The sequence below is a fragment of the Pagrus pagrus genome (genome assembly GCF_965226575.1).
Source record: "Pagrus pagrus genome assembly, chromosome: 9".
In the NCBI taxonomy this organism is placed as follows: Eukaryota; Metazoa; Chordata; class Actinopteri; order Spariformes; family Sparidae; genus Pagrus; species Pagrus pagrus.
In genome coordinates, this window is record NC_140193.1 from 3,124,770 (window position 1) to 3,196,257 (window position 71,488).

The following is a 71,488-nucleotide window of genomic DNA, read 5'->3' on the forward strand; positions in this document are numbered from 1 at the left end:
CGTCCAGCGTTGCATGATTGCGTAGCCTGGTGTAAGTGCATGCAGATTCTCCTAAAAGCGTGATACGCCTTGCGTCAGTCCTCATAATTTCTCCTTCACATCTTTCCTTTTTCTTCTGAAAGACACAGGACGTACATTTTATGACTGTTTCGACCGCAGCCTGCATGTAGCACTAGCAGCTTTTTAGGTTCAGAGTGAAAAGTCTTCATAACTCTTGAGTCTAGTTCCATGAAATTAGCTACAGATACTGGTGGTTCCCTGCAGGATGAAGTGTAATAAACTGGTAACTCCTTGACTTTTCCTCCAGCGTCACAAACAGGTCAGAATGTATCCACTGGTTTAGTTTAGCCTCGCCCATATTAGCCTGTTTAGTGCTGAAGCTCAGGTGAGGGGGAGTGAGGTGAGTGGAGGGCAGAGGGGAACAGAGGAAAAGGGAAAGTCCGAGCGTATCTGGTGGACGAGTACGAGAAGTGGGAAATGGCTGGAAGGAGGTAGGAACACTGGTATATTCGGATAATAATGGGAAACTAAATTTGCTTTAGTGTGAAGACACCTTGAGGGTTTCATCAGATCAGAACAAAGCAGGTTTTTGCTAACCTTGTTAGCCTGATAGACACCAACATATGGCCACATTTGTGAACCCAGACGACAGCAGAACAAAGAATAAAGCCGTTATGAGTCTTTACCTTCTGCGGTCATGAAATAAGCTGTTCTAGTTTGAGCCTCAGGTAAAAACACAGGTTTCTTGGATCGTCTGCTTTTTCTCAATGATTTAATGTAGCGGACTGTATTATTTTCATTATGGGATATTAATGACTATTACAGAATCATACCCTGTAATCCGACAGTGGGCAAATGCCATCTGGAACGATGAATTTAGTTAATGGAAGAGGAGGGTAAATATTTAACTGGAAGCTGAATAAGGCTTTAGTCCATTTCTGTCTTTACCTTCCCTCACCTCTCCGTCTGTTCACACACCTCTCACCCTAATCCTCTTTGCTCCTGACAATAGACTTATTCAGTGTCCAAACAGACAATGTCTTTTAGTCGCTCGGTTTGGCCTTCATCCCCCCACCCCCCCCCCGTGCCGCCACTCTGCCTCCTCATCGTCCCTGTAAAGATGACCTCATCGTCCAGCCGGGGCCCCCACCTCCCAGACGGTGCTCAGGGGCCCGGGGGACTCGAGGGGTTGAAGTGCCACATGCAGCCGTGTCCAATAAACACATTGTGAGTGCAGGCTGTGCTGTCAGAGTCCAGCGAGTCACAATGAGACAACAGCGTGTACACTGGCCGCAGTGAAGCCATGGGAGAGGGGTGTCCCGTCGTCAGGGCCCTGAGACTTTCTTTAGGGCCGGAGGGAGGAGGAGGAAGGATGACGGGGATTTGGAGGACACCACACCCCTCCTCACCCCCAACACACCCTACTGTCCTCTTAAAGAGTCACAGAGGTGTGGAGGAGTGAACAATGAGTCTGTAAGCCCGAGCACACACAGACACAGAAAACTTTCTTCTGTTTTTTTTTTTTCTTTTTTTCTTCTGAAGCGTGGTGACATTTTTACTCATTTTTAAATTGTACAATCCCAGAGAAGCTCTTTGGTTTGCCCCTGAGGCTGGATAAATCATCTGGGACTCCAAACTTTCCATTAAAACCCAGACTAATGACCGTCTTATGAATTAGCTGCTATAAAAAAACTGGGTGACCCAATACACAGCCACTGGATGGCAAAATAGCTCACCTACAGAAAGGTGATAACATGAGGATAACACGAAAGAAAATAAGATTCCAGTATTTTTAACTCCTTCTACTCAACATGAGACGGTAACAGTACCATAACTTTAGTGACAATATCACTATTTATATTGAAAAAGTGAGAGGAGCAAAATCCAATGCCCTTTTGAAACACTCCTGCAGATTGGATCAGAACAAGATTTTCATGGTTGAATCATCAGAACAAAAGATGGACAAAACCTTTATAAAAATATCTGGTCCTTTAATAAAAAAAAAAGTCAAAGATTACTGAACTGATTGCAAAACCTTTGAAACTCGTTTGAATTTTCAAACCCTAATTTTAAACATCTGACTGTCTTCCTCTCCATAGCAACAGTGGCTCATGGGTAACAGAGGATACAGAATATGGAAAAACTCTTCTGGAACTGTGCAACTCAACAGGAGTTTCCTGGGGAAGTTATTATGGGTGACTCCCATGTTGCTCAGTAGAAACGAGCATGAGTTAAGAGGTATCATAACTGACCATAGCTGCACCAGGATTAGCTTCCTGTTACCATTGAAAATGCCGGTTTCAGTGAAGTAAAACTCATAATTTATGCAAGGTATCATGGCGGTGGATACATCAAGCTAATCTTTAACTGACTAATATTTTATGTTATACACCTGCTAACAATGTTAATGTCCTTCTTCATCTTTACAAATGACATCAAAGCGTTAAAATCACAGTGACATTAAACATTTCCATTTATTCTTTAGTGTCAGAAAACAAAGGATGCACCTCAGAGTTTCAAGGTCAGCTCGCATGTACGTTGGCGACGGATCGAGCTGAACCTGACGCAGACACTCGAGCGTGTGCAGTCTTGCCTGGACAGACGCTCGTGCACGTGTCCACACATGCACTTGCATCCCTCTCAGCTTCCTCCTGGCTCAGCTTTTATGAGGAGAGCAGTGTGAAACTGACACAGCCATTATCTCTCTTGTAGCAGCCCCACCCCTCCTCGCCTCCTCCTCCTCCACCCCCCTCACCCGCCCTCCATGCCCATCTCTCACACAGCAAGGACAGGAACCTCCTATCAGAATGAAAGGACTGCGACCGCTTTGTCAAAGACTCTGGTTTAAGGTCACTGGTCGGGTTGTGAAGTCATGCAAATACCAGCGTGGGTTCATAGCAGCACTGGTCTCGGATCAGTGGTTAGGCACGCTGTTCAGTTCGGTTCGGTCTGTGTGGATTTGACCTCCAGAGTCAACACATTTTCTTGCCATTTTGCCAGTTTTTTTCTTCCCCCGTCTCTGTTCTTATTTTTAGATTCTCTTTAATAAGATCCCTTGGATTTTCCGTTTCCATTAACAATAGTGCTCCGTCCTCCATCCATTCACTTCGGAGCCAAAGCTGACAGTGACCTCCTATAGGTAGAAGAGCCATTTTTTTTGGTTATGTGAAAATGGAGCCTCAGGTTTCATTATTTTTATGTTCTGCTACTTATATTTTCGTTTGGGGTCAACCATGTATCTTCCTTAGACAATTGCAGCCAAGTGGAAACCTTCCCGCCTGCAGTCGTGTCACCTCCCAAGGCTCCAGCGTTATAACTCAGAGAGCCTCTGCAGAGGGCCTTGCTTTGCTGCATCACCTTCATTAACCACCGTGCTGGGAGCTTCTCTGTCATCCCTGGTTCGATGACTCGCTTCTCAACTCCGGCTTAGCCTCCCCAAGTTTATTTTTCCACTTATCTGTTGTGAGGACGGAGGGAGGCAGGGGGAGAGAAAGGGGAGATACTCGGGGCTTGGGCTGTGTTTTTTAATCTGTTATTCTCCTGTATTGGCACGGGCGTCTCCAGTGTGGGGATTAAGAATCCAGACAGAGTGATGGAGCTCGGCTCTGACCCCGAGGGCGGCTGAGGACTGGAGGAGGAGAGGGGAGAAACAAAATAAATCATCTCTGTGGAATGAAAGACAGAAAGACGGAGACACAAAGAGGCGGGTGGAGGATTGTGAGTTTGTGTGTGTGTATGTGTGTGTCTGTGTATGTGTGTGTGACAGACAAAGAAAAGCGATAGAGAGCAGAGCAAGTGAGGTGCTGGCAGGGGTAATGGTCCTGTTGAGGTAGGGAGCGGTCTAAATCCTGAAACGTGACCTGGGAGGTTACCTCACAGAGTTGCACCATACAGCACTGCGCTGATAACCAGCCGAGGGTCGGCCTGTAGGAGTACCGCCGCGCTTTCACACCTCATTTCCACATGGATGAATGCATCAGATGAATAAACAAGGTTTCCGAAGATTCAGGCGTTGCTCGGAGGCAGTGCCATATTCCTCAGCATGTGTTTTCCTTTACTGCAATGTTTGTTCTGAAAGAGCGGTGTCCCCGTGGTTTTTAATTGGTCTCGTATGCATTTTTCCTACGACCCAGGAAGAGAAAGGTCAAGTTTGCACTTGTTGTTTCAAGTGTTGTTTGTTGTTGGAGCATGTAAAAATCAGACTACATTTACCCTTGACCTGTAATAGACTGTAGCGTCAACACACTCTCTGAAATAAGCAGATTAGTTAAAACGCCCCAGGAATCAAAACATGTGGTCAACTGTAAGACAGCAATTATTCAAGACAAGTTTCCCAAGTTCTGCTCCTGTGAAATCGTCTCACCCTTAAAGGATAAAGCTTCGCCCAAATATGAAAAATTAAGTTTATTATCTTCTCACTCTCATGCATATAGAAAGTCAGCCAAACATTTCCAGAGGCTTACAACAAAACGGCATATAGTATTCTCCTAAAAATAAGTGGGTTGGGTTGGTTTTTTACAGAAGTGTTTAACAACAGTGAAAAACATTAAATGGCTCCATACAGTTCGTCTGGTGTAACCCAAGTCTCGGGAGACCCTGAGATCCCAAACTGATTTGAAAAGACGTTATTGACCCCTTTTTATCAAATGAAATCTTCACTGTAGCTGCTAAGCTAAAAATGTTAGCGATCAAGTTTGTGCACAAGCTCGACCAACGCGTCAAGGGTGTAAATAACTCTTTTCAAATCCGATTTAGGATGATGGGCCTTCCAGAGACTTGGATTATGTTGGACGAGCTTCATGGAGCCATTTATGTCTTGTTTTGGTTGTTTTTCTGACAAGTCTCCAGCTACTTCAGTTGTTTATGAGAATGCTGCAACTCTGTTTTGCTGTGAAGCTCCAGAAATGTTTTGTGCACCATGAAACTTCAGCTGTGAAGTGATTTCTTTGTATACAGTTGTGAAAACAATGAGGGGCAAAATTCTCAGCCAAAGTTCAGCCAAAGCTTATATGAAGCTTGAAATGCCAGCGTACTCCATCACAGCTGCTTATCAGATCATCAAACACCAACACTGAAATTTAGGGGTTGTGTCCATAAAGTTTTATAACTTCCAAGTCAGACGATCCAACATTCACACCCGCCTCAGATGAGGAAGTAAGCCATGTTTAAACGTCTGCGTCAAGCTTTTTTCATGTGAACCACTGACAACAACACCACACTGTGAACATCTTCCAGGAGAGATGTGTGCTAACCTTCATTTTTAAGAGAGCTCCTGAATATGTGCTGCTGTTGTTGGGAGATGTTTGTGTGGCTGTTTCTTTTATACTCATACAACGTTTTTATACTCAACAGCTGTAACCTGTTAAAATATAAGGAGGCCCATTTTTCCTTCCGCTGCACAGATGCACATTAACATCTCCAGCACTACGATTGCAGCCTGAACAGATAGTTGGACGTCTTCTCCAAGCAGACTCCTGCTCCTAAATCAATAGCAATCGGAAGGAAAAGAGATGCTTTAAACATCAAATACTCCAAAATCTGAGTCTTATTATCTTTCTGAAGACCTCACGCTGTCACCCCACAGTCTCTGCACTCTGACATCTCCAGTGTTTTGTTTTCCCTGCATCTCCTTCCTGGGGCTTTATTTGTCAAGATCACTTCCTCGCTCAAGGTCATTCCTCCTCGTTCAACCTCCTCGACGTATCAATGCCAGGAGAGCCACGGTTCTTGGCTGCTAAAGCAAAATCGATATCCCTGAGCGCTCAGTGCTTGTGCTCTAATATCCTCCAAACACCACCTGCCAAAATATTTATGCTGTATTCATGGGAGATGCTTAGAGGGAGACACAGAAGAACAAGGAGAGACACAGCCCGTGGCTCGATCTTAAATAGAAACACTGTGCAGCTCGTATCACAAAAGCTCTTGATTTATGCTTTAATTTAGTTTTTATTAAATGTTGCTGGGTCAGTAGAGCTAACTGAGCCCCGTTTTTCAGTTTTAGCTCATGTTTAGTGAGGAGTGTGAAGATTATTGATGTGAATGTTATAGCCAGATGAATCACCTCATGTGGAACGACAATTTTTTATTTCTTTTTCAACAAGAGCGAGGGTAGCTGCCCCTCTGATTGATCCATTTACTTGACATGAGGGTGGGCAAGTTATTTTAGAAGCTTTTTTTTGTTATATTTGTGGAAAATCTCTTAATATCCTGACAGAAATCACTAAATCAAATGCTCGGGCAAACAAAAGACTAATCTTATCTCCAATAAGCCCATCCAATCGTCTCATTCGGCCCATATGAAGATTGGACAGGCTGTTTACCTTCATACCCGTCCGCCTGACAACACTCATTGTGCATGACAGGAGTCTTCCACAAGGCTACACACATATTGCTAAAGCTATTTGCAAGCTAGTGAAACAAGAATGGCAGAGAAAGTGCAGCAAAATGTTCCTAATGCTATGCTAGCTTGACAGCAGCACTAACAATAGTCATGTTAGTTATTTACATTCATTATAATAATATTTGTCATATGTTCACAGAACATAGCCACTGAGCCTGCTGAGCTGGTTAACTTGGTAGCATGAAGCACCTTGTCCCTGAACCATTTTATAGACCCATGATGGCAGAAACAGTCTCCTACAGCGACTAACGCTAGCACAAAGCACACAGCTCCTGAGCCCAGCAAAAGAGCAGCTGCAGCCACAACTTAAGCCGCTAAAGCACTCCTCAAGTGGCTAATGTAAGCACAAAGCATACAGGCCCTGAGCCAAAAAACAAGCACAGACACTCACCAAGTAGCACAAAACACACAGCCCCTGAGCTGAGTCACAGTGGCAGAACCAGCCTCCTTCAGTGGCTAATGTTAGCACAAAGCACACAACTCCTGAGCCCAGCAGGAGGACTGCTGCGGCAGCAACAAACTTCTTCAACAGCTAACATTACCACAAAACAGACAGCCCCTGAACCAAAGAACAGAGCAACCCAGTCCTTTAGCTGCTAACATTAGCACTGTTTCTAGCCACAAAGCACACACAGCAGTCAGGAGTAACTGTCAAGTTGGGGAGCCTTTACGAACTGAGGTATGTTCATGAAAGCTATTTTGCTTGTATTTACATGATCGTGGCATTTAACAGAGTTGTTTATTTATGTATTTACGAGGTAATAAAAGCTAAAAGAGCTTGTTTAACGTAGCAAATTAGCTGCTAACACATCTCCCAGCTGGCCCATGAGAGCTGCAGGGCTGTCTGTGGCTCTGCAGGGAAGGTCCAGAGGGACGGGGAGAGTAAATGTAACTTGCTCTTGCTTTGTTTTACAAGTCTTACCAGCCCCAGCTTTAACAGAGACAGATAGAGTAATGACACTGAAAATGCTGGAGGGTGCGAGCTAGGCTATAACTGAGTGACACAGCATTTGCTTCCAGAGGCAGAGCTTCACTCCTCCATACACTGAGCGGTGGCAGATAGAGGCTGTTTGCCACAGGTGTTAGGCTCGACCGCTTTCAGCCGGACCAGATGGGCAGACAGAACAAATACAGCTCGTGTTAATCTCTCGCTGTCTCTAGTTGTCTTTTTGCCCTTGAGGCGAGTGCATGTGACAGCCGTGTGTGTTTGTATGAGGTGTATTGATGGTTTGACCTCTTGCCTTGATAAACTCCTCTGCACTCCATCCTCCTGGACAAACAAAAGCAAGGAACAAGAGGGGCTTTGGTATTCTGACGGCGCACGTCCCATTGTGCCCCTGTCACATCGCAGTGGGAGGTATCGGAGGGAGAGCAGGGGGCGGCTGGGGAAAGCCTCAGTGGTTAACATGCAAATGAATGGTTTAATGGGTCTGAAAAGGTCGGGCAGGTCAAACTCTGTGATAATTCAGTGTCAGATTAAAGCGTCATCAATGTGCATGTGTAGGTGTTTGTGGTCAGCGTTGCAGCTGGACTGTGTTCTGGCTCTACATTGTCCAAAGAGACCACAAGGTCTTTAAGCGGCTGCTGAAAACATTGTCTGTTGGGCATCAATCAAGAGCAATAAAAGAATTGCAACTGGCAGAGAGGCAAAGAGGATTGTAGAGAGACAGAAGAGCGAATAAAGAGCCAAAGAACGAATGATGATGATGACGCGAGAGGCTGGCTTGAAGGTCTGGGTGGGCTGGTTGTTTGGAGACAATCAATTTTGTTTGATATCTTTTTTTTTTTATTTTATTGATATGCACCCTGGGGAGGTAAATGCCATCATGGCCCGCGCTGTGGATGTCTGCTTGGTGGACGATTGATTGGTCTGGCATTTGATCCTCTGGCTCACAGTGAAGGATGGGGCGATGGAGTCATGGGAGCACCCATGGCCGCCCTCCCCTCCTTTCCCCACCCCCGTATATCCCACTTATCCCCTCCTCTTTGCTCCTTCCATCATTTATCTATCCCTTCTGCTGCTATATATCCCTCACTGTCTTGTTTCCCACACAAGTGCCTCTTAAAATCCCCCGGTGAAGCGTGGTTTTCGAGGGTTTAAAGCGCTCCATTGTGCTAAAAGCCATATAAATGGGTGACGGCTAAAAACGTCCACCTATTAAGCACCCCATCAGCTGTCTGTGGTGGTGATTCCCTCTGGTCTCATCTCCCTGGGTAATAATGCAGCTACCAGCCTTTAATTTGCAAAGTAATCCAAGGAGAACGAACCACTTTTCCTTTCTGTCATATTTCAGTCGAAGATATTCAATTAACTGCTGAACACCAGCGTAACACTCATTTAATGCTGCACAAGACACACAAACAATAAAGGAACACGAGGGACAGAGAAGCGGATGTATCAATCACATATTTAATTTTCTATTTTAACAGCTGCATATGAAATCTATATTCACTTAAACAGGTGATGAATGAAAAAGGCACAGGCATTAACACATGGCACGTAAGAATAAGAGAGGAAAGGACAGGCAGAATATGAGAGCTGTAATTGGATATGTGTGAATTAATTAGCTCAGCGAACATACTATGAATCACATCAGGTCATAAAAGCCAGATGGAGCAGAGGGAGGACCGGCACAAGGTGGTGACGGCAGATATTTAACATATCAGCCTGAGTGCAGAGTGACGCTTTCTGCAGTCTGCGCTGCCACCGTGTGGAGAGAAAACGCTGTGGGAGAGTCGTGAGTGGATAACAGTGATTTATTCTGAAGTGAGATCCCTGAAGTGCGCCAAATATTCTACATTTCAAATTAAAAAAGGCTTTTGAGGCTATTAATCAAAGCTAGATAAATATGACAACTGATTTCTTCTCCCCATACGGAGGAATGTGGAGTACACTCACAGAAGGAGGCTAACCACTTTGTGTGCATGAACCTGTGAAACCTGAGCACCACTTGAACACAGCTATTGATGAAACTCCATTTCCTACTGGGAGACTCAGTGTAAAAGAATGCAGAGTGGGAGAGAAGCCTGGAGTCGCTCCTATCACAGCCACCTCCTATAGCCAAATTTATGAAGACGTTTCTTTGGCGTGCTCGACATAAACGTCGGTATTATAATCCTCAATAATCCCCAACAAGAGGGTGATGGAGGATGTATGTGACAGCCAGAACTGTACCTTTCCCTGCGGATGGGAGACGTTTTTCATCCGAGAGCAGGAACACAAGAATGTTTCTGTATGTTTCAGCAGCCATGCATCAACGTGAGGAATGTAGCTGAAGCTAAAAGAGGAGTCACGCTCATTAATTAGGAGCCAATGAAGTATGTAATATTAGAATAGCACAGGGATGGAGACGTGATCACAGCATTCTTGTTTTAGCCTCTTCAGAGTCTCATTTCATTGTCTGCTACTTGAGTCTCAAGGCCTCACACTTTGTGTCATATTATTACACTTAATAATATGACATGTCTTCAGAGAAACAGGATGTGGGGATGTAGCGAAGTGTGACACAATAGTTAAATAATGATTTGTGACCTATAGCTTGAGCTGTCCCATATTTACACAAATTCACAAGTTAAAACAGGGTTTTAAGGGCAAACATGTGAAAGTGCACTGCTTTCCCTCAGTATTGCTTTGTTTCTGTCTTACATTTGTGACTTGTTCAATTCTATGAATCTGTAAAACCATTATGAGCTCAAATTATAGGAAGCCAAAGGAGGAAGCGAAAGTACTTTTTTTTAAATATAGCTTTCCTAAATATACATTATAAAACACATTATTATTATTATTATTATTATTATTATTGTTATTATTATTATTATTATTAATATTAGTATTATTATTACCAGTATTATTGTTATAAGTAGTAGTTGTAGTAGTAGTAGTAGTAGTGGTGGTATCAATAAATAAATACATGCTTTATTTATGGACAGTTATGATAAAATGTGAATTATAAGTCTTCAAAGTATTTTCTAATTCCAGACTTACATGTGGCATTAAAAACGTTTTTTCTATTCTGCATCTTTTTTTTCCATTGGTTTAGTAAATAAAATAAGTGAAATAAGTATCCGAATACCCAAAGTAAATTAAGATCAAATTAAAGCTGCAAGCAGCGATGAACGGGCCCTCGCCCCCCCACGTACGTTGGGCCGTGGCGCCGTCGGAGGGCAGAAATTAATAAAAATTAATAAAAAATATTTAGAGATGTAAAACGTAAAAACCAGGGGTGTGTCTCATGCAGCCAATGTAGTTACATGATCCCACACTGATTTTGAGTCAATTGATCACATGACCTGGGAGCTATTGAGCTAACATGCTAATATTTACATATAAAAATTAATAAAAAATATTTAGAGATGTAAAACGTAAAAACAAGAGGCGTATCTCATGCAGCCAGTGTAGTTACATGATCCCACACTGATTTTGAGTCAATTGATCACATGACCTGGGAGCTATTGAGCTAACATGCTAATATTTACATATAAAAATAAATAAAAATTTAAAAAAATTAAAGCTGCAAGCAGCGATGAACGGGCCCTCGCAGTCCACGCGCGTCGGGGCATGCTGCTGTCGCTACATGCTGCTGTCGGGGCTTGTTCATGCAACAACTTCCATTGAGGAATCAAAAGTCAAGGCAGTCAAGCTGTTCTTTCGTCATTTAGCAATAAAAGCGCCCCCTATTGGCCGATTTGCACCAAATTTTTCACAAACCCTCATTGGGCCATGGAACACAATTAAAAAAAACTTTAGTGTTAATGGGACCGTATTTCATCAAGATATTGAAGACTGTCGGTTTGACCACAATGTGTAGGAACTATTTGAAATGGAACTCTTAGCAAACTTGAGTTGTTTCAGCCGGACGCTTTTGAGCGCTGCACACAACATGCTGGAAAATGGCAACTTGCAGAGAAAGCAGGCATGACAGCAGTAGATAACGCTGAATTTAGGCCAAACCATGCGGTATTATTACATGTTTGAGCCGTGACCATACTGAAATTCAGGTAAGTCGTTAAATTAACCCGCGTTTATACATTTATGTCGATAATTTCAAACGTATCGTTCATGTTGTGCTAATGTTTTTGCTAGCTTGCTAGCCTTACCTGTCCCACTTGACCCTGATGCTGAAACAAACATCGGGTCTAACAGACATCTTTAACCAAGTTTTCGGAGGGCATTATTGTTTATAAATTTGTTATATATTTTAAAAGCTTTAAGTCGGTGTGCTGTTGTGTAAACATGGAGTTTAACGTCAGCTCCTCAGTGCTCTCTCGTTTCCTTTCCTGTCCTTGTTATCAGCAGAAATATATGATCATAAAGTCACGTCATCCCAGGGTTAACTTACCCTCCTATCTACGAATTTGCTACTGCTGTTAGTAATAAATCCAACCCTGCAGATCACCTGCCTAAATTAAAGCTGAAGAATTTGTCAGGTGAGGCTGCACATGTTGTGACTGATAATCTGTCCTGCTCTCAGCTGCAGGAAGGTCTGAAATCAGCAGGGGAAGATGTTTTGTCTCCGGCGGTGTCTGCGGCTTCAGCCCAGGACTCAGGTTTGCTCTGTTTCCCGGCAGAGAGTCCATAAACTTGCTTCGCTTCAGAAAGTCACAGCGCTTTCGCCGAAGAAAGTCCAAAGCTTACTTTACCCCTTTAGTGATCTGGAGTCGTACCTGGACAGGTTTGTTTCTACGCCTTTCATATTGGACTAGATTCTATAGGTCACATGTTTTTGTACTCTCTGACATGTGTTGGATGTTTCAGTTGATTTGAATGTGTTTTCCAGGTCAGTAGACAGGACACCGTTCCAGCTCTTCCATCCCAGTTTGGAAGACATGGTCAAAGCGGAAAAGCTCTTCTGCTCTTCACCGTCTCATAAGATTGATTACTTCACCTCTGCAGAGAGGCTGGACCACGTACCTGCACTGAAACAGCCAGAGGTCAGTGGGCGGTCAGACTGTGAACAACATGACTTTTAAAAAATGTTTTGTATTTTTATTTTTCTGAAGAAAGTCAGTGTACAGTAACATGTAGCAAAGCACGTGTATCTCTACTCGGTCTACTGAAGTAATTAAGTTATATCCAGAAAAATTCTCAGAATAGTAACAGCACCTGCACCTCAACGTCCGCCTCACATCATATAATTTAAACACTTGTTGATTCTATCCATCTGCCCCAGGTATATGCTACAACTCCAAATATCTACCTGTGGTAAAAGCTTCCTTTCAAACAGACACCTCTGCATCTCTGAGTAATACACCTGTCTGTTGATAAATTTAATCAGGTCTGCGCGCTATGTGTTGTTTAACTAAAAAATAACTTGACTAGCCTGATGGTTAGGACCCTTTAACCCAACAAATGTTTCTAATTAGAAATGGGGTTGACACAAATGCTTCAAAGCTTCTACTGATGTTGCCTGGGTAATCAATGTCCCAATCGGTATGTGAAGGAAAGAGACGTTGCATCTGTAGCACCAAAGAAGAGACAAAAGATTGTCTCCACACCTGCACACGTAAGAACTAGCTACGGAGTATTTCTGCTTTGCACACACAGAGTTGTGAGGAGCGGAAGTTCAACCCTTCCTATGCACTCTATACTGCTCAACGTTTACTCGCACATCAAGTTGACTTTTGAGATTTTGGAGGCAGGGACTGTGGCTGATCCTGTCCACCTCTAGCTGCTTTTGTTGCATGATGTCGAACCTTTAAATATTCGCGGGTAATTCACAAAAATAGTATTCGGGACAGCCCTAATGAGAAACCTAACCTCATGTATTCTTACACTTTATGAAACACCATGCCTGCAGGGTTGTCAACACAGTAACCTCCCTGCAAAGAACTGAAGGGTCTGCCAGGAAAAAAGTTGCTGCAGTCTTTTGCTGCAGCTCAATATGACATCATCCAAAAAGATACTGCATTGACCAATCACATACATGCAAGTGCAAATTCCTGGTAGATAACTTGTAAACTACCTAAAAGTTGACAACTAACTTTCAAAGTCTCGTCTCTCAGTATTATAAAAAGCTGTGCAGTGTGTTGGAATCTGCTCGGACTGAATCGTATTTCATGTCTCACTGATGACCTGAAGCAACACGCTCACATCACTGCAGCCCTAAAAAATGTTTTAATGCAGGATTGTTTTCAGAACGTCTGCAAGCTAAAGGTTACAGGTGCTTCATTCACAGGTAACAAGAGAGAGCAGCAATTAGTGTAAATTAAATTATTTATGTTTCCATGGCGTCAGTTCACTAAAAATGTTCTACAATTTACATCAATTTTTTTTCCTACAAATCAAAATGTGAAGCAAATTACATTTATAATCTCTGCTTATGTAAAATTTATGATTGGAGGGTTTTTTCAGCAAGTCTTGGACATTTTCACCCTGCAGTAGTTCAGTCAGATTGAACCGACCAAATCTAACAAAAATACAGTTTATTCTTTAACGACCTCACGAGGACGGCCACAGTCTGCTGCTTAAACCTGCTGACATTACAGAATGATTTCACAGACCCTTGCTTGCCTCTTTTCCTGGACAGACTCACCAGTCAAAACTTGTTTGGCTTGGAATTGACTGTCAAACTGTCAAAGACAGACAAGGTGTCTGTTTAAGTGAGTGAGTATGTTGAACATGAAGTTGTTCACATTGCCCGTCCTCGACCCAAACATGGACACCATGAATGAAAAATGTAGCCTAATGTCTTTTTTAGCCTCATACATAATTAAGCACCGGTTGACAGCTGATAATAAATGAGCAGATTTATGACCTTATAGACAGTAGTGCTCACCGGAGGGGTCAGAATAGGACATTGTGTTGATTGGACAATGGGGTCTCTTTGGCATGCCGAGTTAGTTAGCACTCTGTCAGAGGATGATGTATTCGTAGCTTACTGGCAGCATCGGCCTCCACCCATCTGTCTTGTGTCGGAGAGATGGATGAGCCCGAGTCATGTCCTGTGGGACTTGGCGGTCGTTGGTACTGCAGCAGCAAAATGGTAGCAGCCAATCGGAGCAGGTGTGTGGGCTAAAACGGTCACTCAGTGAAACCTGAAAAGAGCTTTCCAAGGAAAATATTCCTTGACAGAGTAAATCATAATAATATAACTTTTTGTGTTTTCTCAGGTGTGTTTTATCGGAAGAAGCAACGTGGGCAAGTCGTCTCTCATCAAAGGTCTGTTCTCACTGACCCCCGAGGTCGAAGTCAGAGTCTCCAAAACTCCAGTGAGTATTTTCAACCGCCATACAGTACAGTACATTTGTGACTTTTTCTAAAGTAATGTTTATAAAAATGACACTGTTCATTGCAATACGCTGATTTTAGGTTAATAAGGTTAGTCTATGTATATGAAATTAGCATGTCTGATTACAAAAAAATATTAAAAAGTTATGAGAATGTGATATTTCATTATTAAGAGTTGAACTCATTGTTTTTCTTGACACCACATGAGTTTGTGTGTCTGTCTCTCTTTGTATTTCCCCCTCAGGGTCACACAAAGAAGATGAACTTCTTCAAAGTGGGCAAAGCTTTCACCATCGTTGATATGCCTGGATATGGACACAAAGCACCCCAAGACTTTGTGGACATGGTGGAGCCGTACCTTTACATAAGGAAAAAGTGAGACATTGACTTAAGCCAGCTTTAACTACTGTGTATTTAAACTAGAGTCACAAAGTCTCGGCACAAACAGGGAGAATATATTGCCAGATATTAACCATGAGACAAAAAGACAAACCACTGAGCCAACAAAGTCAAGAACTTTTGGTGAATTTGTCATGAAAGTATAAAAAAAAAAAAATAAAACCATAAATACATAATTTATTTCAGGTAGGCTGTGCTGCCTTTCAGACAGGACATGTTTCCTTTCACCTCAGGCAGAATAAACAGCCACACAAATATACTTCATGCTTTTTGTTTGCACCGTAACTCTGAAAGATTTGCACACTGCACTGTAATATCAAGCCAGGATACAAATACAAGACGAGGTCAGTGGCGTAGACTTCAGTGTCCTCTGGATTGTCCTACCTGTGGATTTTGTCCCGGACCACAAGGTGGTGCTGTGTAGTCACTGCACTGTCATTATTTATTTGTGTTTTACTGCTTTGGCCATGAAGAACAAAAAACTTTAAGAGCCTCCAGGGAAAAGAAAACAAATGATCTTTTACCCAAGAGGACCTGAGAGGTGAGAGGGAGGCTATAACTCTGGTTGCTGTTTAACTCTGCTGCACCTCCTAAAACATGTTTGTGTTCTTATTTTCATGACCACAGAATCAGTCAAGTCGCCTCCATTTACATGTTAAACTTTGTTTTTTTGTAATCTTGTAGTCTGGTGAGGACGTTCCTGTTGGTCGACGGCAGTGTTGGTCTTCAGAAGGCTGACCTGATCGCCCTGGAAATGTGTGAGGAGATCAGACGTCCATATGTGGTAGGACACACACACACACACACACACACACACACACACACACACACACACACACACACATAACACACATAACACACACACACACTCTTTCTTCATAAATAGTAACATCTTTCCTATGTAGTTAGTTTTCAGCTTGTAAGCAAAATATATGGAGAAACATAAAGAAACTATTATCAATATCCTGAATTATGATTATACAACTATTATATACTTTTGATCATGCAGTCATGATTATAAAGTCGAGGTCAGACAGCAGGAAGTTGTCTGGTTAACTGACCACGAACCTGTGACTTGTGTTTTTGGTGAGTCAGCATCTCATGTCCCCAAATGAGGTTTTGAGTTAACAATTAACAATTAAGTTTATGCAAACCTTAAACATGAAGATATTTTCTTTATTTGTGTAAAAAATGTCATCCTTTTGTTGCATTGATGTACGTGTTTATTTGTATCCGGGCGTAAAGCTGTCCACTTTTGATCGGATCACTCAGGATGGATGTTTTGCATGTTTTTGGTGTCTATTCAGTCGTCTACATAAAACAGGACATTTAAAAACATCACTCTGGACTTTGATGAGCATTTTTCAACATTTTATAAAAAAGAGAAGACCAAAAATTAACAGATAAATTGATGATGCATGAATCCTGTGTGACACAGACCTCCGCTATGATTTCCAAACTCTTGCCAGGTAACAGTTTGGTGTGTTTGTGGCACATTGTGACTTATAAACTCGGAGCCTGCATCCCAAACATCTGCTGTGCCACAACCAAGTTAAAACAACAGCAAATATCTAACAAGTGTGAGAGATTATTGGCCATTATGTAGGTGACCTAAGGTAAATCTCTGCTTGACGAACAGAGACTGCACACAGTACATGCTGGAAACTCAGCACGGAGGAAGTAAGCTTTCCCGTTAACCAGCTCTCACCCCTCCTTCTCACATTTTCCTCATTCTTCTTCCAAATCCTCCTCATTATGTCCACACTAAATTAATGCTGAACGCTCTCACTCAGCTATTTAAAAACTGCTGTCCCCTCTGAAACGCCACCGCTGAGACATTATAATGAAGCACCCCCACTCTGTACGCACTCCGCAGTCAATTATTCATGCTCTCAGGTTATTAAACACTTTGATCATTATTAAGGCGGTGACAGTACAGCTTTTAACAAAGATGAACCCTCAGTGCTGAAAGGCAAAGAAGCCATGAGATGAAAGAGTCAGTTAGAAACATGAAACAGACTTTAAAAAGGTTGTTGTCTGGCTGTCACGAAGGACAAAGAGCCAGCTGTACTAATGTAGTTAAAGTAGTGAATGACAGGTTTGAACTTAGAGATACATTTATTATCAATTCATTCATTTTAGGGCTGCAACTAACCGTTATTTTCATTATCAATTAATCTATAAAATGTCAGAAAATAGTGAAAAATGTCAGTCAGTGTCTCTCAAAGCCCGAGATGATGTCCTCAAATGTCTTGGTTTCTCGACAACCCAAAGATATTCAGTTTACTGTCATAGAGGAAAGATACCAGAAAATAGTCACATTTAACAAGCTGACATCAGAGTTTAGACCTTTATTTCTTAAAAAACAACAGATTAATCGATTATGAAAATGGTTGCGATTAATTTAGTAGCTGCCCACTAATCGATTCATCGTTGGAGCGTTTATGAATTTTAGCATTCACCAATATCTTCATTATACAGTGATTTATTTATTTATTTATTAATCTGTGGGAATAGAAGTTGAAAATAGCAAACACTTATTGACAAGTGTGACAAAATGTTTTATATATTATATTAATAATAATATAATGATTGCACTGTTGTACTGTACATAGAGTTGACTGTGCCGAACATGTCGTTGTGCAGTTGGTGGTGACAAAGATCGACAAATGTGGACACGGCACTCTGCTGACAAACCTGATGAAACTTCAGGATGTGGTTAAAACAGCGACCACAAGCTGCTTCCCTCAGCCGTTCCTGGTCAGGTGAGGGTCACGCTTTTATATGCATTTATTATAAACATCGCACTTTACATTAAAGGTGCACTATGTAGTTTTGGGGAAGAGATTTTAATCGGAGGAGAAAGATCTCCACTGACTAAACAAACTAAATAAATAAACTCTTTGTGTTCATGACTGAATAAACAAACTGGCTTTAAAGGACAACGTAACTTCATACTGTTTTAACTTTGTTTATATGTGGCGGACCCTGCCACCTTTCTAGCGTCAAACAGTGTTCTGGGGATTCTCAGTTTATATTATTACCTCATTAAAATTGTAAATATTTAAATTCTGAGTTTGAATTTCTTCTCTAAAACTACAAAGTGCACCTTTTAAGAGTGAACTGACTCTACTGTGTGTCTAAAGCCTGATCGCACTGCACAGGCCGACATGTTCCTTCATTACTGTGAAAACACACACTGTAGTTTATTTTGACTCGATTCCAAATACACCGTCCAACTACTCACTAGAGCACCAAATGTTTTTACATGTTTGTGACGGGTCTTGAAGATTGACGTGATCAGAAGGAACAGACGTGCTCGGGCTGAGTGCCACAGACGGGAGGGAAGTCGTAAAGATGAACTTTACTGATCCCGAGGGAAATTTAGATTAGTTTTCATTTTAATTTAGATCAAATTACAAACAAACGAACACCAGCTTTATCCTTTGAAGGTGGTTTAGGATCACTTCTTTAATGCTTACAGGTTAAGAGGGTAAATTCAGTAAAATGTGCATTTCCATTTTTTCTTTATTACAACAACACAGTCAGGCAGTTTCCCAACACTGTCTTTGTGTTTTTCTTCCATTGTTAAGCTACTTTCAGAGCTCCTGTGGAGTAAACAAACAGTTATTTTGACATTAAGAGTTACTCAACATAACTACAGCAAGTCTGGATGACATTTTTTTTAATATATTTTGTTTGTATGAAAATAAAAAATCTACTTCAAACTGAACTGTTTGCCTGGTTGGCCTCTTTAGGTTCGATTTTTCCAAAATTAAGAAAATTGCCCAGAAAATTACGTGTTTTAATATTTTTCCTTAATATAAGAATTTTTTAAGTGGTTTCCAAAAGTTCATCAATGCTTTTTTCAATGTAATTACATTTTCCTTTTAAGATATGATAAATACATTTTGCAGTTTGATAAGTTTCTCTTCTTCTCTCTGCAACAGCTCCCTCAGCTTCTGGGGAATCTACCTCCTGAGATGCTTCATCACCCACGTGACCGGGAGCATCAGTTTAAAGGACACCTCACACTGACTGACTGACTGAGAGGAGCTGGGACTATTTAACCTCAACATACAATATATCCACATTGTTAGGTGTACATAAAATTGCTTCAGTGGCTTTTATTTTTTAATAAATGGTTAAACACTTTGTGGTCGTCGGTTTGGCTGGTGTTCCTTTACATCATAGTTGCACATTGCATGACTCTGTCCAGCACACGTTTACAGCATCAGTTGAGGAAACCCTGAGATGACGCTGTCGTCCCCGCTCAAGGTCCGAAGGTATGTGCAGCAAGAAAAAGGGATTGTATCACCTAGACCTAAAACAGAACTACACAAAACTACGTGGACGGAGAAGACGACAGTACCACAGTACTTGAAGTCATGTAGTGTAACTGCTTTGCTTACACTACATGCTTACAAGCTGTGATAGGATGACATTTTGTGCGGATTATTAAAAGCTGTTGCTGTTAGTTTGAAGACTCAATTCAGTGTAATTCTTTTGAGTTTTCTGAGTTGAATATTCAGACGTTTTGTGCTTTTGCTTCGTCAGCGGACCGGCTGCTTGGCAGCACTGGGCACTTTCAAGGGTTACTGATGTGTCGGTTAGATGACTGATTAAAGATCGCTGGGTAACTGATTGGCCTGTCAAACTGTCCAACCATACCAACTCGCTGAGTTTAAATGGAAGCAGACTTTAATATCATAATTTAGCTTGTCAGAAACTTGGAAATGATTGAAAGATCTGCTGTTTAATAGTAACGTAATGTAATGTCAAGGTTCTTAGATGTTGAAGAGGCAAATCATTTATCTATTTACACAATCTCAACCAACCGAAATTGTGCATCTGTGCTATTACTCTCCTCAGTCGTCTTTTTGTTCAGTCCATACAAGAGTGACTTGTTAACCTAATGCATACACTGTATAATGTGTACATATTGCGTGACAGAAGAGAGTAAATGTGTGACTCGAGGCTCACGTCATCTGATCCACTTTCACACAGAAACTCCTCGACACCACCGTGAACACGTTCTGTCCTTCGACCGTGGCAGCGTGATCACCTGCACCGAACCGACTCACAACACTGGTAAGTTGTTATTTTTATGATGCACAACTATAATGTCATGCAGAGCACCAATATGCTCCTCACACATTGTGCTGTTACCTTGGAAAACTTACCTCAATTTCATGCCCTGCTCTATCTTAACGGCTTTCACTCTTATTGTTTTATTATGTTGTATAATCACTTACTTACAGTACAAAAGTTTATTATAATCCTATAAACCAGAAACAATGCACTCGACTCATTGTAGTGTTATGTAAGTTATCACAGTGTTGAACGCTGCATATACATTAGAAACGGTGAATATCATACAGATGATGAGTTACAGAGCTCCTTCTGCCCTGAGGAGCGTTCTAGTGTCTTTCAGCTCGTTTTGGTTCAACTGTTCAAGACTTTACTGTTCGTTTCATATGAAGCAGAGCCAGAACTAAATGTGTTCACTCACGGCTTCGATCAGCATCATTTCACATGCAGCGAGCAAAAATCTCTGATTAACCCACAGCTAGCGACAAGCTAATGAACATGGTGGAGCATTTAGCAGGCAAAGAGCCACATATCTTTCTCAGGTGTTGGTGCGACTCCAGATAAATGCTGCTCTGTGTCTGCTGCATGTGTAAACTGGCATCTGTTTGCTGACTTGATCCCAACAATGACCTCACACAGAGATTATAAAGTATGTCAATGTCTTTGTCTTATTTTCAGCAAACATTCACCCGATCCCAAAATGTGGCCAAGACCGAAAAATGCCACAAGAACAAGTCTTAGATGACAAGAAATGCTTGTTCACTGCAAACCTTTCTTTTAAAAGTTTAAAAGATAAATGTTGAGATGAAGCTTCAGTGTTTCTGACTCTGTGCTTTCCACTCCGCAGCCTACCAGGCATATAAAAAGTAATGTGGTCGTAGTTCATGTGAGGCAGATTGTGAGTTTCTGTCGCTGGAGACTGACGGCCCTGAACAGGCTGAAGAGAGGGACTGTGTTGTGGAGAACAGAGACAGTAGACCGTGAATACCCAGCTGTGAGACTGCACCCGATCAGTGTAAGACAGCGGCACACTGCAGGCTAAAGGGGTACGCTACAGATTTTTTACACATCAAGATAATTTTTCATCATCAAAATAAATGTTGCTTTAGCTTATTTCTTCTCCTAAAATCCAGTGAACTTAAAATGCAGATGTTTAAAATAAGAGGAAAACAAATGCAAATATGGTGGTGTGATTTAAAATGTAATTCTAGAGGCCTAACTTCTCTGGGGTAATTATAACAGGTCATTTAAAAACATATGCACAGACCAATTTCACCAGTGGGACATCGAGCACTTTGTCAAATCCCTCAGATAAAGAGTAACAGTGCATCTGAACCATTGCAACCAAAGAGTTCATTAACCCATAAGAACCCAATGTACCGAACACTTTAAATGTCCCAAAATGGTTTAAATAATGCTTATGCTTCAGCTGGCATTTATGTAATGTGTTAAAACTATAAAGACACTTTAAATGTGGTGAAACTCAAATCTCAAAAAATGCCATAAATTTAGTTTCCAGCTTCTAAAATGTGATAATTTGATGCTTTTTGTTTGTCAAACATGATAATAGACCAGAAATCTGACGCATCTCCTTCTGCTGTGGGAAATTATAGTATGCATATTCCACTGTTTTATTATATTTCATCGACACAGCAATTGATTGATTAATCAAGAAAATAATCGAGTTATTTTTTCTTCATGTATTATAAACGTGCCTACCTACTCGATGGTAGAGATTTTAAAAAATGTGTGTTGAAGTGAAAGTCCTCGAGGTTTTTATTCTAATTCTGTTATCGGCCTCATTAAAAACACAGCCTAAAACAATGTACACCCATTGAACGTTTTCCATGTTTCTTTTGGTTTATAATCACATCTAATGCGACAGGAATTTCTTGTCATAAATATAAAACTCTTACCTAAAACTAGTGTGACTCACTAAAATGTTCACTCGTTTTAGAGAAGAAGTCACATGGGTAATATGCTGAAATTTGTTGCAATTGAGCTACGAGACGACGTAGAAAAGGAGAAACGACATTCAGCGCAGGAGAGTTAACTTTAAATTCAAAAATCAAAGTAAAGTTGTGCAATAGCTCCAAACATAAAATGGGAAATCTCTGACAAGCTGTTGTACGCAGACACACGTTCACAGCGTTCTGGTGAGCAGCAGTTGTATATTCAGCAAAAGCTCGTCAGCAGAGTTGTAACAATACTCACTGAATGTAGTTGATGGGAAACATAAAGTCTGCAGTGAACGATAAGGGTGGAAGGTTAAAAATGCAAAGCACATCAGCAGACGTGCAGTCGTAAACATTATTTTTTATAGAATCTAGTTGCCAAGGGGTCAAGGTCAATGAAAACCTCATCGCATCCTCTTTGATTTGTTCCTCTCGGTCTTCTGTTCAGCCAGTGGGAGAGCTTCTCCAAAGTCTTCTTATCTTCATTTCCTCATTTTACACCGGAGCAAGAACACGTCCCTGTGGTGGTGAAATACAACACGGACATATCAGATCAGATTGTTATCTCTCAGATCAAACTAAGATAATGGCCGTGACTTGACACAAGCCGTCACACACTCATTCACACATAGAGCGCAGAACGATACTTAAAATTTACTGCTGCCTGAATGAAGGACATGTCAGATGGAGAGGGGGAGATAAAAACTGATGGGACAGATAAAGACTGATAAGACTCCTGAAGAGCTACCATAAGTGGTCCACCTTTCCTCACTTACACATACAGAAAGAATGATTCTCTGCGTACACATTAACAGTTTATGAAATGCAAACAAGAGCTTGAATCACTGCATGAAGCTTTTAAAGGTCATGAACACCCTTGAAAATGTGTGGGATCTTAAAATGTTGGATATTTGTCAGGCAAGTTATCAGATCTTTAGAAAAGTCCCTCAAATCTTGTTTCAGGGTCACTGTTTAGTTTTGTCACTCGTGACGTTACAAGATTACTGACATTAAAAGTAACTTGTGACATTACGGTGTTACCTACTGAGAAAAGTAACACGTTAGAGTACTTCAGAGTTACCAACAATTACTGCAAAACCTCTTTGTGACTGGTTGCGTATGTTGGTTATATTGTCCAGACAGCGTGGAGCCAACTGTACATGTACCTTTGAGTGTATTGTCTCTACCGTCATGCCTTCTTTACAGCCCACAGTCGGTACCTCTGCAGCCTAATAATAGGAATGAAAGATGCAATATAACATTTACATCTTTATTCTGCTAATAATCTGACAGTGAACCGGGCAGAGGCAGACAGTATTAGGCACAGCTGTTTCAATGAGAACAATACAACACAGACTTATAGACGAGGATATTATGTTAAAAATGCAACTAATGACAAACTAATGAGTGTTTACATAGAAGCGATAAAAGCACAAATACGATGAAACACGATGCTTTGGGGATTTTCTTTTATTTTTGTGGCGACAAAAGGAAAGGACAAGACAGCAGTTCTTTCCAGTATCGGATTACTTCTATGAAAAACTAAAATAAATAAATAACAGATTACTTGATTTGCAGCGCTAACTACTATCCGAGTACTCCAACAGCTTACTTTGTAGCTTTGCCCTCAACACTGGAGGCAACTTCCTCAAAAATGACCTTCACTGTGCAGTTTGACACCAGAACAGTTGTTTTTATATTCATCTGCTGAAGCAGGAAAGTTTCTCTGTTCTCGCCTGAACTTTTTAACACGTGTGCGTACAAAGATTATGTTGTGACATCACAACTACAGTACGGCCCAATAAACATTTTAACGAGTTCATGTTTCCATGCAAAAGCTAAACATATCGGACACAAACTTTGAAGCAGACTCTTTTTGTTTGTCTTTAAATGGACTGTGGTTGGAGGAGATCTATAAGTTGAACCCTCTGTGTTTTGTTTTTTTAATCACAAATAAATGTGAGAGGAATTTCTTGTTGTCACAAATATAAAACTCTCTATAGTCACTATAAACAGACGTCTTTAAGCAACGTAAAAGATTCTTTAATCAGAAGTGTTCTGGTTTCCGTTTGTATTCTGTGTGTAGCACTTTTGAGCAGCTTTAGTTGTACCCAGTTAGTCCGTGTGGAGAAGCAACAGAGGTGGAAATGTATTTGTGGAAGCCATCAGCTGTCATCAGATGACTTTTAGTCAGCTTTATTTAAATATAGCTGCACACATTTGCAAATATCTGTTTATAGAGATCAGCTAAAATGTCTGCAACGTCATGTCTCAGGCCACTAACCAGCTATCAGCAGTCATGGACATATAATGAAAACTGGAGACAAGTGAGGCCTCGTTCATTCCTCTGAAAGATGCTCAGTGGTGCATGACGCCAAAAAAGTTCGACATGCAACAACGATTACTTTATACTTTGGATCAGACCTTTGTGTTCTCTCACTGAGCAGTTTTGATGTCTTTCCTCTCATGAGTCAGTCACATATTCAGCATATTTCTACTTTCAGAGAAGAATCAGATTTTTGCCTTTTGCAAACATTTTGACTTGTCACGATGTGGTTAGGGTTAGAGAAGCACAGGTGGCGCAAACGACTCTCTGGAAGCTGTGTCATTTTACAGTGTCAGCAAACCTCCTCGTCTTAATCCACAACTTTTAATCTCAGAATCCAAAGTGATTCCTTACGTAACTCTACAGAAGTTGTAGTGTCATGATTATCTGTTCAGCCTGGCTTGCTAGTATGCTTACATGTATATACTGTGAATTTCAAATCATTACGGATAGAGTCAAATTCAAATGATTGGATATCAGTTCCAGTGTTAGTCTGATTGTGAGAATGCAGGTAGTCTGCAGCAAAAGTGTTGGCTTATATATATAGGCTTCTTCAAACCACCAATATGTTGAGACTATACAATTCTTGATATTGCGACTTTACATTTGTTTCGGTTCAGTTTTCAGATTTAAGTTATGATATCTGTGCTCATGGTCTGGATGTGTTATGGCACAAACAAACATCGTGTTAGGTCTCAGAAAAGATCTTTTGTTGGCTACAAATTGTCCTGATGTCAAAGACATTTCACTTGTTGCCACAAACACAGCTGGTAAAAGTGGTTTTATGCTTACAATTGTTTAAACACTGTCTCCAACAGCGGTCTCGTGTGTGGCAGCTGTTTCGCCCGACTGTCACACACGTTGCAATCGACTTTAACAGAACCACAAACTCTGGGTTTAAATGTCCTCATTGAACCAAACTTATCTGGCAACGATTCAACAATTTTATGTGTTGCAAAGGTTGTGTATATTGCCTGGTTCACTGTTGCACTGCAAGAAAATGCACAGATGACATTGTTGCTTTTATTGTACCCACTACATTTTATTGCATATGTTTCCAAACGTGTCCACAAAATGTGACTGATGGGTGAAAATCTTCCTAATGCTCCCCATTGTTCAGACTGCAGATGCACCATTTATTTAATAGTGCCTTGAGCAGCTTTTATATTTTTATACGTGACACGTTCTTTATGGTGTTGACTGGTTGTCCTTTAACTTTAGAGTTAAGGATTACCCGGATCATCCTGAGGCAGACACAAACCTCTTCAGCAGGACCCTGGAAGGTAAGAAAACCCCACTTTTGTAAAACATTTAAAATTTAAGAAAAGCAGAAGGTTTTGAGTTTGTGCAAGGTGTTACAAAAAAAAAAAGTTTAAGTCCATGAAGGCACAAACGATGAGCGTCAACTTTTGAACATTCTTACGTAACTGAAGAAAGACATTTTTATCACACTTGGCTTGAGCAGCAGGGAGTTTGACGAGTTTAAAGTGCCTATAAAAAATGATTCCTTCCCACTCGGACCTTTTTTTATTTTATTATTATCACTTTATAACTTTTTTTTATTATTTTATTTACAGGTGACATAAAACCAAAAAGATTTAAATGTCACATTGAAAAAACAAACTGATATAATTAAATATAAATATAAAACACAAAATGGTTTTCCTCCACCGAGGATGTTATGTATACATCCGTGTTGGTTTGTTAGCAGGATTACACAAAAAGTACTGATTGGATTTTCACAAAACTTGGATGGAGGATGGGTCTCAGCCCAGAATAGACCCCAGTAGCTTTTAGGGCGGATCTGGATAAAGGGACAGATGAAGGAATGTTTTTTTTCTCATTTTCTTTAACAAGTGAGATAGGGCGCTTTTACATGGATCTTGATGAAAAAAATCTGGTTTATTAAGGTGGCTGGTACCTGTGAGTGAGCACAACTTGATGCAGATCCAAATAAAAATCCAGATCTAGTTGATTTGATGTTTTATTTGTTTTTGGATTAGGATTGACTGGATTAAAGGAGACTGTTGGGCCTTGGTGGAGGTCTAGTTGCAAATGTTGACCTCCTTCAGATAAATACAGTATGCAACAGATGCATCTAAATCAGAAATTACAGCTGTGAAGTTATATGAACACTAATTTTTACTTGTTCTTCAAAACACTGATCAGGTTAAGCAACAAAGTCTGGATTAGGTTGAAAACATTAGGATTGTTTATCAATAAGACTTACAGTAAGTATTTTTTAATCAATTTCAGCAACTTGGAAATTAAGATTTAAAAGAAAAGATGTAAAATAAAGCTTGAGCAGGGAATCACCTGGGCAACAGGTGCTATACAGTATGTATCGTCTTCCATCGCCATTTAACCCTGTAACTCAGTCAGCGTCTTCTCACACAGACTGTTGTTGTTGTTGTTATTTACAGCTGTGCCCTGATTGACCTTCCTGTACTCTGAGACTTTCACTGCCTCGGGGAACCTTACCATTATTGCTAAGTTTCTAAAACTGATTGCAAATGTTTCAGAATGTTTCTTTTATTTATTTATCCACTATGTGACTTGATGACACCAAATAGATAAAAGGAGGTCAAGGGGGTGATTTTTATAGGCACTGTGCAAAGAACCTTGGCACACAGGGTGTGTCTAAAGCATCTTCCTTCCTTACTGGCATTGAAGGGTGATGATGCTGCATAGCGTAGCAGTCCAATAAAGTTTTTACACACCAAAGGGCAATAAAAGTTGGAGCAGCCGTCCAATCACACTGCACGTTTGAGAATGAATAATGTTATATGCATGTGCTTCTGAACACTGACCCCATAAAACATGAAGTATTGGTTAATTTTTGATTTTCTTTCGCCCGATGTTTCCTCCCACTTTTTATGTGGCTGTGGCAGTGTGGGCATAAAGAGCAGTGAGCTGGACGCTTCTTCCTCACTGTCGCTATCGTCCTCTTGGATATCGGAGGAGGAGAAACTGGAGTCGTCCTGTGGAATCGTATGAACTCTGAGGAAGCTCTCCTCCAGTCTTCGCTGATCATCCTCTTCTTCTCCCGTTATATTAACCACAATGGCGACATATGCGGTGCCTGATGGCTGCGACGCTCTCGCCACAGTCTGCTCTGGCGCAGACCTTGAAGGCTGCCTCGCTCCTGTAAGTGACTTCAATGCAGTCCTGGGCGTGGTGCTGAGCTCGGTGCTCACCGTCATGCTTGCTATGATCATGTTCTCCATGGGTTGCACTGTTGAGGCCACAAAGCTGTGGGGCCACATCAAGAGACCGTGGGGCATCTTCATCGGCTTCCTCTGCCAGTTTGGCATCATGCCTTTCACAGCCTTTGCCCTGTCACTGGCCTTCGGTGTGCTGCCTGTGCAGGCTATTGTGATCGTCATTATGGGCTGCTGTCCTGGAGGCACCGGCTCTAACATCATCTGCTACTGGCTGGATGGAGACATGGACCTGAGGTGAGGAACTAGCTGGGCCGGCTGGCTCAGTGGATAATCTAATGTTAGTTAAATGTGTTGTTTAGATGCCTGAATGCTGTCAAGCTATTTAAAAAACACGATGCGCTAACTGTCTGACAGGAGAGACGGGTTCTTGTTCTCAGTTTAAAGGAACACTTTAAGCACAAGACAGTTATACAGTTTATTGTGATATATGAGTTGTCACTGATCAAAATGATTAAACATGTAAACATTTGCTAATTTGAAAACACAGAAAGCTGCACAGTAAACGTGTCTGTGTGTTCAACACGGGTTTGAGACAGAACAACATGTAATTAGCCCATATTATAATAATAATAATTATATAATTAATAATAAATAAATTAATATAATTATAATATTCAATACATAGCCCCATTTATAACCTAAATGTGTGTTCCCATGTGAGTTTGTAATGAGGCTGTCATGTGGTACAAGTGGGGACCATGTGAGGAATCATTCTCAGGACCCTCATGGGCCTCTTTTTGTGTCTTAAAGTTTATAGTATGAGGTCATATTTGGGCCAAAAGACCCACAAACAAAACCCCTCGGTTGCATTTTTCCACCACCTCGTTATTTTTGGAACATGTGCTGCTTGAAAAATGAAATGTCCTTAAAGAAGCGTGTTTGACATTTTTCTTATCCCTATTCACCTCATCCTCAGTATCAGTATGACAGCCTGTTCGTCGATCATGGCCTTGGGGATGATGCCTCTCTGTCTGCTCATTTACACCTCCATCTGGACCTCCAGCGGCAGCATCCAGATCCCATATGACAGTATTGGTAAGCAGAAAAACTAACAGTTGATTATACTAGTCCATACAGCAAAAAAACCCTAACATGTCTACTTTCTAAGGCATATACAGTATAGTATGTGTGTATGTGTATATATGTGAATAGAAGTATATGGATGGTTTATTTTAAAGAAAAAGTGAATTATCTACAAACCCCATGCTGATGGGGGACTATATGTTTTCAATAAACATTTCTGGAGCTTCACAGCAAAACAGCATTCTCCTAAACAACTGCAGCAGCTGGAGACTTGTTTTAAAATGAAAAAAACAACTAAATAAAAACATTAAAATGGCTCCATACAACTTCTCCGGCATAATCCATGTTTCTGAAAGCCCCACATTGATTTGAAAAGATCATAATCTTCACTGTAGCTGCTCAGCTGAAGGCCCCGTCTGAAATGGGTGCATGAGCTCGACCGGGCGTGGAGGGAGTAAATAACGTCTTTACAAACGAATGGAGCCATTTCATGTTTTTTTGTTTATTTATGTTTTAAAACAAGTCCCCAGCTACTTTAGTTGTTTAGGAGAATGCTGAAACGCTGTTTTGCTGTGAAGCTCCAGAAATGTTTTGTGGACTGAGAGACTTCACCTGACTTTCCATCAGCTTGGGGGGAGGAGATGATGACTGATGATGATGATGATGATGTCTGTGATCACTTTGTGGTTCTGTTCCAAACAGTACTAAACATGTTTATTACAATCCTACTGCATTGGATGATATGAAATCTGTGTATCCTCAGGTATCACCCTCGTGTCCCTTCTTATCCCGATTGCTCTGGGGATTTATGTCAAAAAGAGGTGGCCCCGCTTTGCAAAGAAGATTCTCAGGGTAGGAATACACTGAAACTCACTGCATCTATGTTGATGTTTAATGCATCCAGACTTCTAAACCGATTCAACCGAGAAATCATTTTTGGGATTTGTTGTAACGTTTAAATTTTGTGACTCTCCTTGTGTCTGCTGTGCACAGATCGGGTCCATTGCAGGCTTCGCTCTCATTGTCATCATAGCCGTGGTCGGTGGGGTTCTCTACCAGTCCTCCTGGACCATCGCTCCCTCCCTGTGGATTATTGGAACCATCTACCCCTTTATTGGTTTCGGCCTGGGCTTCATCCTCGCCCGCATTGCAGGTCAACCCTGGTACAGGTAAGGTGGCAGCATTGTAGTTAGGTTTGCATATAATAATTTTAATTATAAAAAGCCTGTTTCCTCATTTTTCCCCTAACATGCTTTTTTTAATATTATAGTTTCATGCTTTAATGCTGCAACGACAAAAAAACACTTAGGATTCGGAAAAGATCGTGTTTTGGCTTGAAATACCTATTTTGTCGCACATAAACAGCTGGGGATGTCCCAGCTTCCCGTCAAAAACGTCTGCTTTTTTTTATCACAAATGCACACTTACAAATTTTAAACTGCGGTCACTGGCGTGGCAGCCGTCTCGTCACGTACACATGTCGTAAACATGTAATGTGAACGTGGTTCGGCACATTTTGTGACACGTGCACATGCAACGTTTAACATTTATCCTGGCGAGCAAGCTGCTACTGCATCAACAAACACATCTCCAAAAAAAAACTATACTTACTTTGTTTATCATTCCCTGCTTTGTTCAGATGTCGAACCATTGCATTGGAGACGGGTTTCCAGAACTCCCAGCTGTGCAGCACCATCGTCCAGCTGTCCTTCAGCCCCGCTGAGCTGGAGATAATGTTTGCATTCCCTCTCATCTACAGCATCTTCCAGCTGGTGGTGGCAGTCATATTTGTGGGAAGTGAGTACATCAAGGCAGACATATGAAGTTAAGAATGGCAATTCTTGGCAAATGGCAAAAGTTTTTGCAGTTTTCAAGGATTAGTAGCATATCGTGAGAAGTGCATGGCGGCCTGTTATCTGGTGAACATATGGCCGGAGCTGTCTCACCCCTCCATACACAGTTAATGTCTCTTTCAAGGTTTCACTGGAAAGTTTTATGGTCAGGTAATACTAGAAAAGAAGTGGTTTGTATACCTGATTCTTGACCTGATACCTGTTCATATCTGATTCTTTGATACGATCAGCTGTGTTTATATAACTGCAAGGAAAAATGATACGAGCAGAGAAGGGGAGATGCTGCTTGTCTGCATAGAGTTCAAGGACAATAATCAGATTTAACGACAATAAAGGATCTGATAAGAAGCTGTATAATTTATATGAAACAGAAAGCTATTGTTAGCCCTTGTGCTAGCTTCTAGCTTATGCAGCTCTGTCCCTGCTATATTTATCTTTATTTATGTCTTCTATGTATTTAAACACAATAAAATGAAAGAGAACTAATAGCTTATAACAAAACAATGCACATGTGTGAGGAAAAACCCTCCCGAGGGCTCAAAAGGAACCCAAAAAACAATTAAATTAAAGACCTGTAACTGCTTGCTGCAAACTAACACATTACGCAATCAAACAAGGCTTGATCTTGATATAGTAAAGATGAGTTGGTGGCAGTAAAGCCTTCTTTGTTATAGACAACTCCCTTCAATCATCGTTTTATCATCCCTTTAAAGATTTTACAGTTTCCTGTTTTACCAAACAAGAATAATTAACTCAAAAAGCCAGAGGCCAACCAGACTCTCCAAATAAGAAAGAGTACAGAAAACTAAGAAGGGAGTATTAAAACGACTTTATTATAACTTTATTAACTCAATCATTGAAAAAGCCGACATGTTTCAACCAGTAGGTCTTCATCAGGGCTCCAAATGTTCAGTCATGAATATTATCTAAATATCTATTATCTAAAGATCTTCAAGAGAAGTTGTTTAACATCTTTTCTTAAGTTTAAAGTGAGGAGTGACATTTTCTTCATTTTTGCCACATTGTGCAAGTAAACTATCTTGACCACTGTAAGGGTGGCAGTACAGTATAACTTCAATGAAAGTCGACCTTTTTGCTCAGACATCACCCTTTAATTGTCGCAGTATCGTCCCTTTAGTTTCCTGTTTTCCCAAACAAGAACAGTTAAATGGCAGAAACAGAAAAAGTCGACCCCTAAATGACAGAAAATGTCCGGAGGAAAGGCTTATTCACTGAAACCTGGTCAGTTTCAACGCTGTTTTAAAAGATAAATGACAAGATGACTGATCTGAGTGTTTTTTCCCTCGACAGGCTACCAGGTATATAAAAAGCATCTGCGCTGCGGTTCACCTGAAGAAGACCATGAGGCTGAAGTCGGCGATGGCGAGAAGAAGGACTGTGCTGTGGAGAACGGCGCCTTTGAGTGTGACGAGTTTGGCAACGGTGAAGAGAAGGATAAGGACATGAACAAGAACACCCAGCTGTGAGATTTCACACACCTTTAAAATCACAGACTCTGGACGATCAGTACGAACACCGAGAGCCTGACTCAACTGTGAACACACACTGCACTCTGCAGGCCGGAGGGGTGAAACCCACACGTCCTCACCAGCACGGCCAACAATGACCATCCGCAGTGGAGGGTGCAGAGACTCAGACACTGAATTCTGTTATGTTGAATTGTTTTGTCTTTGTAGTTTAATATTAGGCCGTCCTTTCCTTAATTTATTCATATAATTATTTAAAACGACTTTACTCTGTATGCTCTGTCAGAAATCCTGTTGTGTTCCCTGATCGACACATTTCCACTTAACGTGTCGACATAATTCAAACTGAATATTTTAAGCTATTTATGTGGATTAAACTGCTCCGAATGCATATAAATATACTGTAGATGTTTATGAGACGTTCATAATTTATCTGATAAGACACCGAGCTGTGTCACATGAGGAGAATTATGTGTGCACATCTGACAGACTTCAACACTAATAGGTTATGTATTTTGTATCCTCGTTCTCTTCTCTGATGTAGCAGATGAAATCAGTGGTCAGCTTTGGACCCTTAACGCAAACTTCTGTTGTGTGTTCTCCTCTCTTTTGGTTCTTCTATACCTCATTTATGTTAGTGGATGAATAGATGTAGGAGTTGTTTTTAAAGGATAGGGTTTATAACGGTTTGAGACTCATTCAGTGCTCAGTTTTTTCCAGTTTTTAACATTTCGTAAGCTACTTTTTGTCAAATATCTGTCCCAACTGAAGAAACAGGTATAACATTATGATGACAGTATATTTATGATACATATTCAAACTTTAAAGCTGCGACAGACAGCGTGGTATTACAATATCGCGAAGACAGCGTTAGCAACATGGCTACTGTCCATCGCTAAAAACAACTGTAAGAATCCTGATTCGACCCTGACAACCTGGTCTTCGTGCTTTGAAAAGGCAGTCAAACACCTGGTTTTATTAATGAGCAGGCAAGCTTTGTTACTGACTGAACTCGTAGAACGAATGCCTGGTGGTGGGAGGAAACACATATTAGCGAGGGAACAGACTTGGACACAACACTGAGCAAATGCCCGTCTTGTTGTACCTCGGTCTCCATCACTCTCCTTCTTCACCGTCTTTGCCTCCTCGCTCAGTGGGGCTCTTTTTTCTCTTGCGGTGAGTTTCCACAGTTATTCCAGTTGTTCCAGCGTTACCTGGGGATATTGACCGGGGAAACAATGACTCTTCTTGTTTTAGTTGTGCAATTTCAGACGCGATTCCTTTGTTCTGTAATTTGCCTTGCAGGAAATACCTGGCCTGGTGGCAGGCCGAATATCATGGTGGGAACAAGGTGTATACGCGGAAGGTGTTATTTCCCTGCAGCCATTACACTGTGCAAGAATCCAAGTGTTTTATAATAGCAGGTTTTATAATAGCTGGTTGTTATTCTGTTAATCTACTCTCAGTCTATTGAAAGCGCGACTTTTCATGGATGTAAAGAAGAAAATATTTTAAAAAAACCTCTGTGCTGTCCTGTTCACCACTGTATTACAACTGTGCCTTCTGTAATAATGTATTTTTCTCTGAACATTTTTGTCTATTTAGTTGTAATAATTCACTTTTTGATATGAGTCCTAGTATTCATCTCAATAAACGCATTAATATTTGTAAACTACGCCTTTTTGTATGTGTTCAATCGATGTAGAAGGATTTTTGAATATATGAGAATATTCAAACGACCCCTGTGCCCTCATGAAAAAAAACAAGCACATGTAGCATTTCCTCTTCTATAGTAATGTAATAAAACATTATGTACAGAACACATAGGCCCGGCTCAAGGTCAGAAACTTTACCATCATAAAATAATCACATTTAATTCTTACAGTTGTTCAAAGTCCGTACTGTGACAGCAAAAGCACAAAAGTACATAAAATGTAAGTGCTGTCATGTGATGATAAACGTGACCAGCTGCTTGTGACATAACTGACGTGCCGAGCCAAAGATGTCCCAGAACTTCAGAGTGTGCTGGACCAACACCCTCCTTTCCAGCTCTCGCCCCTCCTCCGGATCAGTACACTGAAGCTGCCTTCACTTACTGCTGGATGTAGTGGGAATTCTCAAATGTCCTCTTATTTTCTCTCTGATCATCATCTTAGATTTGTTGGAAATCCACAAGTTGACATTTTATCATTAGAAAGCACCTTTTTTTTATGTTCAGGGCCTTTTAATACGAATATTTAGCAAACCTATCTAGCTGACTATGCGCTGAAACAGCCAGGCTATAATAAATGAATTTCCCCTTATATGGTTTTCTTTTGGAGTATTCACAAAATCAACAAAATTGGCTAAAAGAATCATTTAAAGACCTTCAGTATCGTTACATATATTATTGTTATTTTTCTCCAAGTCTGCTAACATTTGTACAGCCTTGTATAGCTAACAAGCTCTAACATGATTTACAAAACATCAAATCTTTGTGGGTTCATGTAGTAACAAGTCTAGGTAGCCTTCTGTGTCTTAAATATATAAGTTGAGCTATTACATTCTAGGTGAGATCAGCCAACATACAACTGTATTTGTCTTCATTTCTTTTAAGCTACCTGGGGAATATCAACAGTAATATTAATTAATTTGTAACGTCCCTGTTCAGTAAATATATGTATATATGTGCATTGTCATTTTTTTAACCACATAAGCTCAAAGGTTAATAGTCTCACAGTCTTGAACCTCGAAAACTAACAGAGTCTGGTGTGTTAGCAAATATTTAGCATGTTAATAGGCTAATCGGCACATTCATCAGAAAAGGTGTCCCCAAATATATCAAGCTGTATATAACTTGTGCACACTAATTAGTAATTTAATCATTTTTTCCATTTAAATAGCTTAACGGTCCTATTTGTATTATTTTGGAGCATCATTCCCAACCCGACCTTCAATCTCAAACACTGAGTTGTTAATGAGACTCAAAAAATCAACACTCATGAGACATTTCTTTAAAACCACAAAAGTTGCCTAGTTTCACAGTCGTGAGCTTTGAAACCTGAAGCTGAGCCTTTAAAACGAGTTATGGCTAATAGGTTAGCAGACATGTAGCATGTCACCAGAAGAGATGCCCCAAATATATCATATTAAACTAAAGAAATATATAATCTGTACATTTAATTAACACTTTTTTTACCATTTGAATTACTTTTTTAGCGACAGTTGCTAATTAAACTCTTAGTCCAATATTCATAATGTTGCTGTTGCATCAGTTGCATTTTCTGACTGCGGTCAAACCAGCCTCCGCTTCAAAATGGCCTGATTGTTCTGTTATTAACTTATTGTGTTTTTAAGAGTCACACTCAATGTAGAGTACATTTTATGGCGCAATCTTATCTGCAATATTAATATCACTATATTTCTGTAATTTTCCACTTCTGCAATGTTACGTCCAAACCAGGCATCACGGTTATCTTCACCATCTCTCCAACGGCGGAGGCGCAGTTTACGCGGAGAGCCTGAACGCAGCACGGCTTCGCTTTCAGAGAGACAGCAGTCGGGCGGAGAGGAGCCGCGTCGTGAGTAACACATCATTTATATGTTACAGCAACATTTCTAACACATGAACAGCCTGTCACACCATTTTACAGCACACAGACAGTTTGACTTTGAAACGTGAGCTGTCGTTTATCTGTATTTACGCCAAATAACGTTAAGAAGCTCCAGAAAAGTTCGTCTCCTCGCTTCCTCTTCTTCTTCTTCTTCTCCTTCTCCAACTTTACCGTTATTATTCAGCCTCGTCGAGCTTGTTGACGCTTCACTTCATCAGCCTGTTATAATAATAACTTACTCAAACAACGTTAGTTACTTGGTTTTAACAAGTAAACAGCTCAGTGGACGTGACTGATGCTGCCAGGGAACTGGACCCTAAATTAACGGGTCGCATTCCTCCTGAAGTGGTTGTCATGCCACTCACAACTGTTGACTAACGTTAGTAGCAGCTAATGTTAACGTATGTTAGCTTTGATGCCTCGTATCAATTTTTTCCACACAATAATTATGTTCAGAGTCAAAGTAATTAAGCCAATCAAGGTTTAAGTTATGTTAAAGGGAGTTGAGTTGGTTCACTTGAGGAGGAGAGAGTCTGGACGGCACCGGAAGGGAATAATTTAATGTAACGTAAAGTTTTAAGCTAGTAGCAGTTAAGCTAGTGGGACTTGGTCCAAAGTGTGTATTTGGGCCAACCACTGGTTCTGACTTCATATGATTACAGTGTGTTGGTGCTGGGTGTGTCAGTAAGTGTTGAAAAAGGAGCTCAGATGTAAAGTCTCTGAAAGGAAAGTGATATTTTATCACAGCAAACAAGAAAACACTTGATATTTGATATTTTATTCATCAAAACATTCAGGTATTGTCATTGGAGTGAATAAAAACAAAGGTGCTAGTTTGTGTGCCATGTTGTGTCCGAGCTGTACTTTTCCACGCTGCTTCCTGCTGGTGTGGTAAACTGAGATTAACTTGAATTTGCATCCAAATTAAGTTGTTGCAGCAACATGACTCAACATCAGAACCACGGTGATGACACATTATGTTGCAATCACTGACATTTATCAACCTTCATTAATTCACAGCCTTCACAAGCAGGCAGAGACTTGACCAACACCGAGCAAAAACACAGATACATGCGGGAACAACCGATTCTGTGAGGATTTCACGACAGGAGCTCCATGAAGGAAGAGAAGTTTCAGTGAGTACCACAGACAGATTAAATCTATAGTGAAATATAAGACAAGACAACGTGGACTTATTTATAAAATCTTGCTTCTCTTCACCAAGTCTTTAATTCAACATACTCGTGCATTTGCTTGTGTACAGCAAAGACTCCTACCATGATGTTAAATATCAAGTTTCTTGTCTATTAGGAAATTATATTTTGCCAAATTATGATAAAGTGTTTGTTCAACCGATAAAAACCTTATGGGTCATTGCAACTGACAATAATAATAATAATGATTGTGCAAAACCATATACTGTGAAACCGGGATGTTTTCTATATATATAGAAATATATACATACCGAAAATGTCGTAACATTGCAACCCAAAACTTTAATCTAAGTAGCTCTGATATCCAAATGAACCAACCTTAACAAGACTTTGTTAAACTGTTGTTGTTGACCCTTTATCCACCTCACTTAGAGGAGCACAGCTAATACAAATGACTTACAGTATAAAGCGTACACAAACTTTGTCCTCCAAAACATTAAGTTACTAAACCCAAACCACTTACTTTTTATCAGTGTGGGTTGATGTTTTCCTAATGTATTTTAGTGATTTGTTGATTAGATTGATTAGAAAATTAAACATGAATCAATGAATTAGTACACTAAAGATAAGGTATCAGATGAGTCAAATTAATTTGTTATTAATGTACTTTAATCTGTGACTGAGCTCAAGTGTTTATTTAATCTGTTATATCTCTCCAGAATGTAAATATCTTGCTATACAGCTACTGATCACATTGCTCAGTCACTTTCCTCTGAATGAAGTGTTACATTTTTCTTTTATCTCTAATAACAAACAAACTGCGTTAGCTCTTTATACAGGTAACAATGAGGTGTTTGGACAAGGGGGAGTGAGGTGTGTTACTATAATGTCACGACCTCCGAGCTGTTTGCTCATGTGACACCGTGATAAGACGGAGTAAAGAAACCACCACGTTGGCAAGGTCAAGAGTGAGATAACTTTGCAGCAGCTTATTGTCAGTGTGTCACTGTGGAAAAGCTCAGTGTTCCTCCTGGAAAATGAATGTGTTGTAACAGTAAGAGCATGTAAACCCCACCCTCACATGTACTGTTTCCTCATGAATATTGTAAAAGTTTGTTGGAGCGAGTCATCAGTTTTCTCAATGAATATTTCCACCGAGTGTGTCGTCATAAATCAGTTATGGCTTCTTCAAATGCTACAGCTATCTATGTGGTTTAGTTAGAGGTGGATACATGAGTCACAAAGATGCATATGTAACGGAGGCAGGATATTTTACAGTTTGCGATACCAATATATCTGTGATAGGTCAATATCGACAGATTTGATCGATCTATTCCAAACTTCAGCTCTATAAATGCTTAAGGTGCCGCTGAAAGAGTGCTGACACTGATGATAGCTGAACGCGGTCATGTTGTCGGGACAGCAACACCACGACACACCACAAACGTTGTTAAGCATCTGAGATTAAATCACAGTGCAGAATGAGGTTATACAGCTGTGTCTGAAGAAGAGGAGAGGAAAGGCGTTATCTAGGAACAGAGACAGAGAGAGTTGCTGTTGGTGATATTAATCACCGTCGCTGACCGTGGGAAAGTGATTCTTGGTTGTTTAGGTTTCGTTCGTGTGTTGATGTTCAAACAATGGGAGTTCTTTCTCATTCTTAAAATTACATAATGCCTTTTTTTTTTAAGCTTTTGTACAAAGTACTGGTATGTATTGGTATCTGCAACACCATCCTGGGTTTTACTTGGTATCAGATTGGAAAGGAAATCAGTGGTATCGCACCACAAACCACAGGCTTTGATTTGAATATTTTCCAAAGAAGTAGATTAACTGTTTCTCTATAAGTTTTTTTTAAATTAAACCCCAGTATTGTGATTTTTTTTCTGTTTAAACTATTTTTTTGTACTACAGGTTGTACAACTTTCACTGGTGTTGCATCATTATTTTTATTTCATCCAGAAGATCCACACAGTTGATATTAGTCTCAGCGTTCATCTAAGTGACTGCGACACTGAAAGTGTTGTAAATTTATGTTTTTCAACCAAATTAATCAAATAAAAACTCAGATATTAATAATCATGATCTTATAGTTTGATGGGTTTTCTCCTGTACGAGAACATTTGGTGACGAGAGAGTTTCTCCCCAGAGAGATGCTTCACACTCTTTTTATTGCGGTGTATTTCCCTCCTGACACCAGAGCCAACGGCAGCAGTCAGGTGCTCTGTGAGTCACAGTCCCAGCAGAACACCCAAAGGAGACCAGCTCTTCACAACCATAACAACTAACACACACAGGCCAGCCTCGTCATTGTAGGCTCCAGCGGCTGGAGATACAGAGGATATCAGGTATCGTCACATGTGGAAAGATAACAGATCATTAAACAGAAGCCCGCTCGTCCTGTCGTCAGAGCCATAATGTCACAGAGCACCTGACTGTCATTATCTCAGCATGATTGTAGTTTATAGTGTGCTGAAGCAGGTTTTCCACTGGTTGTTATTTTGTGGTTCACATGCTGCATTTCAGCCGCAGCCACAGGATGTTATTCTCAATTTCCCCAACGTGGGAAAAAAACAAAATCTGCCCCATATTACAGATAGTATCACTGCCGTTTGTGACTGTGTTTTTCAAGTTATGTACTTATTCCACATGTTTGTGAGTTGTGTCTAAATAGACAGAGATAGCACACACACACACACACACACACACACACACACACACACACACACACACACACAGGCAGGAGAGAAGGCCCTTCCTGCAGGTGATGGTCGCTTTAACTTCATTTTTGCAGAAGAAGCAGCGCCAAGCTTCTCCAGGACCACATGAAAAGCTTCATGTTATAAATTCATGAGGATTTTATCAAGATAAACTCTATGTGTGATTAGAAAAGAGCATATGAGCTACTGACACAAAACTGCTCTAATGGTGGGAACAACAGAATCAAGCTATTGCAGCGCTTCTACGGCTTTCACTTCCTGTGTGTCTCTGAGACTCGCACCACTGCATGATCAAAGTACAAAAATACTTATTATTTATTTACAAGCAATTAAGTTTGTTTGCATATTCATATGACAGTGTAAAAGGGAATAAAAGTTGTGAAAGTGAAACATTTCGCACTGAAAAATATTTGGTAACTTTTCTAAATACTCTGATTTTGCTTCTCCCAGGAAATGGTCCAGTGACAGTGGACGATGCCAGCTATGAGTCAGAGTCCCTGCCTGTGGACTCAGCTCCCTCAGAGCAGCCGGTCGCCATGTGACCGCTACAAGCACGCCTGCTGCAGCTACGACGGAAATGTCTACATCCTGGGAGGAAGAGACAACCGCTGTCTGAGGGACTTCTGGAGGTACAGCGTGGGTAAGAGCTAGAGACACAGCTGTTGCTCCATTTATTTTAGTATTGAGACTAGTAGGATTTTTACCACCACATGCCAAAAAATAAGGATTTGTTGAATTTAAAACAGTGTACCGTATTTTAAATGATGCATGAAATATATAGAGAATGGCCCCTGTATAAAATGTGCATGTTGCGTCTAATCAAACGTCTAACTCTGTGATATTACAGTGTGTGACGAGTGGACAGAGTTAAACTGCACTGGTGAAGCTGCACCAGATGATCTCGAGGAACACTCTATGGTGGCTCATCAGGTACAAACTCACAATCATATGTTGCTCAGATCTCTCTGCTAATGCTACGCTGCTTTGTGTGTCAGTGTGTTCAATATGTTCACCAGCTTCGACCTTTTCAGGGCTTCCTGTACGTGTTCGGAGGCATGCTGGATTCTGCATACACCAAGTTGAGATGTCCCCTCTGGGTGTTTGACATCGGTGAGTTTCACTGCACGGTACACCTACTGTATTATTGGCAGCCAGTGTTGCGATGTTCTCTGCAAATGCTCAGGCTTGACAGACAAAACCTGTTGTTGCATGTCGGTTCAGGTCCCACGCCTCCGAGCCCCTGTGAAAATATTCAGTTCGTAGGTCAGCTGTGTGTGAAACCTGTGCCCCAAATTATACGTTAAAGTCAGCTATTCAACAAAAAGTAACTTTAAAATCATTAATTTATGCTGACAAATTCTAATTATGTAAAAATTAAGCTGTGTCAAGGAGACTTCCTACTATTCATTAGCTAAATGTCCTGGAGGCACACTAACAGGACATGCTTCCTGCTCTACAAATACCACAACTTGTTGGTTCCTGTGTCTCCCCCTGGTTCAACACAGCTTTAATTGTTCCTCATTCACCTGCTCCTTTTCTAAATCTATCAGCACTTGTGTTGTAGGGCTGTCCTGAATACCATCTTCAAAGCTTCAGTGACAGAATAGCATTTGTGCACACGGAGCGGAAATGCTCTGTTGCGGAACGTAGTTGATCCTTGATCCATACAGACCCTCCAGCACCACCTCCACCAGGTTTGGCACGCTGGTGAACCACAGATTCATTGCAAAATTGAATACAAATAAAAAATACAGTTTTACTGTCACTGTTACTGTTTTAAATAATAATTTCCTAAATCTCGAAGCAGACTTGCAGTGAAATAAGACAGATAAGTGCTTTGATAAAGTCTGAAGCACACTGATTGGGTTTGGGAAGAGTGAGATTTAAAAGTCATCACTTTTCACCTCCATTGAGGGAAATCCTGTAGCCTATAATGATTTTTATTGCAACTTTGGCAATATCTGCTGCCTTCCCTTCCAGTCCCGGTGCACAGTAGCACTCTGTATCAATATGATATGACTTGTGACATGTAAAAGATACTGATTTGGACATTGATCACCTTGGCAGAGGTAGAGGCTTTGAAGTTTTATTTCAGCCCTGCTGTCTCGTACTTGATATTGGTTTGCGCAGTAAATATTTCCACCGTGCCACGTTTTATAAAAGGTTTAATTCACTCAGAGTAAAATAATCAGCCATAAGGACTGTTTGCATGTCCAATTCAGCTTTTGTACGACAATATTTTAGCTATTATTAAACTTTGGTGCAGAACATTGCCACTGGAGGGCCAGAACATACCATAATATGTGAGATAATGATTCAAAATACTTCAGACCAAGAAATCCAAAGCGACCTGTCAATACATCACCATCAGCTGCCTGCATGACAATATTGTTATCATTAATGTATAATTGATCTCTGGAAACTCGGCTTTATTTTAATTTCCCTTTGTTGTGTGTTTCAGCAAAGCAGAAGTGGGTTCACTGCCAGGGAAAGACGAGCTCCCCTCAGGTACAGAGCTCCTTTCATATGGCAGTGATCTGAAGTAGCAACAGATGACATGAAACCTGCTGCCAAGTTTCTTTCTCTGCATTCTTCCTGAGAACAGTCATCAAGGATTAAAACCTGTTTTAAACTGATCATACACAACATTACCATATGAATAATTACATGTTGAGTGTGATGAGAAGAATTAACAACACATTAGTGTGCTACGTGCTGTGCTGAAGTTAGCTGGTGAATGAAAACAGCAAGATTGCCATCAGATACAGGCGGTCCTTTCTGGAAATGACCCTGTTTTACATTCCAGCTTCAGTCTGATGCAGAAAAACGGCTTTGTTAGCATCAGAAGTGACAACAACAAGGCTTTCAGAGAGAAAGACGTTACAGTCCTGAACAAAACCCAAGAAAAGTCATTTTAATGATCAGTGCTTTAATGTTTTTATTCACAAATGTCACAGTTTTATGACAAATACATTTAAATGAATGACTTGATATGTGATGATGTCACAAACATAATTTATTGTAGGGTAAATGTATGAAAAGAGATTTCCACAGGTGTATGTGTCTGTGGAGGTAGATGCTGTATCAATAAACAGGCAATTTGTTAGACTCAAAGAGGAACTTGAGCTCTCAGTAAGTCCAGAGTCCAGAAAGTGGATTGTGTTTAACATGGAAGTCAGAAACTTTTCAGCTCCCGCTTGTCTTGAACACAGCAGCACCTGTTCAGTTGTACCCGGTCCAAATCATGGCAGACATCTGATCTGCAGTTCTGTTGGCTCCATAGAACCTGAACAAGACAAAAAGCAACATTAAAACACTGAATAAAATACAAAACACAAACATTGAGGATAGTTTTAAGTCACTTGTGATAATAGAGTCCTTGGGTTTGTTAGTAATGAATCTCACACAGACATTTGTGTGTTCATGCTTGTGTGTCTGTCTGTGTGTGTAGACCCAAACGCCGACCAACAGAAAAGGGCACAGTGCCGTGGTGGTCGGCTCTGCCATGCTGGTGTACGGAGGTTTCGTAGACATGAAAGGATCCTCGCAGGACTTTTGGAGTTTGGATTTTGGTGAGTTTGAGTTGCTCTTATTACCATGTAGTACTCTAATTCTTGGTACAGCTAATATATTCTTCTTATTTGTATCTATTGTATTATTACATTAAGTTGCAGCACTGAGGCGACAAAAGCAACACAAAAACACTCGCAGTGTCTTTGGGAAGAAATTGTCATCAGAATTTTGCCCTTTTTTTTAACTCTCTTTGTTTTCATGACTGAATAAACAAACTGAACTTAAAGGTCAACACAATTTATACTGTTTTACTTTGTTTATATGTGGCGGACCCTGCCAACTTTCCAGCTTCAAACAGTGTTCTGGGACCTTATTTTCCTCTGAGAACAGCTTGTTTATTCACTTATGGAAAAATAAACATTCCTGAGTTTATATTTTTACCTCATTAATATTGTAAATATTAAAATATATCCAAAACTACACAGAAATACATGTAAATACTGCTTCTTCTGTTTTATTTCAGGCGTAAGTCAGGTATCAACCAGATTCTACTGATGGTGAGACAGATGCAGTGAAAGGGTGTAATTTTTTATTTTGTGTGTTTATATGCATGACAGATACCATGGCTTGGTCCCTGCTGCATGGTTCTCAGCAGGGCTCATTAGGCCCGGGCCCCAGACACAGTCACTCAGCCGTGGCCTACCAGAGCTGCATGTACCTGTTCGGGGGCTTGAAAGGTTTGAGGGAGCAGAGGGACTTCTGGAAGTGGAATTCCAGCAGCCACATGTGGACTTCCCTCAGAAACAAGTGAGTACAGATGTCATCCGTCAGTTTGTCCTTTTCAGGAGTTAGCTTGGGTCCACAGCTAAACATAGTATTGACTGTGCAACATGCTGCTACTCCAAGGCTGGCTAGATGGTTCCTCAAAGACTTCTGCTGCCTTCAACAACCTTATTTTCTACCAAGCCTCCCGATGTATGTCATTGCAGGTTGATTTGTCAACTTGTCAGCTTCAAAAAGCATACATTTGTGTAAAAACTGTGATAAGACACATTTTCCTGACATAATTTATACTGGTGTTATCATGAACGATATAGCACGGCCCTGCAGTACATGTAAGTTGCATCCAGGTCAGAATCATCAGCCCATGCAGACAAACTTGACAGGCAGTTTATCAAAGGACTTCATTGGGCCATGTCCACATTTAACTGGTGGAAGAGGAACTTGATCCTGTTGGAATGATATGAATACTGAAGCACTCAACACCTGCTGAACGGCCAGGGATCAGTTTTCAGCTGGCTGTGCTGTGCAAACAAGAGGCTGTCAGGCTGTACAGTGGAGCTAATAACTATAGTAGTATGAAGACATTAAAAAGTAAAGCATTAATGAAGTCGTCAGTAATTATAGATAAGAAGTACTTTCTTGGTTTTCTAGAGTAACATTCTTATCAAAATCTTAGTAGAGTAATGGATGATCAGTAAAAAAAAATAATATTAATTCTGTAACCGTAACACTGTGTCGGTGCCAAACCACAATTCAACAACAAAAACCGTTATCATATCAACGATCAGGCAGGTTGTAACTAAGCCGAGGAAGCCGGAGACACAGTGTGAACACAGCCACAGGTACACACTCCCCTGTCAACGTTTAAGATGATCTCTTCTGACAGTTAGCATTTTTCAGACTCTCTGAACTCATCGTGTGTGACAGTGGTAATTTTTGGCTCATTGTCAAACAAGTCTGTTTCTTAAGGAAGCCCTGAGGGACAGGTAAGGACTTTGTTTTCCTGGTGATCCTTCTTCTAAGTCTGAACTAAAATGTTTTCAGTCCTGTGTGAGGAAAACCCATAAAAAATAAGAATTAATGAGAATTTGTTTGTATTTTTCTTTTTCATGTGCCAGAGTGAATTTTTTGTTTCCCATGTGTGAAACTAAGTGAAAAAAAAAGTTTTGGGAGGAAGTACATGTTCTTTTTTTTTGTGATACTCATTTTGACCACAAGAGGCCGACTGGTACCATTACCTCATGTTCTGTGCTGATAATACACAATATTCCACCCGTGACGCTGAACACAGGTTAGAGCCAATTATAGTGTAAACGGAGAAATTAAAACTCCCCTGGAAGAAAACATGAGTGCTTTTAGTCCTCAATGTAGTGGTGCATTTCAGCTCATGGTCATAATGAGTATTACAAAAAAAAGGTTTACTACTGCTCAAACTTTATTTTCACTTAATTAAAAAAAAAAAAAAATCTTTTAAATTGTATTTTTTTAAAAACGCCTGGAAAACTATTTTTTTTCTCGTAGCATTTTTTTTTTTGGTCTTTCAAAAAAAAAAAATTTCCTGAGAATTTTTGTTGAGTATGAAAAACAAAATTTCTCAGGAAAATGTTTTGTAACCGAGTGTTACCAAGTTTCTTTTTCTTTTCACTCGGTTTCACACATAGAAAAGAAAATTCTCCTGAATTTTTTTTTTCACTATCACTGAGGTTAAAATATTTTTTTTTTACTTGGTTTCACATATGACATTTTCGTAGGAATAAAAAATTAAGGAACTTTATCTTGCCCAAACTTTTTTTTACAACAGTTCTCAAGTCATAAACACAAAGAAAAAAAATCTCCTAAAAATGTTTGGTTTTTTTCTTCAGCTATTTTCCCCCCCATATATTTTCACATGTTTAGATCAGACTTAGAAAATGGATCACCAGAAAAATAAATGTCCTCGTTAGGGCTTCCAGAGTTCCTGCAGTGACATTTGGAGAGTTTTCAACTGGTTTCACTCGACCTGCTCACAATCCTTAAAAACTAAAGAAAACAAAGATTTAACAGGGAACAAAAGATCAATCAGGTGAAATCAGTTAGTAATCAATTAATTTATAGACTTTGGTAGTGAAATGGTGAAATACATATCAAAATAACCCTAATAAATGCAGTCATGTCCACACAGTAGGGCCAAAAAGCAAAAAGTCTGCGACCATGAGTCAAAATACTTCTTATACTCTTTTTTTTTTCATTAAAAAAGAAAATATCAGCTTCACAATTTGATTGAATCTTTCACTCAAACTGATATTTTCATTTCTAATTTTTTAAAAAAGTATTAAACTCAAAACAAATGCAAAATACAAATATTCCGACTTGTGGTCTCAAACTTTTTGACCTTACTGTATATTGATAATTTGATAATGTGGTTATTGTGACAACTGTTGCCTTGTTTCAGGAAAAAATAACCTGTCCAGACCAGATGAGGACATACAGAACATCAGCTGTCGGATTTGTTGTATGTGTTCAGTATAATGTGAGGATTTCCACCCTTTCCCCGTCACAGCTGGAGATTACATACATGAAAAGACAAACGACCAGTGCATTCAGTAGTGATTGTTCTGACTGTTCCTTCCTGCTAACGCCACCCATGGTTGTGTTTCCTAGGTCCGGTCCCTCCAGACTGATGGGCCACTCGGCTGCAGTCTATAAGGACAGTATGCTTCTTTTCGGGGGAGGCGAGAGCCAGAACTCTCCCAAGAACTGCCTGTGGAGGTACAACTTCAGCAGTCAGACCTGGGGGCAGGTAGCTACACTCCCAGGCTCCAACGCCCCCGACAAGATCCACCACTGCTGCACTGGGCTGGGCCCCAGCTACAAGTCCAACAGCAGCACAGGACTCCAACCCAGGCCGCTGGATGGGCGAGGAAGGCCCTTCAAGAACAAGTGCTTCCCTGCCCCGCTCAGTTTTCTGGGATCAGAGGGAGGTATAGAGCTGGAGACGTTCAGCCCGGACCGATGCTACGGCAGCAAAACACTCACACAGTCCTCAGAACTGGTCAACAGCAAAGAGGGGCTGATGGAGAAAGACTCACTGCAGATTGGAAACTGTTTGACCTTTGAGAACAAGGCTTTCAGGAATACGTGCACAGATGAGGACCTGCTCGACGAGGAGGATGGAGATGTGGCCCTGCACCTGCCTGATCTGCTGCTGGTGCTGGGGGGAAGGCCATGCACCGGACTCAGCCCGATCTCCATGTGGCAGATGACTCTGACTGACTCCTAACAGCCTGTGCACAACAAGCGTTACAAACATTTTCTCTATATGAAAAACAGTGTTATATTATCACTTCACCTTTGTTAAATTGTATGTTTAAAGAGTTTACTGACACTTTGTGAAGAAAATAACATAAAATATTTTTATATTACTGTTACTTGTGTTGTGAGTTCTGATGGTGTGCAATGATGCGTTTATTACACATTTGCTTTTTGCAGAAATAAATGTTCAGAAAATGGCACGACATCTCTGTGCCTGCTCCTTCACAACATACTGGATTCTGTTGTTATAACTTCACTGCTGTGACACTTTGGTCTGAATTTGTACTAAAAGTCTGACACATTTCAGCCCCACACGTCACCAGATCTGGTGGAGATAAACTGCACAACTGCTTTAATTTACTACAACATAGAGATGATTAAAATACCTTTAATAAAACCTAATTTACACATGATGGCGCCAGAGCTCAACATTCAGGTATCTTTCTGTCTGATCTATAACTGCAGTAATAAGTTTCAGTTATCAGCCTACTGTAGTGGGTTTATGAGGAACAGTGTCAAATGAGTTTGTGGAAATGCAGAGCCACCAGCTGGTCAACTTGTAGAGTATCTCTTGTTTCACACATGAAAAGGAAATCTATTAAAATGACCCAAAAAAAATAATAGATAGAAAAAATCTGAATTTTTAGGAAAAAAGTCTGCATTTTTAGGCAAAGAAATCAGATTTTTTAGGGAACTAGTTAGTACCAGTTTCAGACATGAAAAGGAAATCTATGAAAAAAGAAAATTAGAAAAAATATTTGCCACATTTTTTTTTCTCCAATAAAAAAATCTAAATTATAGATGAAAAAATCTGAATTTTTAGGAAAAAAATCTGAATTTTTAGGAAAAAAATCTGAATTTTTAGGAAAAAAGAAAATTAGAAAAAATATTTGCCACATTTTCTTTCTCCAATAAAAAAATCTAAATTATAGATGAAAAAATCTGAATTTTTAGGAAAAAAAGAAAATTAGAAAAAATATTTGCCACATTTTCTTTCTCCAATAAAAAAATCTAAATTATAGATGAAAAAATCTGAATTTTTAGGAAAAAAGAAAATTAGAAAAAATATTTGCCACATTTTCTTTCTCCAATTAAAAAATCTAAATTATAGATGAAAAAATCTGAATTTTTAGGTGAAAAACCATCTGAATTCTTTTTCTTCTCGAAGATGTCTTTCCTCCTATCAGATTGACTTTAAAATTCACTGAGTCTCACGAGAATCAAACGGTCAACCCCATAACTTTCATGTGTTCATAACAGAATAAAAAAGCAAATCTGAACTTTTAGGGAAAGAAATCTGAATTTTTAGGCAAAAAAAACGTATTTTTAGATATAAAAATCTGAATTTTTAGGGAAAACAAATACATTTTCTTTTAAAAGATGTCTTTCCTGCTACTACCAGATTGTTTTCCCGCTCAGTACCAGTTACTCACATGAAACGGAAATCTATAAAAAAAGAGAATAAGAAATGTTTTTTGCTAGATTTTTTTGATCCAATAAAAAAAATCTGTATTTCTAGGTACAAAAATCTGAATTTTTAAGGAAAAACATCTGAATTATTTTTTCTTAGATTTTTTTCCCACTCAGTACCAGTTACTGACATGAAAAGGAAATCTATAAAAAAAGAGAATTAGAAATGTTTTTTGTCTGATTTTTTTGATCCTATAAAAAATCTGATTTTTTAGGAAAAAAGTCTGCATTTTTAGGCAAAGAAATCAGATTTTTTTAGGGAACTAGTTAGTACCAGTTTCAGACATGAAAAGGAAATCTATGAAAAAAGAAAATTAGAAAAAATATTTGCCACATTTTTTTTCTCCAATAAAAAAATCTAAATTTTTAGGAAAAAAATCTGAATTTTTAGGAAAAAAATCTGAATTTTTAGGAAAAAAAGAAAATTAGAAAAAATATTTGCCACATTTTCTTTCTCCAATAAAAAAATCTAAATTATAGATGAAAAAATCTGAATTTTTAGGTGAAAAACCATCTGAATTCTTTTTCTTCTCGAAGATGTCTTTCCTCCTATCAGATTGACTTTAAAATTCACTGAGTCTCACGAGAATCAAACGGTCAACCCCATAACTTTCATGTGTTCATAACAGAATAAAAGCAAATCTGAACTTTTAGGGAAAGAAATCTGAATTTTTAGGCAAAAAAAAATGTATTTTTAGATATAAAAATCTGAATTTTTAGGGAAAACAAATACATTTTCTTTTAAAAGATGTCTTTCCTGCTACTACCAGATTGTTTTCCCGCTCAGTACCAGTTACTCACATGAAACGGAAGTCTATAAAAAAAGAGAATAAGAAATGTTTTTTGCTAGATTTTTTTGATCCAATAAAAAAAATCTGTATTTCTAGGTACAAAAATCTGAATTTTTAAGGAAAAACATCTGAATTATTTTTTCTTAGATTTTTTTCCCACTCAGTACCAGTTACTGACATGAAAAGGAAATCTATAAAAAAAGAGAATTAGAAATGTTTTTTGTCTGATTTTTTTGATCCTATAAAAAATCTGCATTTCTAGATAAAAAATCTGAATTTTTAGAAACAAAAATCTGAATTTTTACAAAAGAAATCTGAATTTTTAAAATCTGAATAGATAAAAAATCTGAATTTTTAGGAAAAATCTGAAATCTTTTTCCTATAGAAGATGTCTTTCCTCCGATCAGATTGTTTCCCCACTCAGTACAAATTACTCACATGAAAAGGAAATCTATAAGAAAATAACATTTGAATTTTTTTTGCCAGATTATTTTCCTCTTGCAAAAAAATCTTAATTTTTAGATTAAACAAAATCTGAATTTTTAGGGGAAAAACATTTGAATTCTTTTTCTTCTGGAAGATGTCTTTCCTCCTATCAGATTGACTTTAAAATTCACTGAGTCTCACGAGAATCAAGCGGTCAACCCCATAACTTTCATGTGTTCATAACAGAATAAAAGCAAATCCGAACTTTTAGGGAAAGAAATCTGAATTTTCAGGCAAAAAAAAAACGTATTTTTAGATATAAAAATCTGAATTTTTAGGGAAAACAAATACATTTTCTTTTAAAAGATGTCTTTCCTGCTACTACCAGATTGTTTTCCCGCTCTGTACCAGTTACTGACATGAAAAGGAAATCTATAAAAAAAGAGAATTAGAAATGTTTTTTGTCTGATTTTTTTGATCCTATAAAAAATCTGCATTTCTAGATAAAAAAAAACAACTGAACGTGTAGAAAAAAAATCTGAAATTTTAGACTAAAAATCTGAAATTTTAGATAAAAATTCTTAAGTTTTAGAAAAAAAATCTGAAATTTTAGATAAAAAATCTGAAATTTTAGATAAAAATTCTTAAGTTTTAGGGAAAAAAAATCAGAATTTTTAGATAAAAATTCAGAATTTTTAGAAAAAAAAAATCTGAATTTTTACAAAAGAAATCTGAATTTTTAAAATCTGAATAGATAAAAAATCTGAATTTTTAGGAAAAAAGAAATCTGAAATCTTTTTCCTATAGAAGATGTCTTTCCTCCGATCAGATTGTTTCCCCACTCAGTACAAATTACTCACATGAAAAGGAAATCTATAAGAAAATAACATTTGAATTTTTTTTGCCAGATTATTTTCCTCCTGCAAAAAAATCTTAATTTTTAGATTAAACAAAATCTGAATTTTTAGGGGAAAAACATCTGAATTCTTTTTCTTCTAGAAGATGTCTTTCCCCCAATCAGATTGTTTCCCCACTCAGTACCAGTTTCACTCATGAAAAGGAAATGATAAAAAAAGAAAATTAGAAAAAAATATTTGCCAGATTTTTTTCCTCATATAAAAAAATCTAAATTTTATGATAAAAAAAATCTGAATTTTTAGTAAACAAGAAATCTGAAATTTTTTTCTTCTAGAAGATGTCTTTCCTTCTATCAGATTGTTTCCCCACCCAGTACCAGTTTCACACATGAAAAGAGATGAAAAAAAAAGAATCTGAAATTTTCTCCCAGATTTTGCTCCTCCTCTGACTGAGTAGCTCAGAGTGTAAAGACGTTGTCTCCATGATTTGCGGTCGTGGGTTTGATCCTTGAGTCGCTCCAGTTCTGGAAACTAATCTGTGCTTAATTTTGAAGGCTGATGTCCTAAAGAAAGAGTGAAAAGCTCTGAGAAACATTTTTCATCAGTCTGATCAGACAGCTCAGCCTGATAGATGACTGCTCTGAAGTTCTTGGGTTGACGGTTCAATTCTTATGAGACTCAGTGAATTTTAAAGTCCAATACCCAAAGTGAGAGTGAAATGTGCCCAGAGAAGAGCTCCCAGTATAAAGAGGACTTGGTGGTGTGTTGGGTTTGTTCTCTGCTGGTAGTAACCAGAGGAGCTCGCACTGGTTTGAGCCCAGCTGACTGCTGGTACGAGCATCCTCAGTTTTTGGGCTATGTCCCCTCCTGTGGGTTCTCATAGATGGAAGTTTTGGACTATGAGACAAAGATGTTTTCTAATACGTAAAAGTATATCAGAAATTTTTGCCATCTCTTTTTCCTCCCCAATAAAGAAATCTGAATTTTTAGAGAAAAAAAAAAGTTTTTTCCCCCTAGGAAAAAAGAAAAAATAAATTTTAGAAGATGGCATCTGATACTGAAAGGCAGCAGGATTTGAACCTGCTACAGTTCCTCTGGTTACTACCAACCAAGAACAAACCTACCACTCCACCAAGTCCTCTTCACGAAGAAAGCTCTTCTCTGGGCGCATTTCACTCTCACTTTAGGTGTTGGACTTTAAAATTCACCATGTCTCATAGGAATCAAACAGTCGACCTCAGAAGTTAAGCTCAGTCATCTATCAGTCTGAGCTGTCTGACCAGACTGATGAACTCCTTCCCCCAGAGCTTTTCACGCTTTCTTTTGGACAGCCGGCTTCAAAATTCAACCCATATCAGTGAACCTGAGCAACTCGAGGATCAATCCCACAATCTCAAATCTTGGAATCAGCGTCGCTACACACTGAGCTATTCAGTCTAAGGCAAAATCAAATCAAATTTTTAAGGGAAAAAGAATGTTTTTCCACCAACCAAATTTTTTTTAAAGAATTTCTAAAAATTCAGATTTCTTTTTCTAGGAGGAAAAAAATTGATTTCCTTTTTATCATAGATTTTGGAAAACAATCTGATAGGAGGAAAGACATCTTCTAGAAGAAAAAAGATACAGATTTTTTTCTAAAAATTTAGATTTTTTTTCTAGGAGGAAAATAATCTGGTGATTTTTTATAGGATCAAAAAGATCTGGAATTTTTTTTCTAATTTTCTTTTTTATAGATTTCCTTTTCATGTTTGAAACTGGTACTGAGTGGGAAAACAATCTGATAGGAGGAAAGACATCTTCTAGCAAAAAAATGATTCATGTTTTTGCGTAAATATTCAGATCTTTTTTTTGCGTAAAAATTCAGATTTTTTTATCTAAAAATTCAGATTTTTTTGTCTAAAAATTCAGATTTTTTTGCGTTAAAAATACAGATATGCTCTTTTTGTAGATTTCCTTTTCATGTGTGAAACTGGTACTGAGTGGGCAAACAATCTGATAGGAGGAAAGACATCTTCTAGAAGAAAAATAATTGAGGTGTTTTTCCCTAAAAATTCAGATGTTTTTCCCTAAAAATTCTTTTTTTTCCCTAAAAATTCAGATTTTTTCATCTAAAAATTCAGATTTTTTCATCTAAAAATTCAGATTTGTTGCCTTAAAAAGCAGATTTTTTTACCCTAAAATTTCTGATTTTTTAATCTAAAAATTCAGATGTTTTTTTTACTAAAAATTCAGATGTTTTTTTTACTAAAAATTCAGATTTTTTATCTAAAAATTCAGATTTTTTTTGCCTAAAAAATGTAGATTTTATCCCCTAAAAATTCAGGTTTTTAATCTAAAAATTCAGATTTTTTTGCCTATACATACAGATATGCTTTTTTTGTAGATTTCCTTTTCATGTGTGAAACTGGTACTGAGTGGGCAAACAACCTGATAGGAGGAAAGACATCTTCGAGAAGAAAAATAATTCAGGTGCTTTTCCCTAAAAATTCTGATGTTTTTCCCTAAAAAATATTTTTTTTCCCTAAAAATTCAGATTTTCTAATCTAAAAATTCAGGGGTTTTTGTCTTAAAAATTCAGATTTTTTTCCTTAAAAACCAGATTTTTTGCCCTAAAAATTCAGAATTTTTCATCTAAAAATTCAGATTTTTTTTGCCTAAAAATTCAGATTTTTTTAATCTAAAAATTCAGATTTCTTTAATCTAAAAATTCAGATTTTTTTCCTTAAAAACCAGATTTTTTTGTCTAAAAATTCAGATTTTTTGGCCTTAAAAATGTAGATTTTATCCCCTAAAAATTCTGGTTTTTAATCTAAAAATTCAGATTTTTTTGCCTTAAAAATACAGATATGCTTTTTTTGTAGATTTCCTTTTCATGTGTGAAACTGGTACTGAGTGGGCAAACAACCTGATAGGAGGAAAGACATCTTCGAGAAGAAAAATAATTCAGGTGTTTTTCCCTAAAAATTCTGATGTTTTTCCCTAAAAATTTTTTTTTTTTTCTAAAAATTCAGATTTTCTAATCTAAAAATTCAGGGGTTTTTGCCTTAAAAATTCAGATTTTTTTCCTTAAAAACCACATTTTTTGCCCTAAAAATTCAGATTTTTTCATCTAAAAATTCAGATTTGTTTTGCCTAAAAATTCAGATTTTTTTTAATCTAAAAATTCAGATTTTCTAATCTAAAAATTCAGGGTTTTTTGCCTTAAAAATTCAGATTTTTTTTCCTTAAAAACCAGATTTTTCGCCCTAAAAATTCAGATTTTTTTCATCTAAAAATTCAGATTTTTTTCATCTAAAAATTCAGATTTTTTTTTGCCTAAAAATTCAGATTTTTTTATCTAAAAATTCAGATTTTTTTGTCTAAAAATTCAGATTTTTTTGCCTTAAAAATACAGATATGCTCTTTTTGTAGATTTCCTTTTCATATGTGAAACTGGTACTCAGTGGGCAAACAATCTGATAGGAGGAAAGACATCTTCTAGAAGAAATTTTTTTTTTCTAGTTTTCTTTTTTTATAGATTTCCTTTTTATGTTTGAAAGTGGTACTGAGTGGGAAAACAATCTGATAGGAGGAAAGACATCTAGAATAAAAGGAATTGAGATATTTTCCCCTAAAAATTCACATTTTTCTTCAAATAAGTTAGATTTTTTTGGAGAAAAAAAAAAAAAAAATTCTAAAAAAATCAAGATCTTTTTTCCAAAAAAGAATTTAAGTTTTATTTTTTTTTTTTTAAATTTAAGTTTTTTTTTTCCTGAAAAAATCTAAGTTTTTTTTTTCTAAAAAAAATTACGTTTTTAAAAAAAAAAAAAAAATTAAAAAATTAAGTTTCTTTTTAAAAAAAAATTTAAGTTTTTTTTTCTGGGAGGGAAAAATCTGGCAAAAAACATTTCAATTTTTTTTTTTGTAGATTTCCTTTTCATGTGTGAAACTGGTACTGAGTGGGAAAACAATCTGATAGGAGGAAAGACATCTTCTAGCAAAAAAATGATTCATGTTTTTGCCTAAAAGTTCAGATTTTTTGTGCCTAAAATTTCATATTTTTTTGCCTAAAATATCAGATTTTTTCATCTAAAAAATTCCGATTTTTTTTGCCTCAAAAATAATTTTTTCCCTCTCAAAATTCAGATTTTTATCCCCATGAAAATTCAGATTTTTTTCTTCTAAAAATTAAGACTTTTTTTTTTCCTTAAAAAATTCAGATTTTTTGCCTAAAAATTCAGATTTTTTTAATCTAAAAAATTCAGATTTTTTTCCTTAAAATGTATTTCTTTTTTCTAGGAGGAAAAGAATCTGGCAAATATTTTTTCTAGTTTTCTTTTTTTATAGATTTCCTTTTTATGTTTGAAAGTGGTACTGAGTGGGAAAACAATCTGATAGGAGGAAAGACATCTAGAAGAAAAGGAATTGAGATATTTTCCCCTAAAAATTCACATTTTTCTTCAAATAAGTTAGATTTTTTTGAAAAAAAATTAAGATTTTTTTTCTAAAAAAAAAGATTTTTTTTTTCTAAAAAAAAAGATTTTTTTTTCTAAAAAATTAGATTTTTTTTCTGGGAGGCAAAAAATCTGGCAAAAAACATTTCAAATTTTCTTTTTTGTAGATTTCCTTTTCATGTGTGAAACTGGTACTGAGTGGGAAAACAATCTGATAGGAGGAAAGACATCTTCTAGCAAAAAAATGATTCATGTTTTTGCCTAAAAGTTCAGATTTTTTTTGCCTAAAATTTCTATCTAAAAATTCAGATTTGTTTGCCTTGAAAATGTAGATTTTTTGCCCAAAAATTCAGATTTTTTATTCTAAAAATGCAGATTTTATCCCCAAGAAAATTCAGGTTTTCAATCTAAAAATGCAGATTTTATCCCCAAGAAAATTCAGGTTTTTAATCTAAAAATGCAGATTTTATCCCCTAAAAATTCAGGTTTTTAATCTAAAAATGCAGATTTTATCCCCTAAAAATTCAGGTTTTTAATCTAAAAATTCAGATTTTTTTGTCTTAAAAATACAGATATGCTTTTTTTGTAGATTTCCTTTTCATATGTGAAACTGGTACTCAGTGGGCAAACAATCTGATAGGAGGAAAGACATCTTCTAGAAGAAAAGTAATTCAGGCGTTTTTGCCTAAAAATTCTGATTTTTTTGCCTAAAAATTCAATTTTTTTTTCCTAAAAATTCTGACTTTTTAATCTAAAAATTCACAGTTTTTTTGCCTAAAAATTCAGATTTTCTAATCTAAAATTTCAGGGTTTTTTGCCTTAAAAATTCAGATCGTTTGCCTTAAAAAGCTGATTTTTTTCCCCTAAAATTTCTGATTTTTTTATCTAAAATTTCAGATTATTTTTATCTAAAATTTCAGATTTTTTAATCTAAATATTCAGATTTTTTTTCCTTAAAAATACAGATATGCTTTTTTTTGTAGATTTCCTTATCATGGTACTGAGTGGGCAAACAATCTGATAGGAGGAAAGACATCTTCTAGAAGAAAAATAATTCAGGTGTTTTTCCCTAAAAATGCATTTGTTTCCCTAAAAATTCAGATTTTTTAATCTAAAAATTTAGATTTTCTAATCTAAAATTTCAGGGGTTTTTGCTTTAAAAATTCAGATTTTCTAATCTAAAATTTCAGGGGTTTTTGCCTAAAAATTCAGATTTTTTAATCTAAAAATTCAGATTTTCTAATCTAAAATTTCAGGGGTTTTTGCCTTAAAATTTCAGATTTTTTAATCTAAAAATTCAGATTTTCTAATCTAAAATTTCAGGGGGTTTTGCCTTAAAAATTCTGATTTTTTTGCCCTAAAAATTCAGATTTTTTCATCTAAAAATTCAGATTTGTTCATCTAAAAATTCAGATTTTTTTGCCTTAAAAATGCAGATTTTTTTTATCTAAAAATGTAGATTTTTTGCCTAAACATTCATATTGTTTAATCTAAAAATGCAGATTTTATCCCAAAAATCAGGTTTTTTCATTAAAAAAAATCAGATTTTTTTATCTAAAAATGCAGATTTTATCCCCTAAAAATTCAGGTTTTTAATCTAAAAGTGCAGATTTTATTTGCCTAAAACTTCAGATTTTTTCATCTAAAAATTCAGATTTTTTTGCCTTAAAAATACACACTTGCTTTTGTTCTAGACTGAATAGCTCAGTGTGTAGCCAAGCTGCCTCCAAGATTTGAGGTTGTAGGATCGATCCTTGAGTTGCTCATGTTTGCTGATCTTGGTTGAATTTTGAAGGCTGAAGTCCAGAAGAAAGAGTGAAAAGCTCTGAGAGACAGAAAACATCAGTTTGATCAGACAGCTCAGGCTGATAGACGACTTCTCTGAAGTTATAGGGTTGATGGTTTGATTCTTATGAGACTCAGTGAAGTTAATTTTCTTTTTTTGTGGATTTCCTTTTCATGTGTGAAACTGGTACTCAGTGGGCAAACAATCTGATAGGAGGAAAGACATCTTCTAGAAGAAAAATAATTCAGGTGTTTTTGCCTAAAAATTCTGATTTTTTTTGCCTAAAAATTCAATTTTTTAAAACTTAAAATACAGATTTTTTTCACTAAAAATTCAGATTTTTTTTTGCCTAAAATTTCAGATTTTCTTGCCTTAAAACCTCTGATTTTTTTCATCTAAAAATGCAGATTTTTTAATCTAGAAATGGAGATTTTTTTTTTATTGAAACAAAAAAATCTGGCAAAAAAACATTTCTAATTCTCTTTTTTTTAAATAGATTTCCTTTACATGTGAGTAACTGGTACTGAGTGGGGAAGAAATCTGATAGGAGGAAAGACGTCTTCTAGAAGAAAAACAAGTCAGATGTTTTTTTCACCTAAAAATTCAGATTTTTTTTCTAAAAATGTATATCTTTTTTCTAGGAGGAAAAGAATCTGGCAAATATTTTTTCTAGTTTTCTTTTTTTATAGATTTCCTTTTTATGTTTGAAAGTGGTACTGAGTGGGAAAACAATCTGATAGGAGGAAAGACATCTAGAAGAAAAGGAATTGAGATATTTTACCCTAAAAATTCACATTTTTCTTCAAATAAGTTAGATTTTTTTGAAGAAAAATGAAGATTTTTTTTGAAGAAAAATGAAGATTTTTTTCTAAAAAAATTACGATTTTTTTCTAAAAAATTAGATTTTTTTTCTGGGAGGGAAAAAATCTGGCAAAAACATGTGTGAAAAATGCAGATTTTATCCCCTAAAAATTCAGGTTTTTAATCTAAAAGTGCAGATTTTATTTGCCTTAAAAATACAGATCTGCTTTAGTTCTAGACTGAATAGCTCATTGTGTAGCCACGCTGCCTCCAAGATTTGAGGTTGTAGGATAGATCCTTGAGTTGCTCAGGTTCGGTGATCTTGGTTGAATTTTGAAGGCTGAAGTCCAGAAGAAAGAGTGAAAAGCTCTGAGAGACAGAAAACATCAGTTTGATCAGACAGCTCAGGCTGATAGACGACTTCTCTGAAGTTATAGGGTTGATGGTTTGATTCTTATGAGACTCAGTGAAGTTAATTCTCTTTTTTTGTGGATTTCCTTTTCATGTGTGAAACTGGTACTCAGTGGGCAAACAATCTGATAGGAGGAAAGACATCTTCTAGAAGAAAAATAATACAGATTTTTTTCACTAAAAATTCAGATTTTTTTTTGCCTAAAATTTCAGATTTTTTTGCCTTAAAAATGCAGATTTTTTTTATCTAAAAATGTAGATTTTTTGCCTAAACATTCATATTGTTTAATCTAAAAATGCAGATTTTATCCCAAAAATCAGGTTTTTTCATTAGAAAAAATCCGATTTTTTTATCTAAAAATGCAGATTTTATCCCCTAAAAATTCAGGTTTTTAATCTAAAAGTGCAGATTTTATTTGCCTAAAACTTCAGATTTTTTAATCTAAAAATTCAGATTTTTTTGTCTTAAAAATACACACTTGCTTTTGTTCTAGACTGAATAGCTCAGTGTGTAGCCACGCTGCCTCCAAGATTTGAAGTTGTAGGATCGATCCTTGAGTTGCTCAGGTTCGGTGGTCTTGGTTGAATTTTGAAGGCTGAAGTCCAGAAGAAAGAGTGAAAAGCTCTGAGAGACAGAAAAAATCACTCTGATCAGACAGCTCAGGCTGATAGACGACTTCTCTGAAGTTATAGGGTTGGTGGTTTGATTCTTATGAGACTCAGTGAAGTTAATTTTCTTTTTTTGTGGATTTCCTTTTCATGTGTGAAACTGGTACTCAGTGGGCAAACAATCTGATAGGAGGAAAGACATCTTCTAGAAGAAAAATAATTCAGGTGTTTTTGCCTAAAAATTCTGATTTTTTTGCCTAAAAATTCAATTTTTTAAAACTTAAAATACAGATTTCTTTCACTAAAAATTCATTTTTTTTTGCCTAAAATTTCAGATTTTCTTGCCTTAAAACCTCTGATTTTTTTCATCTAAAAATGCAGATTTTTTTATCTAGAAATGGAGATTTTTTTTTATTGAAACAAAAAAATCTGGCAAAAAAACATTTCTAATTCTCTTTTTTTTTAATAGATTTCCCTTACATGTGAGTAACTGGTACTGAGTGGGGAAAACATCTGATAGGAGGAAAGACGTCTTCTAGAAGAAAAACAAGTCAGATGTTTTTCACCTAAAAATTCAGATTTTTTTTCTAAAAATATATATCTTTTTTCTAGGAGGAAAAGAATCTGGCAAATATTTTTTCTAGTTTTCTTTTTTATAGATTTCCTTTTTATGTTTGAAAGTGGTACTGAGTGGGAAAACAATCTGATAGGAGGAAAGACATATAGAAGAAAAGGAATTGAGATATTTTCCCTAAAAATTCACATTTTTCTTCAAATAAATTAGATTTTTTTGAAGAAAAATGAAGATTTTTTTCTAAAAAAATCAAGATTTTTTTCTAAAAAATTTAAGATTTTTTTCTAAAAAATTTGATTTTTTTTCTGGGAGGGAAAAAATCTGGCAAAAAACATGTGTGAAAAATGCAGATTTTATCCCCTAAAAATTCAGGTTTTTAATCTAAAAGTGCATATTTTATTTGCCTAAAACTTCAGATTTTTTCATCTAAAAATTCAGATTTTTTCATCTAAAAATTCAGATTTGCTTTAGTTCTAGACTGAATAGCTCAGTGTGTAGCCACGCTGCCTCCAAGATTTGAGGTTGTAGGATCGATCCTTGAATTGCTCAGGTTCGGTGGTCTTGGTTGAATTTTGAAGGCTGAAGTCCAGAAGAAAGAGTGAAAAGCTCTGAGAGACAGAAAACATCAGTTTGATCAGACAGCTCAGGCTGATAGACGACTTCTCTGAAGTTATAGGGTTGATGGTTTGATTCTTATGAGACTCAGTGAAGTTAATTCTCTTTTTTTGTGGATTTCCTTTTCATGTGTGAAACTGGTACTCAGTGGGCAAACAATCTGATAGGAGGAAAGACATCTTCTAGAAGAAAAATAATACAGATTTTTTTCACTAAAAATTCAGAATATTTTTTTTGCTTAAAATTTCAGATTTTTTTGCCTTAAAAACTCTGATTTTTTTCATCTAAAAATGCAGATTTTTTTATCTAGAAATGGAGATTTTTTTTATTGCAACAAAAAAATCTGGCAAAAAAACATTTCTAATTCTCTTTTTTTTAAATAGATTTCCTTTACATGTGAGTAACTGGTACTGAGTGGGGAAGAAATCTGATAGGAGGAAAGACGTCTTCTAGAAGAAAAACAAGTCAGATGTTTTTCACCTAAAAATTCAGATTTTTTTTCTAAAAATGTATATCTTTTTTCTAGGAGGAAAAGAATCTGGCAAATATTTTTTCTAGTTTTCTTTTTTTATAGATTTCCTTTTTATGTTTGAAAGTGGTACTGAGTGGGAAAACAATCTGATAGGAGGAAAGACATCTAGAAGAAAAGGAATTGAGATATTTTCCCCTAAAAATTCACATTTTTCTTCAAATAAGTTAGATAAAAAAATAAAAAAAATTAAGATTTTTTTCTAAAAAAAAAATTAAGATTTTTTTTTCTCTAAAAAAATTTAAGTTTTTTTTTTTTTTTTCTAAAAAGAATTTCAGTTTTTTTTCTAAAAAAAATTTAAGTTTTTTTTCTAAAAAAGTTTAAGTTTTCTTTTCTGGGAGGGAAAAATCTGGCAAAAAACATTTCAAATTTTCTTCCTTTTCATGTGTGAAACTGGCACTGAGTGGGAAAACAATCTGATAGGAGGAAAGACATCTTCTAGCAAAAAAATTATTCATGTTTTTGCCTAAAAGTTCAGATTTTTTGTGCCTGAAATTTGATATTTTTTTGTCTAAAATTTCAGATTTTCTTGCCTTAAAAACTCTGATTTTTTTTTCATCTAAAAATGCAGATTTTTTTATCTAGAAATGCAGATTTTTTTTATTGAAACAAAAAAATCTGGCAAAAAACCATTTCTAATTCTCTTTTTTTATATAGATTTCCTTTACATGTGAGTAACTGGTACTAAGTGGGGAAAAAATCTGATAGGAGGAAAGACGTCTTCTAGAAGAAAAACAAGTCAGATGTTTTTCACCTAAAAATTCAGATTTTTTTTCTAAAAATGTATATCTTTTTTCTAGGAGGAAAAGAATCTGGCAAATATTTTTTCTAGTTTTCTTTTTTTATAGATTTCCTTTTCATGTTTGAAAGTGGTACTGAGTGGGAAAACAATCTGATAGGAGGAAATACATCTAGAAGAAAAGGAATTGAGATATTTTCCCCTAAAAATTCACATTTTTCTTCAAATAAATTAGATTTTTTTGAAGAAAAATTAAGATTTATTTCTAAAAAAATTAAGATTTTTTTCTAAAAAAATTAAGTTTTTTTCTAAAAAATTAGATTTTTTTTCTGGGAGGGAAAAAATCTGGCAAAAAACATGTGTGAAAAATGCAGATTTTATCCCCTAAAAATTCAGGTTTTTAATCTAAAAGTGCAGATTTTATTTGCCTAAAACTTCAGATTTTTTCATCTAAAAATTCAGATTTTTTTGTCTTAAAAATACAGACTTTAGTTCTAGACTGAATAGCTCATTGTGTACCATGCTGCCTCCAAGATTTGAGGTTGTAGGATCGATCCTTGAGTTGAAAGCTGAAGTCCAGAAGAAAGAGTGAAAAGCTCTGAGAGACAGAAAACATCAGTTTGATCAGACAGCTCAGGCTGATAGACGACTTCTCTGAAGTTATAGGGTTAGATATATATATAGATATTATATGGTTTGATTCTTATGAGACTCAGTGAAGTTAATTTTCTTTTTTTGTAGATTTCCTTTTCATGCGTGAAACTGGTACTGAGTGGGCAAACAATCTGATAACAGGAAAGACATCTTCTAGACGAAAAATAATTCAGGTGTTTTCCCTAAAAATTCATTTTTTCCCCCTAAAAATTCAGATTTTTTAATCTAAACATTCTGATTTTTTAATCTAAAAATTCAGATGATTTTTTTGCCTAAAAATTCCGATTTTAATCAAAAAATGCAGATTTTTTCCCCCCTAAAAATGCAGATTTTTCCCCCCTAAAAATGCAGATTTTTTAATCTAAAAATACAGATTTTTCCCTAAAAATTCAAATTTCTTCCCTAAAAATTCAGATTTTTTCCCTGAAAATTCAGATTTTTGGCTAGAAATTCAGATTTGCTTTCATTCTAGACTGAATAGCTCAGTGTGTAGCCACGCTGCCTCCAAGATTTGAGGTTGTAGGATCGATCCTTGAGTTGCTCAGGTTCGCTGATCTTGTTTGAATTGTGAAGGCTGAAGTCCAGAAGAAAGAGTGAAAAGCTCTGAGAGACAGAGCTCATCCATCTGATCAGACAGCTCAGGCTGATAGATGACTTCTCTTATAGTTATAGGGTCAACTTTTTGATATTTATGAGAATTTTAAAGTCAATCTGATAGGAGGAAAAGACATCTTCTAGAAGAAAAGAAATCCAGATTTGCCTTAAAAATGTAAAAAAATTTATCTAAAAATTCAATTTTTTTTACCTAAAAATTCTGATTTTTTTTTTCATCTAAAGGTTCAGGTATTTTTTCCTAAAAATTCAGATTTTTTTTATAGATGACTTCTCTGAAGTTATAGGGTTGTGATTCTTATGAGACTCAGTGAATTTTATAGTCCAACACCCAAAGTGAGAGTGAAAAGTGCCCAGAGAAGAACTTCCATTGTGAAGAGGACTTGGTGGTGCAGTGCATCTGTTCTTGGCTGGTATTTACCAGAGGAGCTACGCAGGTTCAAATCCTGCTGCCTCCCACTTTTGTTATTGGACTTTTAAATTCACATAAGAATTGAACCTTCAACCTCAGAAGTTCATCAGCCTGATGAAAGGTGTTCCTCAGAGCTTTTCACACTTTCTTTAGGACATCAGCCTTCAAAATTCAACACAGATTAGTTTCCTGCACTGGAGCGACTCAAGGACCAAACCTACGACCTCAAATCTTGGAGGAAGCATCTCTACACACTGAGCTACTCAGTCAGAGATGTCTACAGGCTGTTTGTTGGAGGTTTTGACTCTGGAAAAAAAATCAGAATTTTTGTCTCGGAGAAAAAAAATCTGGAAGATTCAGATATTTTTTTCATAGATTTCCTTTTCATGTGTGACGCTGGTACTGAGTGGAAAAAATAATTCTGATAGGAGGGAAAAACATCTTCTAGAAGAAAAATAATTATTTAAAAAAAAAAACTTTTGAGAAATAATAACTATTTTTTTTAATCGTTAAAAAGTTTCAAACATAAAAGAAAAACGATCAGAAAAACCTATTTTAAATTTTTTTTCTTTTGATAAACATTTGTTTTCTCTCAGTTACGCACATGAAAAACAGAATTTCAATTGCAAGGCTTGTTTTTCACTATATTGTATACCATATTGTTTCACACACTAAAGAAAATAATTCCCAAAAATTATTTTGAATTTTCTTTTCTTTAAAAAAACTTTTTTTTTCATGGTTTCACACAAAAAGAAGAAAAACAAATCTTGGGAAAAAAAACAATTTTACTGGCTTGTGCATACAAATGTTTTTTCCCCTCCTGAAAAAAATCACTTTTCCGCACATAAAAAACTAAATTCTCATGTTCCCCCATTTAAAAAAAAAAATGAATAAAAAAAAAAGTTTCACTGGTTTGTACATACAAATTGCTTTTTCATCCCCCTCCTAAAAAAAAGAAATCATTCAGTTTCAAATGGAAAAAAAATCTCTCCCATATTTTTTTCTCACTTTTACATAAAAAAAAAAAGAATCTTTTGAAAAAGTTTTTTTCACTCAGTTTGTTTTAGTCCGATTCAAACATAAAAGACAAAAGTTAAAAAAAATATAAAAATAAAATTTATAATAAATCATTTCTTAATAGTTTGTAAATGATTTCATTGCTTGAAAAATTCACATTTTTCTTCAAATAAGTTAGATTTTTTTGAAAAAAAATTAAGATTTTTTTCTAAAAAAATTAAGATTTTTTTGAAAAAAATTAAGATTTTTTTCTTAAAAGAAATAAGATTTTTTTTCTAAAAAATTAGATTTTTTTCCTGGGAGGGAAAAAATCTGGCAAAAAACATTTCAAATTTTCTTTTTTGTAGATTTCCTTTTCATGTGTGAAACTGGTACTGAGTGGGAAAACAATCTGATAGGAGGAAAGACATCTTCTAGCAAAAAAATTATTCATGTTTTTGCCTAAAAGTTCAGATTTTTTGTGCCTAAAAATTCATTTTTTTGCCTAAAATATCAGATTTTTTCATCTAAAAAATTCAGTTTTTTTTCCCTAAGAATTTTTTTTTTTCCTCTCAAAATTCAGATTTTTTTCTTCTAAAAATCAAGATTTTTTTTGCCTTAAAAAAATTCAGAATTTTTGCCCTAAAAAGCAGATTTTTTTAAATCTAAAAATTCAGATTTTATCCCCTAAAAATTCAGGTTTTTAATCTAAAAATGCAGATTTTATCCCCTAAAACTTCAGATTTTTTAATCTAAAAATTCAGATTTTTTCCCCTAAAACTTCAGATTTTTTAATCTAAAAATTCAGATTTTTTTGCCTTAAAAATACAGATATGCTTTTTTTGTAGATTTCCTTTTCATATGTGAAACTGGTACTGAGTGGGCAAACAATCTGATAGGAGGAAAGACATCTTCTAGAAGAAAATTAATTCAGATGTTTTTCCCTAAAAATTCATTCTTTTTGCTAAAAATTCAGGTGTTTTTAATCTAAAAATTCAGTGTTTTTTGCCTTAAAAATTCAGATTTTTTTGCCTTAAAAATACACACTTGCTTTTGTTCTAGACTGAATAGCTCATTGTGTCGCCACGCTGCCTCCAAGATTTGAGGTTGTAGGATCGATCCTTGAGTCGCTCAGGTTCACTGATCTTGGTTGAATTTTGAAGGCTGAAGTCCAGAAGAAAGAGTGAAAAGCTCTGAGAGACAGAAAACATCAGTTTGATCAGACAGCTCAGGCTGATAGATGACTTCTCTGAAGTTAGAGGGTTGATGGCTTGATTCTTATGAGACTCAGTGAAGTTAATTTTCTTTTTTTGTAGATTTCCTTTTCATGTGTGAAACTGGTACTCAGGGGGCCAACAATCTGATAGGAGGAAAGACATCTTCTAGAAGAAAAATAATTCAGGTGTTTTTCCCTAATAATTCAGATTTTTTTTATAGATGACTTCTCTGAAGTTATAGGGTTGACGGTTTGATTCTTATGAGACTCAGTGTTATAGTCCAACACCCAAAGTGAGAGTGAAAAGTGCCCAGAGAAGAACTTCCGTTGTGAAGAGGACTTGGTGGTGCGGTGCGTCTGTTCTTGGCTGGTATTTACCAGAGGAGCTACGCAGGTTCAAATCCTGCTGCCTCCCACTTTTGTTATTGGACTTTGAAATTCACATTCTCATAAGAATTGAACCTTCAACCTCAGAAGTTCAGAACAGTCGTCTATCAGCCTGATGAAAGGTGTTCCTCAGAGCTTTTCACACTTTCTTTAGGACATCAGCCTTCAAAATTCAACACAGACTAGTTTCCTGCACTGGAGCGACTCAAGATTCAAACCCATGAACTCAAATCTTGGAGGAAGCATCTCTACACACTGAGCTACTCAGTCAGAGATGTCTACAGTTGGTTTGTTGGAGGTTTTGACTCTGGAAAAAAAATCTGAACTTTTGTCTCGGAGAAAAAAAATCTGGAAGATTCAGATATTTTTTTCATAGATTTCCTTTTCATGTGTGACGCTGGTACTGAGTGGAAAGAATAATTCTGATAGGAGGGAAAAACATCTTCTAGAAGAAAAATAATTATTTAAAAAAAACAAACTTTTGAGAAATAATAACTATTTTTTTTAATCGTTAAAAAGTTTCAAACACAAAAGAAAAACGATCAGAAAAAACTATTTTAATTTTTTTTTCTTTTGATAAACATTTGTTTTCTCTCGGTTACGCACATGAAAAACTGAATTTCAATTGCAAGGTTTGTTTTTCACTATATTGTATACCATATTGTTTCACACACTAAGAAAATAATTCCCAAAAATTATTTTGAATTTTTTTTTCTTTAAAAAAACTTTTTTTTTCATGGTTTCACACAAAAAGAAGAAAAACAAATCTTGGGAAAAAAAAACAATTTTACTGGCTTGTGCATACAAATGTTTTTTCCCCTCCTGAAAAAAATCACTTTTTCGCACATAAAAAACTAAATTCTCATGTTCCCCCATTAAAAAAAATAATAATTAAAAAAAACGTTTCACTGGTTTGTACATACAAATAATTTTTTCATCCCCCTCCTAAAAAAAAGAAATCATTCAGTTTCAAATGGAAAAAAAAGCTCTCCCATATTTTTTTCTCACTTTTACATTTAAAAAAAAAATCTTTTGAAAAAGTTTTTTTCACTCAGTTTGTTTTAGTCCGTTTCAAACATAAAAGACAAAAGTTCAGAAAAAACGATTTCAAACTTTTTTAATAATTCAGTTGGTTTAACACATGAAAAGCCACATTTTCTCTAGAATTCTCAAGTTCTCAAGTCATAAACACAGAAGCAAAAACTATTTAGATCAGACTTGATCTAACTCAAATGGATCTCCACTTGCCTCTTGGGGCTTCCGTACATTTCCCCAACACTCAGACTGACATATTTGGGATCTTTGGAAACTTTGGGATCTCTGCTGGGAAAGTAAACTAATCAGCTGTGACGCAGCAGCTTCTCCTCTAATCCATCACTGCTGCTGCGCCTCACTTCACTTGGCCTATTTACCTACATTACTGCTCCCACACTCACGCACACCTGCAGTGCTTTTACTCCTACGTCTTAAAGAATTACTCAAACCGATTAATTGATTATCTTGGCAGTCAATTTAAGAGTTGATAACTAATTGATTAATTGTTGCAGCTCTGTGTCTGACAGCCAGAGCTGAGCTGACGTGAGCAGCTGACGTTCAGCCAGAATCTAAATGATTCGATTCATCGCCGTTAAGATTTTAACCGGATCAGAATACACAAATACATCAGGGAGTATCTTACAAGAACCGATTACAGATACTTGTTTTTCAAATATATCCAAATAAAACACAAAATACTGGTGTGAGAAAATGTTTTTTATTTAAAATAATAAGTAATTTGTCATTTAAAAAAATACAAAACATTCAACATCAACTGATACGATGACATTAGAGCCATGTAGTCGCTTCAGTCTGGGCTGGATTCTGTTGCCAGTTGTTGGACAGCGACAGACGGGACCCTTGTAACTAAAATTAAGTCATTATTTTGTGTTATTTGTTTGTTGTAAATAACTTTATGTTCACTTTATCTGTTCTTTTAGCTCGTAATGTAGCCGACTCTGATTTTACATCAAACACAGATCATGTCAGCTGTTAAAACAGACAAATGTTCAACATATTTCATATATTATTAATGATTATTGGATAATCGATTGTTAAGGCAGCCGACTATCGATTAAAGACATTACTTAAAATGTGCATCTCTCCAGACAGTGGACACATCTATTGTTTTACAGGTGTTTTTGAGAACTAGATGTTATCACAGGATTTTAAGTTCTGTAAATGAAATGATAAAACTCCACAGTGGACGTTAACGTGTTCATTAAACATTAGTTAACAGTTATTTCACCGCTAACAAAGAAGAAAATGTTTTACAAACCATTTACTGTCAAGGTTCATAAACATCTGCTGCAGCTGTATAATGGCCTGACAAATAATATGAATATAGATGAACTCACAGTTTATTATCTGTTTACAAAGTTTGATAAACATCAGCTGCAACTTTATAATAAATCATTTCTTAAAAGTTTATGAATGATTTCATTGCTTGTGAACAGTTAAATGACTACAAACTAAAGTTTAATTAACGATTAATGTATCACTTATTGATGATTTGTTAATAAACTGTTAGCTTGATTTTCTATCATCCATCAATCTTCTTTCTTTCTTTCTTTCTTTCTTTCTTTCTTTCTGTCTGTCTGTCTGTCTGTCCATCCCAGCTGCAGGGTGTAATGGCAGCTCTGTGTCGGTAGATGGCGCTATGCGTTCGTTAATCAGCATTACAACCTTCCATGAACTCACTTGACTCAAGTTCCCACTTTTATTTATTCCTTCTCCCACATTTGTTTGAACATTTCTGTTGATATTTTTGACTTTTCATTGTTTTTTACTTTTGATTTTGAGTATTTTCTTTATATTTTTTAAAAGTTTTCATAACCTGGATGTGTGGCTGATTAAAAGAGACTGAGAGGATTTAATATTTGTCTCAATCATGTTTTTTAAAATGTAAATATGAGTTTGTTTTTTATGATCAGTATATATATAAACTGTGATCTCACATCAGTGACGGACTCCAGTCTGCAGAGTCTGGACTGCTCCCAGCACTCAAACTAAACCTGAGCTCTTAAAGTCTGATGATCAAAGCGTGTCTCACTCTATCAGCCTTTTTTGGGTAAAGAAAAAAAAATTACGCAACCTCTGCTCCACCAGCGTGTTTGTGTTACCATAATAAAATCTTGTTCCATCAGAGGAGTGTGTCTGTGGAGACGTAGTAGACTAATAATCTTAATCTTGCGTCCAGTTGGTGGAAATCCCCACGTGGTTTCCACTCCTGTATAAAAACTTTGGGTGTGCGGAGCCCCTGTTGTCGTGATTGCAAAGGAGGAACAGGGTCTCAGTGTGCAGCATCTTTGCGAGGACGCACGGAGCTCGGCCATCCACAGCCGCGCGCACCGGACACGGTACCCAGGCGCATACACGCAAAAGAAAAAAGAAAAAAGAAAAAAGACGCGGGACTCGCCGAGAGTTGTTTATTCTCTGCGGGGCTGCAGCTGGAGGAGAGGAGTTTTTGTGCGTGCTGTTTGAATGGGAGAGAGCGGAGGGAGCGCGTCTGGACACCGGAGGGCTTCTTTATTTTATCATTTAGACTTCTCGGCGTTTTGTTTTGGTAGATTTTTACACGTCCGCAGTGAGCGTGGTGTGACAGCAAGTCCCGAGTGCGCCTCGCAATCACAGAGATGAACTTTTATTTTGGGCTTTGCTGGATAACACGCTGAATGCATAATGACTGGAGTTAAAGAGCCTCTTGTGTGATTGGGAATACAAAGATTTCTTTGGCTTCTCTGGATGTCTTGAGGCGTCTCGCTGCTGGAGCACAAAGTGGATGTTCTCCCGGAATCCTTGTAAAAATTAAAATTAGCTTTAACTTCACTGTGTGTGTTTAAACATTCACCCGTCTCTTTCCCTAGCGTTTGGACTGTAATCTGATAGAAAAAATGAGCTTATACGGTCTGGCTTTGTCCTGCTTAGTTGCGTGCGTCCTCTCCGTGCGCTGCAGCTCGGTGGCCGGGACGGACACGCAGAGCTCGCCCCAGGAGTCGTGCGCGTCCTGCGGCCTCAGGGCGCCGGACCAGGCGGAGCGGGTGAACATAGACTTCTTGGAGGCGGTGAAGAGACACATACTGAACCGGCTGCAGATGAGAGACAGACCCAACATCACGCATCCCATCCCCAAGGCGGCGATGGTGACGGCGCTGAGGAGGCTGCACGCCGGGAAAGTGCGAGAGGACGGCCGGGTGGAGATCCCCAGCTTTGACGGACAGGCTGCCTACAACAACGAGGTCCAAGCGGAGACCTCTGAGATTATCAGCTTCGCCGAATCAGGTAATAATCAATAATTCATCACACGCATCGACCTCTTGGTGAACCCATTCACCTTTTGACTTCATGTAACAGGCACCTGAGGGGGAGCAGGTGACTTAGTAAGTTAAAATCAGCCTCATTTCATGGATGAAATTTCATTCTGTGAAGCTGGTCACGTCAGGGGAGATGAGACAGACTGTTGTTTTTTTTAAAAAAGAAAAAAAAAAAAGTCAGTCATCATTTTCATGTTATTACATCACAGCTCCTGTGTGCAGCCGCTGGTTTGTTGCTGTTAAATCCTCCTGTTTTAGCCCAATTAAAAAGAAATGAAACTAAAGACAGAGTCCTTAAATTACCCTCATGTGTTGTCTAGGGGATCAAAAGAACCTCTGAATCCAATTTCATCACTAAAGCTGTGCTCACACTCAATACTCCAATGCATAAAGCCCTCTTTTAAATACGGACAAAGTCCCTCAATTGGCCATTTATCCCTTCCTCTAACAATGTGTATCTAACTAATTCTCACAAGTCCAAAGAGAACACCCTTTCCTCTCTCTCTCTCTCTCTCTCTCTCTCTCTCTCTCTCTCTCTCACACACACACACACTCAAACACACACAAACACACACACACACACACACACACCTTAAAATCATCTGCGCTTGACAGAATCCAATAATTGTCAGTTAGCACGGTGAGAACGGCGTCTTTGACACAAACTGTTAGTTTAAGGGAAAATAAAACATATAATTAAAGACACCAAAATAGGACGTCTTAAACACACACTCACACACACAAACACACACACACGCACGCACATTTTCCCATTGGCCCTGCCGGTACAATTAGCCTGAATGGGGCTGCGAGGTCCCGCCTTCCAATGGGAATGATCTGAGCAGCCTCATGACAAGGGAACAAAAGCCAGGCAATTATTATAAGAGCACTATGTGTTCCTGCTGAACCCAACATGTCAACGTTAGGCAGAAAAAAGGGCAAAGAAAACAAAAGAAATCAGAATAATGCATGAGACATTTGAGTTGGTGCAGGGTTGTGTTGGGGTGGTGGGGGGGGGGGAGTGTGGGTGGAGGGGTATGGTGTTGGTGATGGTAGAGGAGGGGGGGTGATATTGTGTGTGTGTGTGTGTGTGTGTGTGTGTGCCCATATTGCAGTGTTGTAAAGAATGTTTTTGTCGTTCTAAAGGTTCGCTGGGCTCCTTTGCTTCTTCTTCTTCTTCTACTTCTGTTTTTTTTTTTCCTACTTCTATTCTTCCTCACACCTTTGAGCCTTTGTGTGGCATTGTACCATGGAGCTGGCTTGGGTCCCTGCTCCCTAGACCCCGTCTGCCTCCTGGCCAGCTGGCTCACGCCCCCCAGATCGGATGCTGCCAGCCGGGGCATGGCTCAGAGGCAAGGTCTCCAGAAAGCTCTGAAGCCAGGGGAGCTTGTCCCCCAAGCATGAGGGAGCCTGAATTGTTGTTGTCACAGTTTAGGACAGGGCGGGTTGGGGGGTGAGGTTGGCATATGTTTAGCCAACAGCGAGCCAGTAAATGGATGCGGATAGGTGTTTATGTGTGGAGCGGTGAGGTCAGCTCGCCTCCCCCTCAGCACAGGGTTAACTGTGCGCTTGTCAGCCAGCGAGCCGGCTTCTTATCTCCGGTTGCGGTAGCGCAGAGGTAAGAGGTCTGCCAAGCGGGCCCCGGGCAGGTGAGGGAGACGATGCCAATCTCCCTTCTCCCCTGACATGGTCCCGTGGGTCCTCGCTGAGGGATTCGGTGTCCCGTATCCACGGGAGCGGAGCGGGGAACACAAGCAGGGAAGGAGGGAGGGCGAAAGAGAG

At 37.6% G+C, this 71,488-nt stretch overlaps 4 protein-coding genes across 6 annotated transcripts in view; all 4 read left to right on the forward strand.

Annotated features, from left to right (window-relative positions):
- The first annotated feature begins 11,253 nt into the window (after positions 1–11,253).
- Positions 11,254–19,181, forward strand: gtpbp8 (GTP binding protein 8). The gene is made up of 8 exons (XM_084361710.1): positions 11,254–11,398; positions 11,872–12,072; positions 12,178–12,331; positions 14,510–14,608; positions 14,872–15,002; positions 15,711–15,810; positions 17,673–17,791; positions 18,977–19,181. Exons 2-8 carry the CDS (start codon positions 11,903–11,905, stop codon positions 19,062–19,064), a joined length of 861 nt encoding a protein of 286 aa, XP_084217836.1. The 5' UTR covers positions 11,254–11,398; positions 11,872–11,902; the 3' UTR covers positions 19,065–19,181.
- A 6,375-nt stretch (positions 19,182–25,556) lies between these two features.
- slc10a2 (solute carrier family 10 member 2) lies at positions 25,557–32,471 on the forward strand. Its single transcript, XM_084362935.1, has 7 exons — positions 25,557–25,681; positions 27,290–27,856; positions 28,539–28,657; positions 29,409–29,497; positions 29,639–29,814; positions 30,285–30,442; positions 31,810–32,471. The coding sequence occupies exons 2-7, from the start codon at positions 27,462–27,464 to the stop codon at positions 31,983–31,985; spliced, it is 1,113 nt and encodes a 370-aa protein (XP_084219061.1). The 5' UTR covers positions 25,557–25,681; positions 27,290–27,461; the 3' UTR covers positions 31,986–32,471.
- A 2,994-nt stretch (positions 32,472–35,465) lies between these two features.
- On the forward strand, positions 35,466–47,239 carry klhdc3l (kelch domain containing 3-like). 3 transcript variants are annotated; one of them, XM_084362913.1, is made up of 9 exons: positions 35,466–35,545; positions 36,599–36,714; positions 39,903–40,092; positions 40,300–40,382; positions 40,484–40,562; positions 41,914–41,960; positions 42,904–43,024; positions 43,583–43,772; positions 46,389–47,239. In XM_084362913.1, the coding sequence occupies exons 3-9, from the start codon at positions 39,927–39,929 to the stop codon at positions 47,005–47,007; spliced, it is 1,305 nt and encodes a 434-aa protein (XP_084219039.1). In that variant the 5' UTR covers positions 35,466–35,545; positions 36,599–36,714; positions 39,903–39,926; the 3' UTR covers positions 47,008–47,239. The 3 variants fall into 3 exon arrangements, with proteins under 3 accessions (XP_084219039.1, XP_084219041.1, XP_084219040.1); XM_084362915.1 differs by lacking the exon at positions 35,466–35,545 and adding an exon at positions 35,979–36,141; XM_084362914.1 differs by lacking the exon at positions 35,466–35,545 and adding an exon at positions 36,192–36,262.
- A 21,441-nt stretch (positions 47,240–68,680) lies between these two features.
- inhbb (inhibin subunit beta B) overlaps positions 68,681–71,488 on the forward strand; it is a 9,109-nt gene continuing 6,301 nt past the window's right edge. Inside the window, exon 1 of the mRNA XM_084362149.1 lies at positions 68,681–69,674. Coding sequence (XP_084218275.1) covers positions 69,287–69,674 — 388 coding nt within the window. The 5' untranslated portion in view covers positions 68,681–69,286. The remainder of the gene's footprint in view (positions 69,675–71,488) is intronic.

Excerpts from the sequence above, each read along its gene's own strand:
- gtpbp8 (XM_084361710.1), top strand. The coding sequence starts at position 11,903 with ATGTTTTGTCTCCGGCGGTGTCTGCGGCTTCAGCCCAGGACTCAGGTT. Across the intron at positions 15,811-17,672 it reads AGATCAGACGTCCATATGTG|TTGGTGGTGACAAAGATCGA; the intron begins GTAGGACACACA and ends GTCGTTGTGCAG. Across the intron at positions 17,792-18,976 it reads CCTCAGCCGTTCCTGGTCAG|CTCCCTCAGCTTCTGGGGAA; the intron begins GTGAGGGTCACG and ends TCTCTGCAACAG.
- slc10a2 (XM_084362935.1), top strand. The coding sequence starts at position 27,462 with ATGGCGACATATGCGGTGCCTGATGGCTGCGACGCTCTCGCCACAGTC. Across the intron at positions 29,498-29,638 it reads TTGCAAAGAAGATTCTCAGG|ATCGGGTCCATTGCAGGCTT; the intron begins GTAGGAATACAC and ends TGCTGTGCACAG. Across the intron at positions 29,815-30,284 it reads GCAGGTCAACCCTGGTACAG|ATGTCGAACCATTGCATTGG; the intron begins GTAAGGTGGCAG and ends TGCTTTGTTCAG.
- klhdc3l (XM_084362913.1), top strand. The coding sequence starts at position 39,927 with ATGCCAGCTATGAGTCAGAGTCCCTGCCTGTGGACTCAGCTCCCTCAG. Across the intron at positions 40,383-40,483 it reads ACTCTATGGTGGCTCATCAG|GGCTTCCTGTACGTGTTCGG; the intron begins GTACAAACTCAC and ends CGACCTTTTCAG. Across the intron at positions 41,961-42,903 it reads GAAAGACGAGCTCCCCTCAG|ACCCAAACGCCGACCAACAG; the intron begins GTACAGAGCTCC and ends CTGTGTGTGTAG.